General features: G+C 34.0%; 2 protein-coding genes across 2 annotated transcripts; both read right to left on the minus strand.

The window, feature by feature from the left end:
• Positions 1-12,847: 12,847 nt before the first annotated feature.
• LOC115955461 (subtilisin-like protease SBT5.4) lies at positions 12,848-28,413 on the minus strand. Its single transcript, XM_031073584.1, has 5 exons — positions 28,399-28,413; positions 28,177-28,348; positions 26,501-26,517; positions 13,509-13,722; positions 12,848-13,395 (listed from the first exon to the last, which is right to left on the minus strand). The coding sequence occupies exons 1-5, from the start codon at positions 28,411-28,413 to the stop codon at positions 12,848-12,850; spliced, it is 966 nt and encodes a 321-aa protein (XP_030929444.1).
• A 24,556-nt stretch (positions 28,414-52,969) lies between these two features.
• On the minus strand, positions 52,970-57,688 carry LOC115955568 (subtilisin-like protease SBT5.4). The gene is made up of 11 exons (XM_031073738.1): positions 57,559-57,688; positions 57,250-57,359; positions 57,039-57,136; positions 56,740-56,904; positions 56,190-56,298; positions 55,151-55,694; positions 54,712-54,809; positions 54,331-54,576; positions 54,113-54,227; positions 53,792-54,005; positions 52,970-53,678 (listed from the first exon to the last, which is right to left on the minus strand). The coding sequence occupies exons 1-11, from the start codon at positions 57,640-57,642 to the stop codon at positions 53,131-53,133; spliced, it is 2,331 nt and encodes a 776-aa protein (XP_030929598.1). The 5' UTR covers positions 57,643-57,688; the 3' UTR covers positions 52,970-53,130.
• Positions 57,689-67,368: the final 9,680 nt, after the last annotated feature.

The following is a 67,368-nucleotide window of genomic DNA, read 5'->3' on the forward strand; positions in this document are numbered from 1 at the left end:
GTGTGTATCCAAGGATCAAATGAGCTGCTCGGAGTTGATCGTCAGTTTCGCTCACATACACCTCGGCTTGCAAGATCCTATCTAAGCTCGCTTTGTTAACTAAGCTGAGCTTGGGTTTGGTAGCATGCTTATCTATAAAACCATTGAATTAGAATAAAGTTTTGTTAGAGACAAGGATGTTAGGAAACAAAAGAGAAATGCAAACCAAAATTCAAAAATCTACGGCTATACCCGCACCTAGTTCTCCCTCCTCAGTCGGACATGGTAGGCCATTGTGTCATTCACCAGAAAAGATTAGGAAATCCTCCTTTAAATTTTTGTTTGAAATGGGGAGGCACAAGATCAGCCTTACTGCGGGATGCCTCGACTTGAGGTAATATCCCTGCTCCTTCAAATGGTGAAGATTGTACACCTAATTCATATCATGGTGGGTCAAGTTTAGGTTCATTCTATCGTTTAAAGCTTCTATACTCCCCAAGACCCTGAACATATTTGGGGCGCATTGTGTGGGAGATAACCTAAAAAATCTAAGGTAATTCCTAGTGATGGTACCCATGGGACTGGTCATTCCTCCCTCTATGAAGGTAATCATGGGAATAACCACCTCTCCAGTTTTCCTAGCACCGACCCACTCCCCCTGGGTAGCATACCTCATGCCTACTGTTAGTGGGATCCTATACTTAGCCCTGAAACTTCTCATATACCCTTCTCGGACTCAATCAAACATTTGAACTTACCCATTTTCCTAAGAGGTTTCGAAGAAAAATTAACAAGTATAAAATGAAAGGTAAAAGGGTTTAAGAAGACTTACGGGTTTGAAAAAGGGTCTTTGGACAAATTTCTAGTGTTTGTAGATGCATAGGGAGATGAAAGAGAGAGACAGGTTCAGTGTATGAGCTCTAGGATTGTGTGATTGCTAAAAGTAAGAAAAAGAATTGATTTGAAAAGCTATTTATAGTGGTGCAGAAGTTATAAGTGGGAAAGTTCCTGCTCGTAAAACGAGAAAAACCCTCCACCATTGGATTTACATATTACCGTTGAACGTAGGGGACAGGGGCATTACCAAAATTTAATGTTGACGCGCTCTGGACACCGAAGTGTCAGAAGTGTGCCTTGAGCAGGTAAAAAGACAAATAGGAGGTCAGGAATACAAAATAGGACCATACACAGGATGGGCTGAGGACGTTAAAATCATCCTTTCCTCCCGAGGAGTCGAAAAATAAGATTTTGAAGGGCTATTGTGGGGGCCAGTTAATCAGGAGGTACTGTTAAGGCTGTGCTAACTGGGCCTGTGGCCCAATCCAAGGAGATTAGACCATCTGAGGAGGTCCAGATAAGATTATAAGGAGAACGGAGTAAAAAGAAGAGTAGAGATAATATGAGAAAAGTCCAACGAGTGTCTGAGGATAAAAACCATCTCGCCAACAAGTGTCTGAGGTTAGAAAGAGTGCTATATCATCATGGACTTTCTTCGAAGTTACATCACCACTAAGGGTTAGACATTGGACAAGGGATAAGAAAGGAGAAGGGCAACAAATATCTTCAAAAAGCTGCTACCTTTGCATTAAATGACCTTTAACCAACTCTCTGGCCGCATTAATGTGGAAATGATGCCTGAACAGTGATCAAGCAGCTTTACAGCTACTAGTTGATGGTTCTGAGAGGTGCTGAATGGGACAGGAAGGAGGAAGGAGTTCCCCGAATCTAACCTACACGTATGTGGTAGGGATGATACCAAGATTGTAGTATATAACATAGGAAAATGTACTAAAAGAGGGAGATCGGGAAAAAATCAAGCAATTTTAGAACAAGATTGCGAACTCTTGTATAATTTTATTGATCAACAAGACAATATAATATAAACTCCTCAAGCTACTCCAAGGACAGATTTTCGCATCCTACTTGTGTCTAACAGCCTTAAATTACCAAATTTTATCGTTTTTCTTCTGGAATAGATCTAGTTCTTTCATCCACGCTCTACAAATTTATTGTTTGGGCCGCTTGGGCTAGAACCCAATCCTATATTGGGTCCAATCCAATTTCAGTCCTTACAGTATCTTTTTAAAGCAATAAGTTATAAATATATAAAAAATTTTGCATTTTCCCATTTAAAAAAAAAAAAAAACATTGAAATAAATGCATTTGTCATTACTTGATAGTTTGACATAAATGCTAAATGTAAATAATGTGGAAGCCTAAATGAAAACAATGGCATACAATGTCCCACTTGGCAGAACCTCATGCTTTCTCACGTGAGGTCTCTACTTTTATATATACTAGTTGCATACCTGTGCGTTGTGCGTGATAATTGTTTTAGGATGGTCTCATTAAATATTTTATTAATACTATAATTTTAGTTATTAACCATTAGTTTTTCATTAGTTTTTATGTTAATAAAAACCTTAAATATACCTTTTTTTACCTTTATACTCACACACATATGGTGAATCTTTACACATACCTTTAAGAAAACTCTATATATTCCACTTTTTTGGATGCGTAAAATTATAAATTACTACTCCATAATAATAGTGGCTAATTAATTATATATATATTTTTTAGTGATCTCATTTGTAACGTTTCTTACCATTATCATATATTTACTAACTGATAATTTGCATAATAAAGACGATAAATGAGAGGTAGCATTGTTCATTAGATTTTTGAAAGTAATATTTTATGAAAATGAGAGGTAGCATTTTTTATCTACTCTTTATTACTTTGTATTGGTTTTTTTCTATACCATCTCTCTCTCTCTCCATTTGCAGCCTATCGTTTTCCAAAATTTGATGATGATTCTATGACATTAAATATGCATTATTAGTTTTTTATTTTATTTTATTTTATTATTTTTTATATAAATTTAGTGTCTCTAACTTGATTTGTTTTGTATTTCATTCTTCCTTTGATGCATTGGATGTGAGAAAGAGTGTTTCCCTAGCATTACACCACTAAATGTGGACAATTTTATTTATTTAATTTAGGCAAAATATTATATTTTAAAAATTTTAAAATAAAAAAGGAGTGGAAATATAAATAATTTAATGATGTATATGGGGGATGTGGCTGAATTTAAATGTGAAATAAAATGATACAAGAAAAAAAATAAAAATAAAATACATAACAATAAACACTAACTTATCCAAATAATTCTATGTAATATAATAATAGTGCATTCTTATATACTATTTTTAATTATTTATAATGCAATATGATAATATTTAACAATCAAAGTCATAAAAAAATAATAAAAAAAAACTTAAAACACAGAACTAAATCCCATCAACCAAAATAAAGTTCTAAAGAACACAAAATTTTATCAAGCTAAAATAGAGATACAAGAAAAATAAAAATCCACCAAAAAATTGAGGGAGAAAGAGTGGAAAATAACCACTTTTTTGTGAGAGAAAATTATGTAAAGAATTGAAGAGTGAATGACAAATTTATACTAAGAGGATGAAAATAAAAAGAAACAAAATAAAGGAAGATAAAAGGAAAGAGGAAGAGTGATATCAAGTTAGAATATTTGGGGAGATAAAAAGGTAAAGAGAAGGAGCAAAGTTGGAGAAAGTGTAAATGTTAAAACAAATGAGTACAATTTGATGAGCACAATTTTCTTTTATTTGAATTTAAGTAAAATACTACATTTTTTATTTTTCAAAACAAAAAGAGAGAGAAAATATAAATAATTTAATGATAAGGGGGACGTGGTTGAATTTTAATATTGAGTAAAATAGAAGAGAAGAAAAAAAAAGAAAAATTAAAAGATATAACAATAAACACTAAATTATCCAAATTATGCTATGTAATGGAATACTATTTTATTTTTATCTGCTATCTTTAAATTTTTATAATGTAATCGGATAAAATTTAACAATCAAAGAGCAAAATAATAATAATAATAACTTAAAACAAAAAACTAAATTATATCAACCTAAATTAGAGTTCTTGAAAACACAAAATTTATTAACCTAAAGAGGAGAAGTAATTAAAAATAAAAATCCACCAAAGCGTTGAGAGAGAGAGAGAGAGAGAGAGAGAGAGAGAGAGAGAGAGAGAGAGAGAACCTTTTTGTGAGAGAAAACTATGCAAAGAATGGAAAAGAATGACAAATTTATAGTAAAAGGGAAGGGATAAGAAGAGACAAATAAAGGAAGATGAAGGGAAAAATAAATAGTAATATTAAAGTAGAGGGTAGTGGGGAGATGAAAAAGTAAGGGAAGAAGAAAGGTTAAAGAAAATGTAAATATTCAAAAAATAAGTGAATGTAAAAAAAATTATAGGAAAATTGGAAATAAAAAAGAAATATATATAGATGTTAAAACCAATAAAGATGAACATATAAAGTCAATAATCTATATATGTATATATATATATATATATATATATATATATTTATATCTTTGTAAAAAACATAGGAATAAATAATAAGTATGTGACGATTGACGTGGTGATGAGGTGGCGCAACATGAACTTAGTAGCAATAAATGCCACGCTTTAACTTTTAGTAATATAGATATAGACTAGTTGTAGACCCACATAGTGCGTGGGAATAGATAATTATTTTGTAATTTTGATATAATTTATAATTTTCTTTCCTAAATTTGTTGAAAATAATTTACTCTCACAAAGAATTAAACAATTTCTAGACTTTTTATGTAAGTGGTCCATATTATTCTAAATTATGTTATAGTATGTTATGTTTCATAATTTTTTTTTACAACTAAATTTTTTAAGTTTCAAATATATTATTCAAATTTCTCATTCCCTTAAAGGAGACTATCATTATAATCGAAACTCATCACAAAATTATACTTAATATTACTCAAATAATTGGTAGGCACATTCAAACACATAGCCAAGATTGTGTTTTGATATATATTCAAATTCTCACTTCTAAAAGGACTAAGTATTAACTCAAAAAATAATTAAATAAAAGCTATAAGTGAGAGAGAGAGAGAGAGAGAGAGAGAGAGAGAGAGAGAGAGAGAGAGAGAGAGGACTTGTGATAGGGAACTCAAAAAATACAACATCAAAAAGTATTAAACCAAAATAGAGTTATAAGAAATACAATGATTCGTCAACTTAAAGTAAATTTGCAAGAAAGAATAATAAAAAAAAAAAAACAATCTTAATTAAGAACTCAAAAGGTGAAGCATAAAAATATTATTTCCCATATAATATTTATTGATATAATTTTGTACATAAGCTATGTTAGAAATTTGACAAATTTTCTTAATTTCCAACCTTTCTCTCTCTATATCAAAAGCATAGAAAACATATATAAAAAATGGATAAGCCATAGAAAAAAAAAAATGAAACAACTACTTTCAAGACCTAAAATACAATAAATCCACATTTTTGAAGAAAAAAAAAGGTTACCTTTAACACCTCAAATATAGAAAACGTATCTCAAAATTTTATAATTAAAAAAAAAACACAAAAATGTGAAATTTTTCCCAAACCCAATCCCTGCAAAACTATGATTCTAAACCTAAAAGGAATATATATACCCAAATTTTCTCACCCTCATATCAAACAGAAAAATGTATACAAACTCTTTTATAACCGAAACCCAAAACCCAACAAAACCATGATTCAAAAGTTTAAAAATAAATAAGTAAATAAAATCTCATAAAAATCCAAATTTGTCTCCTTAATATCCAAAACACAAAAATGATATCTCAAAATTTTATAATAAAAAAAAAAAATGAAAGAAATAAATTATCTACAAATTTAGCAAACTTCGGCTTGTCTATCACTTGCTACCTTAGATAGGCCATAGCTAACTGGAAACAACAAAAGAAAAAAAGAAATCAAGAATAGGTTAGGTACTAAATAAACTAAAAAAATAAAAAATACTGAAATGTAAGGTGATTCCCTACTTCTATTCCCTAAGAAAACCAATTTTTTTGCAGTTCCTATAGTGCAACAATTCCTGAAGTGTCAATGCTCATCATGTTTGTCATAAAAGGAACTCAATTTGATCAATAGTGATAAAATCAAGAGAGAAATCAACGTTGGTATTGGATATTTTTCTTCTTCTATCACCCACTTTATTATCATGTGATAAGTAGCATACATAGATTCAATGCAAAATGCACCACTTCTCATTGGAGTTTTAATGGTCATTGGATACTGACATATGCCAAAACCTTTAAATTTCTTATTGATAATGATTTAGGGAAAACTATCACTACCACGAAAATTCTAGCAAGAAGATTCTGATAAAAAAAAAAAAAAAAAAACCAAGAATGACATTTCAATGTAATACATAAAGACCTGTACATTTCTTTGGTGGACTTAAAGTAGCATTGTATGAAAAAATTGTAGCAATGGAAAAAATAGCTCCAATGAAGCCTACTCATACATAACTCAAAAGTATCAGTATCAACTCCGTTATTGCTTTTGCAACTGCATTTAGTTTCCAATTATGAGCTCCAAAAGAGTGAGACTTGAATAAACGATAGTAGCTAGATCCCACTAAAATTATTTTATTTTATTCTTTAGCATGGCTTTGAGAGTATTTTTGTTGGTTTATGGGAACCAATGTTGTTGGTACTTGAGATCTCCGATTGCACATCACCAACAAAATTAACTGGGAAAACCTAAAGAATATGCGGGATAAAAAAGAAAAAGAACTAACTTGAGATGAACTTTCCAAATTTGCAAAAGTGGGGTAGAACAATTGCAAATATATATAGGCAACTAATCAATAGTTTGAGAAAAATTATAATAGCATTTGAACGGTTTTCATAACTGCTTGATTAGGGAGAGAGAGAGAAAGTCATAGAGTTGAAGGAAGTTTGAATTAAGGGTCAATTGAATTTATGGGAAAGAAAAAATTTAGGGAAACATTAATTAAGAGAGAGAGAGTAATATATATATATATATATATATTTATAAAATGTGATGGTGTAATAAATGGGAAAATGCTAATTGAAAAAGGAAAGAAAAAAGAAAAAGAAAAAGAAAAAAAGCTAGTGTGGTTGCTAATGTGGCTTAACAAGAGCGTAGTAACAATAAATACTACGCTTCAGCTTTTAAATATGTATGGATATAGACAAATTGGGAATTTTTTGTTTATCTATTTTTCAAATTGATTGCTCAATAATGTAATTAAGGGTCTCAATTAAGTATTTAAACTATTAATTTTCTCAATGTTTCACTGTAGGATTTAACAAAAGATATAGTAAGGTATTAGGCTTATTATTAAAATTATGGTTTTTCAATTCGGTTAGGATGTAACCAAATTGGATATAATAATAAGTAATTGGGATATTTATTTAGGGTATGGTAACACCAATTGGGAGAAAAACATCAAGATTTGGGATAAATCAAAGAATTAAAAACATTAAGATTAGGACTTAGGCCAAATTTTGTGCTATTGATGTTCTTAATGATTTTTTGTCAAATTGAAGTTCCACTTATCAAATTAAGAAACCTAATTACAAGTTTGAACATCTAATTGGATGAGGTGACTAGTTGACTTTAGAATTTGAAATGAATAACCTTTGAAAGGCGAAGAAGATACTTGCTATGGAATTTGCACAAGATAGAGTGAATAGTAATTTGTTGGGTTCTAAGACTTTAGGTTTAAATGTATTAGAACTTCATTTTCTAATGTTGGCAAACCATGATCAAAACGTTTAGTCTTGTTTTCGACTTACTCAAAGTATGTTTATGTGTAAAGTTGGAATCAAGTGTACTGTAGGATTTACTGTGTAAATCTACCTAGCTCGATCGATCAAGAATTAGACTTGATTGATCGAAGCTCATGCAAATTGTTTTTCTGCAGAATTTTCCACTTAGCCCAAGCGTATTTGACGTGTAGGTTTTTATGTTTTGTCTTATGTATAAAAGGAAAAACCCTAGCTACGTTTTATTGTTGTTGTTTATGCTGTGTATGTGAATATCTTGTGAGATCTAAAGGTGTTTGCCTTCACATATACTTAGGGTTATCAAGAATCAAGATTATGTCAAGAGCTTGATGATCAGTTCGGTTGATGCATAAAGAGCTTAAAGATACATAAGTGGGAGTACTTATGCTTGCTATGAATCCAAGTGAAGTAGTTCGTGGACTTGGAGCTGTCACATGGTTGTGATAGTAAGTTTCCTACTCAAGGTAGCAATAGGATGTTAGTGGTCTAAGTCGCTATTGTGTAAACTTCAACTCTTCATAGTGGATTTCTTTTACCTTGAGGATAGCTAGGTAAATCCTCCTCAGATTTTTTACCGGTTTGGTTTTCCTGGGTTATCATATTGTTGTGTTATTTATTTTTCGCACTTTACATGATATGATATATTTGTGTTAACTTAGATCTGAATAATTTGACTAAGTAATCACTTGGCTAATTAACTAGGTTAATCTGGTTGTATTTTAAGGGGTCTAAAAATGTACAGTAATGTTCTTTTGACACACAAAAAATGGGGTTTATTGTGGATTTGATTAGTTCATGTTTATTATGAGTTTGGTGGTAAAAAAAAAATTTGATTTGAAAAGGAAGGCTTCAATTGAGGCAGAGACCAGTAAATGGCCTACCATAGATTGATAGGCTTTCATACTATTTGAAAAAAATAAAGATAAAAAAAAAAGGATTAAGAAAAAAAATTAACATGATTTTAAGGTTGAATTTTATCAACCATCTTGTTGGCTTTATTCTGTGCCAAATTTGCTTGTATTTTAGCAATTAGTAACCTTGTATTTAGGTGAGAATCATGTAAGGGTAGTGTGTGAGAGAGTGTGAAAAAATGCTTAAGATTATGCAAAGAAATAGGGACTCGCGACTAGATCTCCCAGGTGGCTCGTGGCTTGCCAGCCGCTAGAAAGTTGCACACGTGCCAAGCATGCCAGAAGTTGAAGAGTCGCGCTAGCTGTTGTACTATAGGACAAAAGTCCCAGACTGGTTAGGCCGTTAGCTTGTGGCTTGAACTCGCGACTCAACCCAGTCGCGAGGTCAAGTCGCCAGAACACCCTGTTTGGGAAAAACTGACTTTTCACATTCCTTCTCACCCTATTATATATATACCCTTATACCCACGATTTTGAGAGAGCTTCCAGAGAGAATTTTGAGAGAGAAACCCTAGAGAAAAATAAGATTGATTCATCCACAATCTTTACATAGAGAGTCTTCAAATTCCTCTACTCTCTTCCTCTCCATTGTCAAATCCTTGAGAGGTACATTACCAAAACCTTTTCTCACCATACCCATATATGTAAGGTGGCCATTTGGTGTTTGGGAAGCAGTTAAGAAGGGACCAATTTCATATTGGTAGATGCTATGGTCAAGTAGCGGAATCCGGCAAGCTAAAGAAGAAATAGGTTCGGCGTAACCTCGTTGGAGTAGGAGCTTGGATGGCTTAGGTACATTGGGTAGATTAGGCTTGGAGGGTCTTTTACTGTCCATGTATCCCAACTACATTCTTTAGGGGATTGTTTACCGCTTAGAGGGTGGCGGAGAGGTTTTACACTGAAGGCTTTGGTTTCCTCTTCGATAACACATTGAGTGTTGTCCTTGTATTTGCATCTCTCTTCCCTTAATCTTTTCCATTTAATTTCTACCATGGATGTGATTTTATTTGGTTTAAATATTTTTATCAATTCTGTATTAATTTTATGTTCATTTTCCACATATTAATTGTTTGATATTAAGCTTGAATTTTTAATTTGTAAATTGAGGGTCTAAACGTTCAAGGTGTTTTATACACTTATTGAACTTTCAATAATCTATGTTATTTGCTACATTGTGTTGATTTGATGTATTACATAGAGGTGTTTACATACACAATATTTAGTACAAATCAGTGGTGTGGGCATTTGAGCTAGAATTGGACCACATGCCAATGAAATTATTGCCGGAGACAATTCAGTCATTGACAACAATGCATTAGGGAGATCATACTGCAATGAATTATAATGTGCCAAGCAAATTGTCCTCAAGTATCGTATTTTGCAATTTGATCAGCCATTGGTTGCTTCTATCCCAATAAAACCAACCCCTACCCAAATATATAATAATATGCTAAAGTTTACTTTACAAGCTTAGTAGACAATAAAATGGGCTTCTAATGCCAACAATGACAATTCAGTTGCATGACTTTAAAGGTGTTTAGGCTGAACTAGTTTCATTATTTTGTTTTGACCATATGAGGTGTTGTATCCACCGAAGCTCTAGCGTTACTTCTCTCATGGCTGGCCTCTCATCTCCCTTCTTCTTGATGCATCTCAATGCAAGCTTAGTGAATGCTTGAATATCTTCATTGCTTCCTTGACTTAGCACCACATCATCAACAATTTGCAATATGCAATTCTCTTCCATTGACAAAACAAAGCAATCTACCAAATTTATATACTCTAGGAACATTTCTATGGGATGATGACCTGTTAAGACTTCCACCAATTCAACCCCAAAGCCATAAACATCACACTTTTTGGTGACACGTAGTGTGTCTAGATATTCTGGATATATGTATCCAATGGTTCCATCAATGGAATTACCTTGAAAAAAGTCTTCTCCAGGTGGAATTGAAACCAAAAAACCAAAAATTGATAGTTTGGCAGTCCAGGACTCATCCAAAATATATTTGATGATTTGACATTGAAATAGGCTATTGGCCTTGGCCTACCATAGTCCATGTAACAAAGAGCTTAGGATATCTTAGTGGCCATTCTTACATGGCCAAGCCATGAGATCCGGCAAGGAATCTCATTGCATTGACCATGGAGATGATCAAAGAGGGTGTTATTGGAGATGAGTTGAAAAACCAACATGGGAATTTCAGTTTCAAGGCGGCAACCAAAGTCTCATAACGTTCTTGTGGCTGATCGATTGTTTTATTGTGACTTGGTTAAGAAGAAATCTACTATCATCTCAAAGGGCCAATGTGTTGGAGGACCTTTGACTTTAATAGCTACTTCCCGTTAATCTAGTGTTCCTTTTTAGAATGTTGCAATGTTAGCGTCGAGGATTAGATTAGGATTGAAGTTATTAGTAGCCTGTTGGATGTCCTTGGCAGAGAAAATCTTGATTGGTTCTATATCTCTACCTCGGTTGCAGGTAATTTGCTTTTTTAGTAACATTGCTATATTGCGGATGAAGTATTCTTCTTTGGCCTCAAATAACTTCCTTGCTTTCTCCATCCTGATACAGTGATTCTCTTCTCTACCCATAAAGTTATTAAAAAAGTGGATATCACTTCATATGTAGTTAAAGCACATGTATCTTTAATTAAAATTACGTACAAAAAATAAAAGAGAACTAATCTTTGATAATTATGATTTATTTTGCCTTGAAAAGGGCGGGAATGAAATGAGTCAACAACAATTTATGTACATGATGATAAGCAAATGGCCAAAATCCATTTTAAGCAGATAGTGGATCAAATTCATATATGTAATTAAGAGAAAATTTTCGAGTACCTTTATAGAAAGGCCACCAAAGTTAGACCAAATACTCATCACGGTATAATCAAAATCTTACCAATCGTTGCCTAGAATTCGTAACAGAAGCAATTAGCAACGTTGTTGTTGCTAATACCAGAAAGTAAAGGTACAGTTTTGGTCGTACTTTGAATATAAGTTGAGATTTGATATTTCATGACAAACCACAATTATACTAAAGCAGACATGCAAGAAAAATAAAAAATCAACAAAAAAATTGAGAGAGAGAGAGAGAGAAATAACTTTTTTCGTGAGGAAAAACTTTGTGAAGAATGAAAGAAAGAATGTCAAATTTATAGTAAAAGGGTGTAAATAAGAAGAGACAAAATAAGAGAAGATGAAGAGTAATATTAAAGTAAAAGGTAATAAGGAGATGAAAAAGTAAGAGAGGGAGAAAGGTTGGAGAAAGTGTAAATATTTAATAAATGAGTAAATGTTAAAAAATTATAATAAAAAAATTAGAAAGAAATAGGATAATGATGTGAACGCTGATGTGACTCAACTAAAGCGTAGCAACAATAAATGTTATACTTCATCTTTTAGATAGATAAATAAATAAATAAATAAATATATATATATGTTGATGATGGTTTTTCAAACAGGTTTTCAACATTTCAAGATTAGATTACGACAAATATGAGGTACACCACCTTTCATTCAAATTCACAACTAGGTTGAAAGAGTTGGTTTCCACTGTGAACTTCATCATTGAAGAACGTCGGGTTTGTTTAACATGTGGGTTATAGGGTTTTTTTTTTTTTTTTTCAGAAACTGTAGGTTCAAGTTTAGTATAACAGGTCTTCCTAAAAAAAAAAGGTCTAGTTTAATAGGTAAAATCTATTGTATTCTGTCCACAAAATAAAAAGGTAAAATCTATTCTAATTAAAAACTTAAGTTAACATTAAAAAAAAAAAAAAAAAAACTATAATTTTGAATCCTTCTTTTTTTGATGAATAGTTTGAATCCTTTTTAGCCTAATGATGATGAGTACTTGTCATTTGTCAAGTAGTAGATGTTACGGGGTTTAAATCATATCGTATTTGTAGGCAAAGCCTAGGAGATCGAGAGGGACCGAATAGCCCACCCAAAAAAAAAAGTTTTTAATGGAAACGTGCGGAAGTCACAACTTTATGAGTTATCAGGATAAGTGAGAATATTATTCCAATAAGCCAACATTTTTGGGTTTACATGCGGTGATGCAATTTGAAGGAACAAGAAAGAGGCATAAGATACAGAAGGCAATCAAATAATCAAATCATCTTGATGTTTCTGTTTTCATTTTCAACTAGAACTAGGATTACATAATTATTCTGTCCAAGAGGAAAGACGAATTCTGTTCTTTCAACATAGAACACCGTAGGCTGTAGCAAATGAAAACATCTAAAAAATGGACCTATTTTTTTATTTCTAGCTAGCAAGATTCACTGCAATAGGACTTCTGACTGAGTGCTTGCCGTCTGACCAAATCATATCTCCAAATACATAGCCGGCTCTAGTGCCTAATTTGGCAAAATGGGGCGTAATAATAACCTGGAAGGTCTTCTTTTCACCAGTTGTCTTGAACTCCAAAACTCTAGGTTTGACAGTGACGAAAACTGCAAAGGGTTGCCTGACACGCACATTGTATGTGCCTGGAGAACCAATGTTAGTTACTGTTCTAGTAAGAGTCACCTTTCGTGCTTGGATGTTAGGAACTGCGATTGAAGGGTAGTTGAAGTCCTCTATACTGAAAGTATCGGGACATGAATAAGGCTTCTGAGAAAATAATCGGATCATGGTATCATTGTAGCCACGAGCACATAAGAAGTTCAAGTAATCTTCAGTGGTAGCGTCATAAACGAGTCCAGGGTCCATTGCACTGTTTGGGTTCACATGTCCTGAACCATAGGCAAATGGTGTCGCTTCAACAGTGGATGAGTCCAGAATTGACTTCCTGGTGTTATCTCGGGTTTTTCCTGGATTTGAAAATGGAAATGGAAAGGTTAGAGGAGGTAAACAAGAATTTGGGACACTTCTCTGACTGCACAGCATGAAGGATTTGCAAAATGAACTCGAAGAGAATGTTTACCTGTAGTCATGATTGCAGATTTGATAGCTGATGGACTCCAGTGAGGGTACTGTGTTTTGAGAAGGCCAACAATGCCAGCAACATGAGGACATGACATGGAAGTGCCAGAGAGTACAGAGTAAGGAAACTGGCGTTTGTCATTATCTAATCCAGTGGGACTTGCTACTTCGGTGTAAGCAGCAAGTATGCTCACTCCTGGTGCAGTGATATCAGGCTGCAATTAACACAAAGAGTTAAGCACATAAGAGAATCTGCACATGAAGTATATTTGAAAACTCGTCCATATGAAACGAAGGTGACGGTCCCAGTGAACTCGTCAGTCTTGCTTGTGTGTTTGTAGACAAACGACGATAATATGAAGCCGACGGTTCCACCTCGAAGCTGATGGAGGCACCATGAATGAGATGGCTGGAATACGTAGACGAAATAAGAAGTTGATGGGAAGAAGCTTAAGGGGATAAGTAAACCTTTGACAGGTGTGATGTGGCCTTACTTGGTCTTCATGCATGGATGTATGTAAGGAAATATCTTGAACCCCACGCTCAACCCTAATCGAGAGGACTCCTACAAGGAAAGGATTCCGCAAGATACACGAATTGAAGAAGATCTCTCCTACAAGGAAAGATCTTCTAGGCCAAGGAGCAGATGTCAAACCTATGCTACTATAAAAAAACCCAAAACCCTCATAAATCAAGGTACGCAAAATTTACCCTAGCTCTGGCACTCAAGAGTTGTCAAAGTTCTCTAACTTGACCTTCAGAGGGTATTTGGCCAGTACCACACAGGTACTCTACAAGGTCTTCTCTTTTTTCTGTGTTGCATAGGTGTTGTCTCGAGCACGTGAGGATTGTGTGACTTACTAATGATTTTTGGCATCATCACTGAGTTTTGTTGTCTAATTCTTTGGCCTAAAAGGAGGAGGAACTAGGAAGAGAAAAGAAAATTTCTTATCATTTTGTGTCTGTGATGTAAATGTAACTGCCCTTACTCTAACCCACACTAAAAATGGAACAAGATGACCTCCTATTACCTACTGCCTTTTGGAACTACTAGCTGGTATCCTGCACGATGTGCGGTGTATTTTGATAAATTTTGTTAGAAATTATTTGTCTTATTGATTTTATGAATACTATTATTGTTAATCACAGTTAATCTATGAAGGTTTCTACTAAAACTAAATTTAAACTAAATACATTGGGGGACATTTCTTCTAATTCATGCTGATAGTTTTTAGACCCCATAAACAATTGATTAAACCTAGGTAATAAGCCAAGTTGTTATTTAGTCCAATTAAACAAGTCTAGGTTATCATAATAATAAAGATCAAATCATGCAAAACAGCGGAAAATAAATAACACAAGATGTGATCACCTAGGAAACCAAACCAGTAAAAACCTGGGGAGGATTTGACCTAGCTATCCTTAAGGCAAACTTGAATCCACTATCTTAAAAGAATCGAAGTTCATACAATAAGACTTACAAGCTCCCACGCTAGACTTCTTATTGCTACCAACCAGTAGAACTTACTGACACGACCACGTGCAAGTTCCGAATCCACGGACTCCTTCTTTCTTGGATTCACCACCAGCTACAAGCACACCCGCTTGTGTATTCTTTAAGTTTCAATGGCAGCAACTGAATTGATCATCAATGTGTAGAAAATATCTTCTCCTTGAAAACCCTACGTTTGTGTAAAGGAAAGCTCCTCTAGATCTCATAAGAGATTTACACAAACTGCAAATATGAGCAACACTAAAACGTGGCTAGGGTTTGCCTTTTATACTTAGGACAAATAAGAAACCCTAAAAAAATTTTAAAACAAATAGGACTGAGTTGGACAAATCTGTAGAAAAGCTGAAATTTCAAATATGTGTATAAACACCCTTGAACGTTTAGACCCCCAAATTACAACTTAACCAATTTAAGCATTATGTCAAACAACTAGTGTGCGGAAAATTAACATAAGCTATAATATGGAATTGGAAAAACTAACTAAGCCAAATTAAAATCTCAACCCACAGCAGATTGTAAAAGGTAAAGATAGAAGGGAAGGAAGATGCAAACACAAAGACAACACGCGATGTGTTATCGAAGAGGGAACCGAAGCCCTTGGCGTAAAACCTCTCCGCCGCCCTCTAAGCGGTAAACAATCCACTAGAAAATGTAGTTGGGATACATGGACAGCAATAGACCCTCCAAGCCTAATCTACCTAGTGCACCTAAGCCCTCTAAGTTTCTTGCTCCGACGAGGTTGCGCCGAATCTTTTTCTTTTCTAACTTCTCGAATTCCGCTACTAGACCATAGCATCAATTAATGAAGATTGGTTCCTTCCTAACTGCTTCCTAGAACACCAAACAGCTCTTTCACAGTAATGGATATGGTGAGGACAAGGTTTTGATAAAAAGCCTCTCAAGGGTTTGGCAATGGAGAGGAAGAGAGTTGAGGAATTTGAAGAGACACCTATGTAAAGATTGTAGATGAATCAATCTTGTTTTACTCTAGGATTTCTCTCTCAAAATTCTCTCTGGAAGCTCTCTTTCTTTTGTGGGTATAAGGGGTATATATACTAGGGTGAGAGAGGAATGTGAAACATTAGGTTTTTTAAAACAGGGCTAGCTCGCGGCTTGGCCTCGCGGCTTGACTGAGTCACGAGATCCAGTCGCGAGATAACCGTATGGCCAGTTGTTCTGTTTTGTCCTGTAGTGCTCCAGCTAGCATAACTATTCACCTTCTGGCATGCTTGGCACGTGTGTTGCGTCTGGCGGCTTGCAGCTGTGAGTCACCCGCGAGGCCAAGCCGCGAGTCTCTATTTTCTTGCACACTCTTGAGCAAACTTCACTCTATCTACTCACTACCCTTACAACAAACCCACCTAAATATAGGGTTACTAAATGCTGAAATACAAGCAAATTAGATGGTTGAATAAATTCAACCTTACAATCTCCCCCTTTGACTATTCCGTGACAAAACCCTAAAACAGACTCTAGACTTAACATGTGAGTTGGGAACAGTTGAGCAAAACTCACTCACACCTAACTCTAAAAGCTGTGAAGCACTTGAATCATATGAATATAAGACTCCTGAAACACAACAATACACTATGATCATTTTAAGCAGAAAATCGTGATGCATTTGAAACAGGCAATATGTGATCAGGCAAAAATGGAGTTAAGAAACAAACCATGGCTTGATCAACCAAGTAATCACTACAAGGTAGTGACCACAATGCTCATTCACACTTGGAATGAACACTAGGACATACAAGCTAACAAGCTCAATGCAAGTCTCTTGCATGCCAAACACTCAACCAATATATAATACACTAAGTATATGCATCTAGGAACAATCCTACAAGGGCACAAGAGTGACAGTACTTAAAAGAAAATGCAATAAATTTATATAGAAGTACTGATTTAAATAAAGAATAAAAGGCTGCATAAAGCATGGTACAAACCTATAAGTTTAAAGGTTAAGACTTAAAACAAGAGTATGTGTGTACTCCCCCTATCACTATGCACACTTCCCTTTGAGCTTTCTCCCCCTTACTGAATGCTCTCCCCCTTTTGGCACGAATAGCTAAAGGCTGTCGTCTAACTTTTGTTGAATAGCGTCTAGCTAATTCTCCATAGTCTCGAGACACATTTGAACATGGTTGTTTGTGGAGTAGAAAAGTGTCACCATCTCATCAATGCGTTTTTGAATATTTTCAAGTAAACTACCCACTCTATCAGTTTGAGGATCAGTCTATGCATCCAGAATGCTAGCTTGTGGAACTTCAGGAATAGCATGCGAAGTAGGTGTGGTATGTGCAGGTGTCTCTGACTCAGGGGTAGATGGAGTAACCGGAGAGATGTGTGTATTCTTTGGTGTTTTAGAGGAGTGACTTCTACTAGCTTGAAGAGTGTACATGAAAATAGGACGCTGACGGCTCAACATTTTTCCATCTGTGGGAGGAACAATGCCTTCACGAAGAATGAGCTTCATGATGAGACTGCAAAATGGAATAATTCCTCGAGCTGCAGTTCGAACCGCGGTCTTCCTCATGGTGTAAAAGATGTGAGCACATATATCAATGGGGACTCCTGTAATAAGATCACAAAGGAATAGAGCTCTCCCAAGATTTATGAATGTAGTGTTGGACAGTGGGTAGAGATTAGTGAACATGATCAACTTTAGTGTGGTCAGCTGTGGTGCAAACTTTGCGGTGCTGATGGATGTTCCTGTATTAGATACTTCATGATCGGATCCTAGGATTTGTAGAATGTCTTGAATCTCTGGAGTTCGATCATCGTACGAAGTTAGATCCACATTCTGAGGTCTAGTGATGCTGAGAACATCAGGGATGGAGTTTGGGGAAATGCCAAACTCTTTTCCTCTGACCCAGAAAATAAGTTCAACTCCAAGATTACTTGCATTGGAGAAGCATTCTTTAACCAGTTCATCCATTGGATCGACAAAGTTCCCAAACAAGTTTGCCCAATCTCATTGCTTAAAGATTCGAGGGATAAAAGTGGTCCCTAAGGTGTTAAACACCACCTGTTCTACTATAGGAGTTGACTTGTTAAAGATGTTTGAGTAGATGTGTGAGGTAAGTGGGGTTCTAAACCTCTCCTCATTGGAGTCTTGAGATGACTGTGATGAGAGTCGAGTCCTTTTAGCAATTGGGGTTGCAGGATCGTCAGCAACAATGTCTTTACCCTTAGAAGATCGACGAGACATCTGCAAGAGAATAGGCCCACAGCAAAGAACCAAAAACAGCACCACACAAGATAAATATCAACATGATTCGATGCAAATAAGAGTGAAAACCAGAGAAATTAATACACAAATGCTAACTTAAGACAGTTCAGATCCAAACAAACCACCATCAAAACTAAAGTGCACAATATGATAGGTGCAGCAAAATGGTGAAAGAATAATAGAGCATAGAGAGACACAAATTCTAAAATAACTGTCAATTAGACAGTCTACCATGACCATGATATGCATACAAAGATAGCATTCGAACATTAAGAACGGATAGCATAAAACAGACCACATAAAATTTCAAAATGAAGGATTAGAGCACCCAAAATAGAGCACATGGCTGTGAGACACAATATTCAGAAAAAGAAGTTGTTTTAAAGGAATACTTTCAAGATGCCATCATCCACACGTTATGTCATCATAAAAACACAGTAATCCAATGCCGTAAGCCAACTACAACACACAAACAAGTGAAAGGAGCAAGTCACAAAATACCAAACCCATCTAACAAAAGAGTTTGAGAATCAACAACAGGCAAATATCAGCATGAAAACGGATGAAATCAACAACAAACACAACTAGCCATACCCATCAAACAAAGATAGGAATGTTTCAAACACAGTATCTATCCAAATGGCAAGAAACATTCATTAAGCAGGGAAAATGAGATGAGGAAAACGAGACCCATACCTTTTCTTGAAGATTTTGAGAAGAAATGAAGCAACAATGGAGTTTGAAAATGGAGGCACGGTGTGAATGGGTAAGAGTAGTTGAGAGAGACAATGAACAGTCACAAAAAGGTCAAGGGAAAAACTGAATAAGTTTTAAAAACTACCCCTATTTTTGCCAAACATGCGTTTTTCGCGACTGAAGAGAGTCGCCACAAAGACGCCAGTTCAAACTGCCAAAACACCCAACGACAAAAGTTTGAAAATTTTTCTAAGTATTTTTCGTGACTGGAAGTTCTACTCGTGAGGGAGTCGTGAGCTGAGCCGCAAAAATCTCTGAGTAACCCCTCCCGACTGGACCTTCCACTCGCGAACAAGTCGTCAAATATGACCTGCGAACACGCGATTGAGGCACGCGACTTGACATACCTGCGACTGAGTCGCCAAAATAGGGCAAAAATGGATTTTTGAAAATTTTTAGATTTTTCTAACAAAATACTTTCCAAAAACACCTAAAACACTCAAAAATATTTTTGAGCTTGAATTAACAAAGATTGAGCATGTGAAAACACATTTCTTCAAGTACAATCACACAAATGAATATGACATTTATTGAACATAAACTTGTGTGTTGTGTGTGGATATCAACAATGAGATAGTCCTTAGTCTAATGTGAAATTTCAATGATCAATTCAACCAAGGCATGTACAATTAGCATTAGATCATGTGATTTATCTCAATTATAGAAATATGTATATATGACCTCCCACAAAACTTGATAATATATCTTGGAGCTTTACATTTGACTCCACTTTTAATCAAAACATTTGATCTTTTTGATCCTTTGAGACAATTACCTCTCATTGTGAGAGTGATATTTGATATTTCACTTTAAAGAACTAGCCTTTGGCTTTTTGAATAAACATTCACTTTAATATAAGGTCGCTTACCCTTTTTTCTAGTCGAATACTAGAATGTGCGACAGGCTTTTGCAGCTCAACATCTCTTTTCATTTGGAGATTTACATTTGGTGAGCTCTTTTTAGCAAAAACAAAAATAAAGAGTGGGAAGATATATAGACACAAGTCTATGTATGTCTCAAGATCATCATAACCATTCACTAATTATTCATGATAAGTTTGAAGATCTATTTACAATAATCACATAGATTTCAAGATTTCTCCCACAGTGATATGAGTGCAAAGAAACAAGTAATGTTCGATAATGCACAAAGCCATTAGCACAAAGGTACAAGGCAAAACAGGTTTTGAGACAAAAGCTCAACAATGTCAATCAAACTTTTTGATTTTCTAATTTTTATGTGATTTTTGGATTTTTGACACTAGAAGAAAAAGATTGATATAAAAAAAAAAAAAATCAAAAGTATGCACAAGTAGACAAGTAAACAACCATCAACAAAAACAACAAGCAAACAAACAAACATCGTCGCAAAGCATAGGAAGTATTAATGCATGGACATGTTATAATACTTATGCATGAGTACCCTTTTTCACCCACACGTCACTTGCATTTGGGGTGATTTCCTTATATGATTGGGTACGGGAGTTAGGGCTTTCAAACCTTCGTGAGAAGCTTTCCAAGCAGTTGGTGAATGCACCAATCATCTTCATCACGTTTATCATTCCGGGATCACCATTTTGATCTCTAGATTGTTCACCTGCCCAATTTCTTCTATCATTTCTAAGTCCTCATGACCTTTGAGGAGTTGCACTATTCTTTGCTCTTAACTTTTGGCAATTTGGTCGAGTATGCCCTTGAAGTCCGCAATGATAACACACATAAGTTGCTCTAGGACCTCTTTGTGGTCGTGGACGTGACTTGGCATGAGATTCAGACTTGCCCACAGATTGATTATGGGAATTCAACAACCGTTCGTTCCCCACATTTCTCTTCTCCTCAATCTTGTGCTTCTCAACAGTAGGACCAACCTCGGCTGATTCTTTGGCCTTTATAAACTTCACTTCTTTAGTGACATTTCCAAATGAGCTACTTCCTCCGGTATATCCCAACCCAGATTTTTCTGAAAAGCTCTTTTGAGATGAAATAACATCATCTAGCTTCTTGTTGGTGACCCTCTTAATTTTAGCATTTGCTTGCACAACCTCTTGCTCAAGAAATCTCACTTTTGTGTAAGCTTCTGACAGCTCACCATTTAGTGTTTCTATCTCATATTTGGCCTCCCTACATCGGATTAGGAGACTTTTGTAATCCTCCTCTGCTTTCTTCATTTTTCTCACAGTAGCCTTGGCCACCCTTGTGTACTCACCCGACTTCTCCAGGAATGAGTTATAATTCTCTTGAAGATTGGCTGTACTTTCATCTTCTTCAACATCTGATTCTTCAACAATTCCCAGTGATTCTTCGTCACTATGTTCTCCAAGGTCTCGTACAAGCAGATTCAACTCGTTTGAAGACTCAATATGAGCAATAGTCATAAAAACTGAGTAGTTCCCTTCTCCATCACAGCTTTCCTCAGATTCTAAGTCGGATGAATCCGAGTCACTCAATGTTGTGGCATACACTTTACCTTTCGATTTCAAATAATTTGTACATTTTTTCTTAAAGTGTCCATGCCCGTTACATTTGAAACAAGTGACACCTTGTATAGGTTGGGATTCTTTTCCATATTTCTTTTTGAATTCCCTTTTCTCCCTTCTTGAACTTTGGAATTTTCCTTTATCATCAAATTTGCCATTATTTTTGAATTTCAATAATTTTCTAAAATTTTTAACAAGGTATGCAACATCTTTATCAACCACATCTTCTCCTGATGAGTCATGATCTTCCACCTTCTCATTAATGGTCTTAAGAGCAAGAGATTTACTCTTTCGTTGATTGGGCAGCGACATCTCATAAGTCTGAAGAGAACCGACCAGCTCCTGGACTTTGATGTCATCAAGGTCCTTGCTCTCTTCAATCGTTGTCACTTTAGCACGAAAACTTTCTGGCAAAGATCGAAGGATCTTCCTTACAATTTTAGAGTCCTCTATTTTCTCTGCCAAATTGAACTTGCTGACAATTACTTCATTCAGCTTGCTATAGAAAGAGTCAAAGGACTCATCCTCACTCATTTTTAACTTCTCAAACTGAGTGGTTAGCATTTGCAGCTTGGTGTCTTTTACCTTCTTCGTGCCTTCGTACGTGGTCGCCAATATCTCCCATGCTTCTTTAGCAATGGTAATGTGAGAGATCCTGTGATATTCATCTGGAGACACACCACAGAAAATAACATTAAGTGCTTTACTGTTAGCATTAGATACAGCAAGGGCTGCCTTATCCCATGTGGATTTGGCTTCCTCAGGCCTGGTCCAACCTATCTCAACAGCATCCCAAACAGATTCATCAATAGAATACGGAAAAACTCTCATGCGAACCTTTCAAAAAGCATAATTACTACCATCAAAATATGGAGGTGCATTTAGGGATTGAGACCGATCCATCTCAAAAGGGAGTTAAGGATCACACAATGGTAATGAAACCACTAGAAGTGTACCCGCTCTGATACCAATTTAAAGTTCAAATATGTGTATAAACACCCTTGAACGTTTAGACCCCCAAATTACAACTTAACCAATTCAAGCATTATGTCAAACAACTAGTGTACGGAAAATTAACACAAGCTATAATATGGAATTGGAAAAACTAACTAAGCCAAATTAAAATCTCAACCCACAATAGATCGTAAAAGGCAAAGATAGAAGGGAAGGAAGATGCAAACACAAAGGTAACACGCGATGTGTTATCGAAGAGGAAACCAAAGCCCTCGGCGTAAAACCTCTCCACCGCCCTCCAAGCGGTAACCAATCCACTAGAAAATGTAGTTGGGATACATGGACAGCAATAGACCCTCCAAGCCTAATCTACCCAGTGCACCTAAGTCCTCTAAGCTTCTTGCTCCAACGAGGTTGCGCCGAACTTTTTTCTTTTCTAGCTTCTCGGATTCCGCTACTAGACCATAGCATCAACCAATGAAGATTGGTTCCTTCCTAACTACTTCCCAGAACACCAAACAGCCCTCTCATAGTAATGGATATGGTGAGAATAAGGTTTTAGTAAAAAGCCTCTCAAGGGTTTGGCAATGGAGAGGAAGAGAGTTGAGGAATTTGAAGAGACACTTATGTAAAGATTGTAGATGAATCAATCTTGTTTTACTCTAGGGTTTCTCTCTCAAAATTCTCTATGGAAGCTCTCTTTCTTTTGTGGGTATAAGGGGTAAATATACTAGGGTGAGAGAGGAATGTGAAACGTCAGGTTTTTCAAAACAGGGCTGGCTCGCGGCTTGGCCTCGTGACTTGACTGAGTTGCGAGATCCAATCGCGAGATAACTGTATGGCCAGTTGTTCTGTTTTGTCCTGTAGTGCTCCAGCTAGCATGAGTGTTCACCTTCTGGCATGCTTGGCACGTGTGCTGCGTCTAGCGGCTTGCAACCGCGAGTCACTTGAGAGGCCAAGCCGCGAGTTTCTGCTTTCTTGCACACTCTTGAGCAAACTTCACTCTATCTCACTCACTATCCTTACAACAAGCCCACCTAAATACAGGGCTACTAAATGCTGAAATACAAACAAATTTGGCACAGAATAAAGCCAATTAGATGGTTGAATAAATTCAACCTTACAAAAGCATTCTACCCGAGCTTCGATCGGTCGAGCCTAAGCTTCGATCGATCTAGTTAGGCCGAAAGGCACAATGCTTCCTGCTTTAACTCGATTCCAACTTTACATTGACACACAACTTTGAGCTAGCTTAAAACACTTCTAAACACATTGTTTTGATCAAGGTTTGCCAAAAATACACATTAAAGTTCTAAATACATAAAGTCCTAAACTTTAGAACCTAACAAACTCCTCTTTTGGCAATCTGTGACAAAACACAACTTAAAAGCTCAATGTTTACAAAATGAAAAGCCCTTTACAAAATAATGCTCATAAACCAAATTCAATCCTAACTACTATCCATCAGTTGCAAGTGTAGACAGCAACTCAATTAAATCAACCTGTATATTTCTTGAAACTCTTAAAAAAAATGCATAACCGCATGTGTGGAAACAATACAAGTAAACAAAATAACTTCTTGATTTCAAACAACACACAAATAAAGACATATATCAATGAATAACTCATAAATGTAAATCAATAAGCAGTTTGAAACAAGAAACAAATAAAGTACCAACAAAACATAAAACTCCCCCTAACATGAATATCCCATCAAAAACAAGGTAAGAGCTAAAATTGCATAAGTACAAAGTGAAGCACCTAGATACAATCTAAACTCCACAAGCTCCAACCAAAAACAAATAAACTCCCCCTGAAAACAAAAAACCTACAAAGTACTCCCCATTTTTGTGACGGAATGCCAAAGGGCATGCAAGCCATCCATCATCAAAAGGGAGGTGGTCTAAACTGCGCCAATTCCGCACGCAAGGCACGGATCTCATCAAGCACGTCCACTAAAATCTATCCTTGAGTCGCCTGAACGGTCAAGACATGATCCAACGTGTGACGAATGTCTGAATCATCCGAAACAGTCGGTGGAGGAACATCAGCATTGACAGCAGCACCTGAAGTCTCAGCAGCAACAATACTTGTAGAAGAGGGAGGAGGGGGAACACCACTAGATGACGCACCTCTAGGATGAGAAGGAGCAACTCTTAACTGAGTAGCCCTCTGACGAAGAAAGGTGGCACCTATGGGAGCAATCACATGAACAGGCTCACCAGACGGAAAAGCATCTAGACCTAAGTAGAGCAAAATCCTATGAATGAAAATAGGATGAATCAGTGCATGCCTTACGGCAGAACTCCTATGAACCTCGTTTAAAGAACGAAGGAACAAGTGAGGAAAACTGATAAAGGCTCCAGAAACAAAAGCGTACAAAAACACACATCGCTCTAAAGGGATGGTGTGGAAGTGAGAGATAGGCCACAGGGAATGACACGCAATCCTAAAGAAGAGATAGGCCGTCTCGGTAAGCACAACAGACGTGATCCGAGGATCAGAATCCCACTGGATAGATGACCCAGTGATGTAAGACATGACAACATCTAATGAGGGTGACTCATCATAAGGATAGTCAGCATCCCGAACAACCGGCACCCCAAGAGACTTAGCCACTACCCGAGGGGTAATGGTGAACTCTACACCTCGTATTCAACTCCTAACTAGGGTGTTGGAATCATAGACGTGGCAAGAGAGGTTTGAGTAGAACTCTCTAATCAGGATGGTCGGAGGTGGATGATCTATCTCTAAGAGAGGCAACCAACCTCTAGACTCAAAATTGGCCCTAATCGCTGGATCAAGCGCATCTAACACAACAGCTCGCTCAGACCAGATCTTACGCTTACAGTTCAAAGTGTCATAGGCTTCTCTACACTTATCATTCTTAAATAGCTCAACTCTAGTGGGAGACTTAGAGGAAGTGGAAGTGGTCCTATGGGCTCTAGTTTTCCTAGGCATGGTGTTAAGATAAGGATCAAAACACCGAGCGAAAGAACAAAAACCACAAAACCAAAACCAAGGGCAGATTGCAAGTTAGCACAAAAACAGAATATAGAATAAAAATCTATATGATGCATGAACAAGTTTTAATGTCATGATGCATGTTCTAATGCAGCGAATTAAGTCCAAAAGGTTCAAATTACAAAATTGGCTTGAACATTAAGGTTTTTAACACAAAAAACCCAAAATTTGGAAAACCACTTGATCAATTTGAAAAATATTGATGAATTGATCATTACACATGATATAATAACAAAAATAATGACCAAATACATTAATTGGATAAGCCAATTTCACCAATTTAAGCCAATTTGACAAAATCCCCAATTCGGATCAAATTTAAAACCCTAGAATTTTCAATTTTTCAAAAACCACAAAATTGATCAAATTAAACTATAGGGAACATCATTATAGCATCATAGCACAAAAAACCATTGATCAATTTCACAAGACTAGCTTCGAATCATCAAAAACCCCAATATGTTTGAAAGTGCCGAAAATACCCATGATAATGCATGAAAAATGCATGAAATCAAGAAATAAACTTGAAAAAGAAGGGCAAAAGGGACTTACCGGCTTCCAAGGACAAAAACCTTGCAAAAATCTTGAAGGAAAATGATAAAAATTGAATGGTGGAGCCTAGAGCCAACGCATAGAGAGAGAAAAGAAAAGAACTATTTGAAAAGTAAGTTTGAAAAACTTCAAATTTATCTTTTAAAAAACCTGATTCACGAGTTTCGATCGGTTGAAAATCAGCCTCGATCGGTCGAAACAGATAGAGACTCCCTCTCTCAAATTTTAAAAATTTAAAAAGTATTCTGCCCGAGCTTCGATCGGTCGAGCCTAAGCTTCGATTGATCAAACCAGGCCGAAAGGCACAATGCTTCCTGCTTTAACTCGATTCCAACTTTACATTGACACAGAACTTTGAGCTAGCTTAAAACACTTCTAAACACATTGTTTTGATCATGGTTTGCCAACAATACACATTAGAGTTCTAAATACATAAAGTCCTAAACTTTAGAACCTAAAACATGCAACCGAGAAATGTCACCAAATCACACAGTTCACATTGTCACCTACAAATTTTAATTGAACTAAAAGTAGCCAAAAACAAATCCTTACCAAGTATATGTATCATACGAAATATCCAAAATATACATCGGCACATAATATGAAAAAATAAGCCTAGATACATTACAATGCTACATAAGTAAAAACGTATATGACAGTTTTTAGACCCCTTAAACAATTGATTAAACCTAGGTAATTAGCCAAGTTATTACTTAGTCCAATTAAACAAGTCTAGGTTATCATAATAATAAAGATCAAATTATACAAAGCATCGGAAAATAAATAAGATAATGATATGATCACCTAAGAAACCAAACTGGTAAAAACCTAGGGAGGATTTGACCAAGCTATCCTCAAGGTAAACTTGAATCCACTATCTTGAAAGAATCGAAGTTCATACAAAAGGACTTACAAGCACCCCCGCTTGACTTCCTAATGCTACCAACTAGTAGAACTTACTGACACAACCACGTGCAAGTTTCAAATCCACGGACTCCTTCTTTCTTGGATTCCCACCAGCTACAAGCACCCCCGCTTGTGTATTCTTTAAGCTTTAATGGCAGCAACTGAATTGATCATCAAGGTGTAGAAAATATCTCCTCCTTGAAAACCCTAAGTTTGTGTAAAGGAAAGCTCCTCTAAATCTCACAAGAGATTTACACAAACCACAATATGAGCAACGCTAAAATGTGGCTAGGGTTTGCCTTTTATACTTAGGACAAATAAGAAACCCTAAAAACGTTTTAAAACAACTAGGGCTGAGTTGGAAAATTCTCCAGAAAAGCGATCTGCTCGAGCTTCGATCGGTCAAGCCTAGGCTTCGATCGATCGAGCCAGGCCGAAAGCCACAGTGCTTCCTGCTTTAAACTTGATTCCAACTTTACATTGACATACAACTTTGAGCTAGCTTTAAACATTTCTAAACACATTGTTTTGATTATGGTTTGCAAACAATACAAATTAGAGTTCTAAATACATAAAATCCTAAACTTTAGAACCTAACAAACTCCCCCTTTGGCAATCCATGACAAAACACAACTTAGAAGCTCAAAGTTTGCAAAATGAAAAGCCCTTTACAAAATAATGCTCATAAACCAAATTCAATCCTAACTACTATCCATTAGTTGCAAGTGTAGACAATAGCTCAATTGAATCAACCTGTAAATTTCCTAAAACACTAAACAAAATGCATAACCACATGTGTGGGAATAATACAAGTAAACAAAATAACTTCTTGATTTCAAATAACAACACAAATAAAGACGTATATCAATGAATAACTCATAAATATAAATCAATAAGCAGTTTGAAACAAGAAACAAATAAAGTACCAACAAAAACATAAAACTCCCCCTAACATGTATATCCCATAAAAAACAAGGTAAGAGCTAAAAATGTTAAGTACACAGTGAAGCACCTAGATACAATCTAAAACTCCACAAGTTCTAACCAAAAACAAATAGTCTCCCCCTAAAAACAAAAAAAACCTACAAATACTCCCCCTTTTTGTGACGGAATGCCAAAGGGCAAACAGGATATCCATCATCAAAAGGGAGGTGGTCTAAACTGCGCCAACTCCGCACGCAAGGCACGGATCTCATAAAGTACGTTCACCAAAATCTGTCCTTGAGCCGCCTGAACGGTCAAGACATGATCCAACGTACAACGAATGTCTGAATCATCCATAGCTGTCAGTGGAGGAACAGCAGCATCAGCATCAGTAGTAGCACCTGAAGTCTCAGTAGCAGCTGTACCTAGAGAAAAGGGAGGAGGGGGAATACTACTAGATGACACACCTTTAGGATGAGGAGGAGCAACTCTCAACTGAGCAGCCCTCTGACAAAGAAGTGTGGCACCTATGGGAGCTATCACACGAACAGGCTCACCTGACGGAAAACCATCTAGACCTAAGTGGAGCAGAATCCTATGAATGAAAATAGGATGAATCAGTGCACGCCCTACGGTAGAACTCCTATGAACCTCGTTCAAAGAATGAAGGAACAAGTGAGGAAAACTGATGAATGCTCCTGAAGCAAAGGCATACAAAAACACACATCGCTCTAAAAAGATGGTGTGGAAGTGAGAAATAGGTCATAAGGAATGACATACAATCCTAAAGAAGAGATAGGCCGTCTTGGTAAGCTCAGCGGACGTGATCCGAGGATCAGAACCCCACTGGATAGATGACCCAGTGATGTAAGATATGACAACGTCTAAAGAGGGTGACTCATCATAGGGATAGTTAGCATCCCGAACAACCGGCACCCTAAGAGCCTCAACCACTACCCGAGGGGTAATGGTGAACTCTACACCTCGTATCCAACTCCTAACAAGGGTGTTGGAATCATAGACGTGACAAGAGAGGTTCGAGTAGATCTCTCTAATCAGGGCGATCGGGAGAGGATGATCTATCTCTAAGAGAGGCAACCAACCTCGAGACTCAAAATTGGCCCTGATGGCTAGATCAAGCTGATCTAAAAAAACTGCTTGCTCATACTAGATCTTACGCTTACAGTTCAAAGAGACATAGGCTTCTCTACACTTATCATTCTTAAATAGCTCAACCCTAGGTGGAGACTCAGAGGAAGAGGAAGTGGTTCTATGAGCTCTAGTTTTCCTAGGCATGGTGCTAAGATAAGGATCAAAACATAGAGCGAAAGAACAAAAACTACAAACCAAAAACCAAGGGTAGATTGCAAGTTAGCACAAAAACAAAATATAGAAACAAAATCTATATGATGCATGAACAAATATAAATGTCATGATGCATGTTCTAATGCAGTGAATTAAGTCAAAAAGGTTCAAATTACAAAATTGGCTTACACATTAAGGTTTTTATCACAAAATCCCCAAAATATAGAAACCACTTGATCAATTTAAAAAATATTGACGAATTGATCATTACACATGATATAATAACAAACATAATGACCAAATACATCAATTGGATAAGCCAATTTCATCAATTGAAGCCAATTTGACAAAATCCCCAATTCGGATCAAATTTAAAACCCTAGAATTTTCAATTTTTCAAAAACCACAAAATTGATCAAATTAAACTATAGGGAACATCAATATAACATCACGATACAAAAACCCATTGATCAATTACACAAGAATAGGGTTGAATCATCAAAAACCCCAAAAAGTTTGAAGATGCCGAAAATACCCATGAGAATGCGTGAAAAATTCATGAAAACAAGAAATAAACTTGAAAAAGAAGGGCAAAAGGGACATACCGGCTTCTAAGGACAAAAACCTTGCAAAAAATTTGAAGGAAAACGACAAAAACTTGAATGGTGGAGCCTTGAGCCAACGCGGAGAGAGGGAAAAGCAAGAAAAAGTTTGAATTGTGACTTTGAAAAAGTCCAATTCAGCTTTTTAAAAAAACTGATATACGAGTTTCGATCGGTCGAAAATCAGCCTCGACCGGTCGAAACAGACAGAGACTCCCTCTCTCAAATTTTAAAAATTTTAAAAAATTTCGATTGGTCGAAAAACAGAATGGACCGATCGAATCAGGCAGAGGCTCACCATATTTTTGAGGAAAAACACAATTTTTTGAATTGACTCAAAGCATTGAAATTTAAGAACAAAAATGCATGAGTATGAGATGATATGATTTTTCAAACAAGAATTTTAAGCCCAATATTCCCAAAATTTTTTTTTTGCATTCTCCACAAATTTTCAAGCAACAAATTTAGTTTGCACATAATTCAAAGTGATTGCAAAAACTTGGTTGGTCAGACCATAAACACACACAATAACATGTACAAAGTTTAGCAAAGAGTAACTCGTGTAGTGTGTGCGACTAGTAAAGACTTGAGATACATGTGAGGTGATATGTGAATAGCGATCAATCACAAAGTCTACAAAATTCATCACAAAGAATTTAAAAGAGATTATCACCTAAAGATTTACATCATATAACTCCCACATCTCCTAGATCATAAGCTTGCAATCATGTAAGTTTCTTGTATTTATGTCTCATAATATACATTCCAATTTTAAGTTATGTGAGTTTGGCATCAAGCCTAATAATACACATCAATTAGATTTTAAGAATTAAGCACTTTTACCGAGGTTTCAACTTATATTCTTTTTGTGCATGTTCTTGAGCACAAAATCTTATGATATGCATTAAGGTGTTCATGATTGGTTAGTGAACAGTGGTGAGATGGTTATTTATGCTTTTCTCTAAAAGTTCAAGTCCAACATTTAAAAACATGTGACTTCAAGATTAAGACATAGTAATCAAAAACCATACACATTTTTCCCACACAACATGTACTACAAATCTTCAACTAGTAGAGTGCAATAAATAAGCTTATCAAAGTTAAACAAGCTACAAAAGACATGTTATGTGAAAATAAATTGACCAACCTTGTTCTTAAAAACCAAGAATAGTGCAAAAACAAAATGTGCTTCCTTTTCCCTTTTATTTTTTATTTTTTTATTTTTTATTATTTTAATAAAAATAAAAAAACTCCTAGAATGAAATGCATGAATGTTATGCTATGCAAATCCTAGAGACAAAAAAAAAAAAAAAAAAAAAAAAAAAAAAAAAAAAAAACAAAACAAAACCAAAGAACAATGGTCATAAAGGGTAGAGCAAATGAAGCACAAGGACCATGTCAGAAAGACTCAGTTTGGTCGAGTCTTTTGCATCCAAAACTTTTTAGATGCACCACGAGCATTGGAGTTCTTATTCACTTAAGAATGATTACCAACTTCAGGATTGGAATAAAGGTTTAAAGCCTTTACAAAATCACCAATAAGTACCATAGGATCAAGTGCTTGAGGCACAGGTACTTTTGGTTTGTTTGCTCTCTTTGCAGCTTGCAACTTATAGCAATTTGGACGTATGTGTCCAGTCTTTCCACAAAAGTGACAAACCCATGCAGGTTTATCAAGTGTCTTGTCCTTAGATAGGGTAGGCTTCTTAGGCTTAGATTCTTTCAGATCAACCCTAATCTTCCTAGATGATGAACCTTCTAAGGGTTTAGCAACCTCACTCACAGAGGGTTTGACAGTCTCACTCACTATCTCACTCACTGAAGGTTTAGAAGAAGAAGATGAAAGAACAAACTTAGTGGAATGGGTAGCGGACACATAGATGCTATCAACACAACCTAAACCAGTTTTGTCAGAAGATGACTTTTGAACACTCATCATTTGATCAAGTTTAGAACTAGCAGATCTAGTAATAGATAAATCAAGTTCCAAAGATTTAACTTTATCAAGCAAAAGCATGTTTTGAATTTTCACCTTGTTCAAAAGATCATTAGCATTAAACAATTTAACAAGCAAATTTTTCTTTTCAAGCTCAAGAGATTTAATTTTCTTCAAGCCAAGTTCAACACTCATAGCATCCTTTGCAGCAACTTTGCAAAGTTTGTTATAGGCCTCTTGAAGATCTGCATCTTCAGAGAGTTCCCCATCAGAAGGGTTCTCTTCAACAAATATGCTCTCATCAACTACAGCAGTAGCAGTGAAAGCAATGAAGTTTCCGTCCTCATCACAATCGGACTCATGATCAGGAACTTCACTATCACTAAGGGTTACAACCATAACCTTACCCATAGACTTCAAATAGGTTGGACATTCAGATTTCATGTGTCCATACCCTTGACATCCAAAACATTGAGAGCCCAAAGAATTATTGGAAGATTGACCTACTCTTTCTCTAGGTTTATCATTGTTATTAACCTTAGTGGGATCATGCTTTCTAAAATTTCTTGGTTCAGCAGTGTTTGTGCCTCTTGCCTTTCTATTGTTATTCTTGAGAAAGTTTCTAAAGTTCTTGGCAAGATAGGCAATCTCTGTAGCAGAGAGCTGATCATCAAATCCACCACTATCAACGTCATCAACTGACTTAAGAGCCATTGATTTGGATTTGGTAGTTTTGGGTAGATCCAACTCATAGGATTGAAGAGATCCTACAAACTCATCAACAGGGATGGAGTCCACATCCTTACTTTCAGTAATGGCAGTCACCTTCGGTCTAAAGTTTTCAGTCAAAGATCTAAGAATATTCCTAACAATTTTAGGTTGATCATAGATTTCACCCAAGTTAAAAGCAGAATTAACAATATGATTTAGTTTAGCATAGAATTCATGAAAAGATTCATCATCAGACATCCTAATGCATTCAAATTTAGAAGTCAACTGCTGTAATTTATTTATTTTGACAGCCTTTATGCCTTCATGCACAGTCTGGAGGATATTCCAAGCAGTATGAGCGATCTCAACATTCGAGATTCTCTTAAATTCCTCCATAGAAACAGCGTTAAAAATCGCATTCATAGCCTTGCTATTAAACGAAGCTGCTTCTTTCTGAGAAGTTTCCCACTCACTAACAGGAGTAGTGGGCTTCTCCCATCCGTATTCAACAGAGTCCCACACCCTCTCATCAATGGATTTCAGGAAAGCTTTCATCCTTACTTTCCAGTAAGCATAATTATTCCCATCAAAGTGAGGAGGAATAACTAGAGAGTGTCCGTGTTCCATGACAACAGGGGTCAAGGATCAGCTCAGTGATCAAAGGATTAATAACAAAAGAGCTACCTATTCTGATACGACTTGACAGTTTTTAGACCCCTTAAACAATTGATTAAACCTAGGTAATTAGCCAAGTTGTTACTTAGTCCAATTAAACAAGTTTAGGTTATCACAATAATAAAGATCAAATCATGCAAAGCAGCGGAAAATAAATAAGATAATGATATAATCACCCAGGAAACCAAACTGGTAAAAACCTGGGGAGGATTTGACCTAGCTATCCTTAAGGTAAACTTGAATCCACTATCTTGAAAGAATCGAAGTTCATACAAAAGGACTTACAAGCACCCCCGCTTGACTTCCTAATGCTACCAATCAGTAGAACTTACTAACACGACCACGTGCAAGCTCTGAATCCACGGACTCTTTCTTTCTTGGATTCCCACTAGTTACAAGCACCCCCGCTTGTGTATTCTTTAAGCTTTAATGGCAGCAATTAAATTGATCATCAAGGTGTAGAAAATATCTCCTCCTTGAAAACCCTAAGTTTGTGTAAAGAAAAGCTCCTCTAGATCTCACAAGAGATTTACACAAACCGCAATATGAGCAACGCTAAAACGTGGCTAGGGTTTGCTTTTTATACTTAGGACAAATAAGAAACCCTAAAAACGTTTTAAAACAACTGGGGCTGAGTTAAAAAATTCTGCAGAAAAGAGATCTGCCCGAGCTTTGATCGGTCGAGCCTAAGCTTCGATCGATCAAGCCAGGCCGAAAGCCACAGTGCTTCTTGCTTTAAACTCGATTCCAACTTTACATTGACATACAACTTTGTGCTAGATTTAAACACTTCTAAACATATTGTTTTGATCATGATTTGCCAACAATACAAATTAGAGTTTTAAATACATAAGATCCTAAACTTTAGAACCTAACAGTATACATAAAATCTAAAAAAAAAATATTTAAAATGAACATAATATTTTGAAAATTAACATGCCTCTCAAAAAGAAAACCAAATATATTGTGAGAAAAATTATGGAAGTTTAATTTCTAAGTCCAATGAAAATGAGGATTTATATTGGACAAATGGGGAGACAAATAATATTTACCTAATTCATTGAATCCGACTCTTGCAATTCTGCATTGTAGTTAGTTTTATGCACAAAATTGAATTTTTTTCTTAATTCTTAGATTTCCCATGACTTTTTAGATCCATCCATATCTATTTAAAGCAATAAGTTATAAATATATAAAAAATTTTCCTTTTCCATTAAAAAAAAAAAAAAAAAAAGAAAACATTGAAATTGTAAAGTTGTGGTTTACAACTATTTTATGTTGGCTTTAATTCTGTGCCAAATTTGATTGTAATTATGTTCAATCTTATGTACCCTATATTTTGTAAGGGTTGTGTGTGTGAGAGAGAGTGTGAAGACTTATGGCAAAGTGCAGAGCAAAGAAGATTTCGTAGGTAGCTCGCGAGAAGCCTTTCCACGAATTGAAGCATATGATCAGTACATGACTGGAATGCGAAGAGTCAAGACAGATGGTGATAGTTGGTTTTCGGGAGTGTCTCATGGGTAAGGCTTTCCCACGAGATACCCACGAAACATTCTGTTTTGACAATTTGTCATATCTGATTCACCCTGTCCCTAACCACACTATATATACCCACAATACCCACAATACCCACATATGTTGAGGAGTGCTTTTCAGGGGTAAAACCCTAGCCACAACCCTTGAGAGTGAGAGATTGTTATACCCACAATTCTCTACACAATCCATTATGATTTTCCTCAACTCCTAACTCTCCATTTCCATATCCTTGAGAGGTTGATAGCCCAAACACTTACCACACCTATTCTGAGTGTCAAGTGAGGTTTTGGTGTTGCTAGGAAGCATTGGAAGAAGCCAAGTTTTGGCGGATGCAATCGGGCATATTGTGAGATCCGAAGAGCTAGACAAGACACGGTTCTGAGAAGCCTTGTTGGAGTAGGAGCTTGGAGGGCTTAGGTGCATTGGGTAGATTAGGCTTGGAAGGTCTCTTGCTATTCATGTATCCCAATTGAATGTCTAGTGGATTGATTTACCGCTTGGACGGTGGCGGAGAGGTTTTACGTCGAGTACTTCGGTTTCCTCTTCGATAACACATCAATGTGTTATCTTATGTTTGCATTCTTCTTCTCTACTCTTTTAGCTTTCATTTTACTGCTGTGATTTGATGAATATGGCCTAAAGTAGTTTTATTGTTTGTTTGCTCGCATTTACTTTATTCCGCACTTAATTTAAGTAAGAGTAAAATCAATCAAGCCGTAATCTTTAATTTGGGGGTCTAAATAGTTGTTATGTTTTAACACATTTTCGAGCTTTCAATTGGTATCAGAACGGGTACACTTATTTGGTTTCATTACCTAAGTTTGATCCTTAACCCCTTTGTGATGGACTGATCACAATCGCTTAATGCTCCACCATTCTTTGATGGGAGCAACTATGCATTTTGGAAAGTTCGTATGAGGGCATTCCTGTGTGCTATAGATGAGTCGGTTTGGGATTCCATCGAGAATGGGTATGTTAAACCCACGATAGCCAAGTTCGAATGGGATAAGGTAGCTCTCGCTTTGGCGAATGCAAATAGTAAAGCTATTAACACTTTATTCTGTGGTGTGTCTACTGATGAATTTCACAGGATATCGAATAAGGAGACTGCCAAGGAAGCTTGGACAATTCTTGAGACTACCTATGAGGGTACTAAGAAAGTCAATGACACAAAACTCCAAATGCTTACCACTTGATTTGAAGAGCTCAAAATGGGTGAAGATGAGTCTTTTGATTCATTCTATGGGAAGCTCAATGAAATCATAATTGCCATGCTCAATCTCGGAGAGAAGATTGAGGATGCTAAGGTTGTGAGAAAGATTTTGAGGTACATACCGGAGAGCTTCTGTGCGAAGGTCACAGTTATAGAAGAAAGTAAAGATTTGGATGAGATCAAGATCCAAGAACTCATTAGATCTTTCCAAACATATGAGCTTGGACTGCCTTCCCACAAGTCGAGCAAATCACTTGCTCAAGTCGAGCAAATTACTTGCTTTCAAAACCATCAATGAGAGAATGGATGATTCCTCCGAAGAAGATGATGTGGAGAAGGAAGTAGCATTCTTTGCAAAGAACTTTCAAAAATTTTTGAAGATAAAAAACAGTGAGAAGTCGTTCAGTAAAGGAAAGTATTCATCCACCAAAGGTGATAGGAAGGAGTTCAAGAAGAAAGATGGGAAGGATTCTCAATTCCCTTAAGGAATCGTGTGCTAGTAATGCAACGGTCATGGACATCTCAAGAAGGGGTGTCCCAACTACTTGAGAGGGAAGGGTAAAGTGTTTGCCACTACCTTTAGTGATTCTGAAAGCTCAAATTATGACACGGAAGGAGAATGTGATAGTGAAGGAAATTATAGGGCCTTCATGGCAATTACCTTCATTGATTCTAAGGATGAGTTAAGCAGTTTGGTTGATGAACTTGGTAATCTTTTCGAGGATGAGGAAGTTGAAGAATTGGAAGATGAAGATGTATGCCAAAATGAAGGGGAGAACAACCTTCAAGAAGCATATGATTCTCTGTTGATAGATTGTGGCAAATAGCCAAAGTTGCAAACCTTGCTGTGAAAAAGATGAAAAAGGTTGAAGCAGAACATAGGTGTATACTTGTGCAACTTAAGGAAGCAAAATGTGAAGTAGAAGGACTCAAGGGAGAATTGGTTGAAGCTTATTCGAAGATCAAGTTTCTTGAACTTGAAATTATCCAAGCTAATGTCAAGGTTGAGCGCATCTCCACCAAGAAACTTGACAATGTGCTATCCTCACAAAAATCGTCACATGATAAGACCGGTTTGAGCTATATTGGAGAAGGAAGCTCTAGCAGTGAACCCAAGAGGGAAGTAAGGTTTGTATCAACCAAGAATGAAGAGAAACTCAAATAAATGAAGCCTAAGATTGAGACCCCTAATGCGGTAAAAAGAACCATTGGTGCAAAATCAAAGGAAAAAGGGAAGTCATTACCCAAAAATCAAAGGGAGCCTCAAGTAAAGCACTTATGTCATCATTGTGGCGTACAAGGGCACACAAGGCCAAATTGTTTCAAGCTTCATGCACTCAAGAAGGCTGAATCTATGCGTGGCCAGGAAAGTTCAAAGAGAAGACGAAAGAGAGCACAAGCTAAGGGAGATAGTGAGGGACATCTCATTGGAGACGTTATGGAAATGTTGAAGAACATATCATTATGCCTTGCTAGTTTTACTTCGAGGTTTGAAGGTTATGTTGATTGTACCCCTCCATCTAAGGCTCCCACCTAAAACACTTGTAAAGTGTCAGTGAAGAAGGCTACTTATGCATGATTACTTCCTATGTCCATGCATTAATACTTCCAATGTTTAAGGTCATAGGTTCATGCATCATGACATACATAATCTTCTTGTGTCATTGCTTTTGGCTTATAGCATGTTTCTTTTTCAAGTTTTGCTTTGTACTTGTTTTTTTGTTGTCGTTGATCTTACTTTACATGTTCTGTTTTTGAGTGTGTTGAAAAATTCAAAAACCCATAAAAATTGAAAAATCTCCAAAAAGTTTGATCGCTTGTGTTGTGTATATCACATGTGAGTTTGGCCTAGTAACTTCGTACTAATGGCGCAGTGCATTTACGAGCTTAGCTTGTTATGTATGCACATCTATCTTTGTGGGAAAAATCTTGAAATCTATGTGTGACTATTGTAAATTGATCTTCAAGCTTGTCATGTATGATTGGTCAATAGTTTTGTTAGTTTTGATACATGCATAGACTTGTGTCTATATATCTTCCCACACTTTTTATATTTTTGCTTAAAGAGCTCAACAAATGTAAATCTCAAAATGAAAAGAGATAATGAGCTACAAAAGTCATCGCATATACTAATATTTGACTAGGAAAAAGGGAAATTGACTTATATTGAAATGTATGGTACTAAAAAAGCCAAAGGCTTATTCTCAATATTGAAATATCAAAAATTTCAAGTATTGATCTTAAAATGGGATGTATTATTCAAAAATGATCAAATGTTATGGTTTGTAAAGAAGCCAAATGAAAAGCTCCAAAGATGTGTAATCATTTTCTTGTGGGAGGTCATATATGTTCATTTCTCTAATTGAGATAGACCACTTGACTTAGTACCAGTTGTGTATGACTTGATTGAATTGATCATAGAAACTTTACTTTGAACTGAGGACTATTTCACATTTGATACTCACACACAACACACAAGACTTTTGTTCAACAAATGCTTATTTCATTTGTGTGATTGTACATGATCAAATGTGATGTGTATGCTCAATTGCTTGTCGATCAAACCCAAAAAGATTTTTGAGTATTTTATATGTTTTTGAAAGTGTTTCTATGTTTTCATGCATTAAGTTTTTGCTCAAAATGCATTTTTGTGTTGTTCTTCAAAAACTTCTTCAAAGACATTTTCATGAGAAGCTCGCGACTAAGCTCTTCCAGCGTAAAGAGGTTAAGGCAAAAACTTGAAAACACAAAATTCAGACAGAGACTTTTGCGACTATTTCACAACTAATGGCTTCCCACGAAAAGTTTTGTGCTTCATATGCATTTTTCGCGAGTAACTTCGTGAGTATGTAACCCACGAAAAATGTGTATTTTCAGTTTTAAAGGGCTAATGTGACAGATTTTTAAACACACTTGAGTTCCCTCTCTTCACCTTCCTCATGCCTTTCTTAACCCAAAACCTTATTTCACTCCAAAACCTAATTAAATCTCAAAGGAAAACCTCTTCAAATCTATTCTAAGGTATGTTTCTACAATCTTTTCTCTTTATTTCCTTAGATTATGCAGAAAATTTCTAGGTTTTTCTTGAACTAGATATTTTCGAAAAAGGGTTGGGAACCTATGATTTTGTGATTTTTTTTTCAACATTTTTGATTGGGCTTTGTCCCATTTGTCTTGTTTGTGTCTGTGTTGGCCCCATGTGGCAATTTTAACTTGTATTTAGGCAGATTTTCACATGATCATGCATTGTCCACATGCTAAATAGAGTGTTGCATATGAAATGTTTGATAAAATGCACAAGTGGCATTTTTGAGTTGTTTTGGACTCCAATGAGTTCCAAATTCTAGGATTACCCATGATTGAACTTGCTTAACATGTTTTAATCATTGGGTGTGTGTTTTACACACTTTGACCCAAAGGTGCCTATCCATGCCTTGCCATGCATCTCCTAGGCACACCTTATGCACACTACATGCACACTTGATGTACACACATGCACAGTTGTCATTTTTTTTTTTTTTTTTTTTTTTTTTGCATTTTAATGATATTTACATGTTTTACCACTTAAAACATGTTCATTTGACATTGTTATGTTCTGTTTTAAGTGTTGCGCTTCTGTTTTGGACTAACTTAACACTAATCAAGTTTTTGCTCTTGTTTTGTGTTTTTCCACTAGTTTTCTCTTGTTTTGTGATTATGTGTATATAAGTATCTATTCAAGAAGTCAACTATAAAAGGAGGCAGTAGCAAAGGAAAAGAGCCTGTGATTGATGTTGATAACCTTTCTCCAAGGGCAAAGATGACTCAATCACTGACAGGGGTTTTTGATCCTGACAAGTTCAGATCCTATGCTGCATTTCAGAATTATGAGAATTATTTTAGAGAAGCTTCGTTATTGGTTGAAAGGGCTGTTAAGCAGGCGTCTCTTCTTGAGAAAAAAATCCCTAAATGGTTTGCCACCAAGGATTGGAACTACCCACTTGCCAACCTTGATGATGCATATGAGAACATGGTGAAAGAGTTCTATGCTAATGCTATTTTTGAATAGGATGAATTCAAATGCTGGGTGAGGGGAAAGAGTTTCTCAGTGACACTGGTTTATCTGGTGGAGATCCTACGCATCAACTGGCTTATGTTTCCAAAACCACCGGTATATGACGACTTGAATTTGGAAGAGGAAGTTCTTCGAGAAGCCTTAGGAGATAACTTGGAGATCTCATCTAATGGGAAATTAGTAAGTGTGGCATCCCTAACTCTCAAACTGAGGCTACTCATGACGATCATGTTTCACAACCTCTACCCGTTATCAAGCACTGGGTACATGAATCTCGATCGATTGTTGTTCCTTCATGATTTGATCATTGACGAGGAGATTGATGTGTGCTCTCACATTTTCCATATCTTGGCCAAAACAGCTGAAAGGACTGCTTCAAGAAACTATCTTCCCTTCTGCCGCCTTATTTCAAAGATTCTAAAGCTCAAAGGCATGTATCCTATGGAAGATGAGCACCCATACCCACAACCAAGTCCAATAAACATCCACACACTCAATGCCAGTATAGGTCACACCAGAAAGAGCACCAAGCAAGAGAGCCATACTCTGGGTAGTTCCAGCTCTAGCTCACATACCTATGATGAAAAGCTAGACAACATCATGGCCACTCTCCAAGAGATCAACACTAAAGTATCCGGACCAGCTACCATTATGCACTCCCAACACATTTGCTTTGACACAAAGTTCACATCTCTCCAGACTCAGTTTGACCAAATTCAGAGGAAGTTAGAAGAATATGGAGACTAGCTATTCCATGACAAAAAGGGGGAGATGTTTATTGATAAGGGGAGTGTAGTGATAGGGGGAGAGCATTGCAGATCAAGCCAGCCTAACATTAGACTTTTTGTCTCACATCACCTGTTTATATTTTTATTACTTTCTTTTAAATCTTTAAGTACTTTGGTCTAATTTCAGTTTAATATTCAATACTTTGTTTATATCACTGCTTTGTAACATTTTTTTAGTACTTTTAGATTATCTTGAGTACTACAATCTTGTAAACACTTGTACTCTTGTTGGATCTTGTATCCTTAATGCAAATATTTCTCATATTTTGCATTGGTTGTGTGTTGGACATGCAATTGATCTTTGTGTTGGTCTTTATTGCATTACGTGTTTGGATGATCATTTACTAGCTAAATGTTCATTGTAGTCATTCTTTAATGACTGTTCTTGTATGATCAAGATATGCTTAACTGTCTATATAGTGTTTATTAACTTGATCGCACTTTACTTGCTCATATACACACCTTGTAGTCAACTTGTCATAAGCTTAATGAAATTTTTGTTTGTGTGCGAGTATTTCAGGTCACAGGTATATGCATGCAAGTGCTTCACAGCTTCTAGATTAGGTGTGAGTCAGTTTTACCACTGTTCCCAAATTCACGTTTAAGTCTAAAGTCTGTTTTAGGGGTTTTGTCATGGAATAGCTAAAGGGGGAGATTGTAAACTTGTGGTTTACATCTATTTTATGTTGGCTTTAACTCCATACCAAATTTGATTGTAATTATGTTCAATCTTATGTACCATATATATTTATGTGGGATTTATTTGTAAGGGTTGTGTGTGTGTGAGAGGGAATGTGAAGACTCAAGGCAAAGTGTAGAGCAAAGAAGATTTCATGGGTAGCTAGCGAGAAGCCTTCCTGTGAAGTGAAGCATGTGATCAGCACAGGACTGGAATGCGAAGAGTCATAATAGATGGTGATAGTTGGTTTTTGTAAGTGTCTCGTGTGTAAGGCCTTCCCGTTGGATACTCGCGAAACATTCTATTTTGCCAATTTGTCATATCTGATACACTATGTCCTGAACCACACTATATATACCCAACATTACCCATAGATGTTAAGGAGTGCTTTTCAAAGAGAATACCCTAGCCACAACCCTTGAGAGTGAGAGATTGTTATACCCACAATTCTCTACACAATCCATTGTGATTTTCCTCAACTTCTACCTCTCAATTTCCATATTCTTGAGAGGTTGATAACCCAAACACTTACCACACTTATTCTAAGTGTCAAGTGAGGTTTTGGTGTTGCTGGGAAGCATTGAAAGAAGCCAAGCTTTGGCTGATGCAATCAAGCGTATTGTGGGATCCGGAGAGTTAGACAAGACATAGTTTCGAGAAGCCTTGTTGGAGTAGGAGCTTGAAGGGCTTAGGTGCATTGGGTAGATTAAGTTTGGAAGGTCTCTTGCTATTCATGTATCCCAACTGAATGTCTAGTGGATCGATTTACCGCTTAGAGGGCGGTGGAGAGGTTTTACGCCTAGTACTTTGATTTCCTCTTCGATAACACATCGGCGTGTTATCTTGTGTTTGCATTCTTCTTCCCTACTCTTTTAGCTTTTATTTTAATGCTATGATATGATGAATATGGCTTAGAGTAATTTTATTTTTTGTTCGCTTGCATTTACTCTATTCCGCACTTAGTTCAAGTAAGAGTAAAATCAACTGAGTTGTAATCTTTAATTTGGGGGTATAAACAACTCTTGTGTTTTAACACATTTTCGAGCTTTCAGAAATGAATGCATTTGTCATTACTTAATAGTTTGACATAAATGCTAAATGTAAATAAGGTCGAAGCCTAAATGAAAAGAATGACATACAATGTGCCACTTAGCAGAACCTCATGCTTTCTCACATGAGGTTTCTGCTTTTATATATACTAGTCACAGACCCGCGCGTTGCGCGTGATTATTTTTTATGGTGATCTCATTATTATTATTATTATTATTATTATTTTGTAATTTGAACTAATTTAATGAAAAGTAATGCATTTCTTAATCATATTTATCACAAAATAATTTTTTATTATTGTAGAATTGTTTTATTTAAAATTTGAAACCTTAATTCTACCATAGTTGATTGACTAATTTTTACATCTCTAAGTCAATTAAACATGTTTTGCATGCTATATGTAAACCTTCTTTTCCGTAAGGGTTGAAATAATGTGCGTAATATTTTTTTTTTTCTATGGAAGTTAAAAAGAATAAAATTCACCTTGTCTTGATGTTTTCTAAAAATTAAATTTGGAGATTCTCTTTTAATAATTGTGAAAATTCCAAGCAATAATTGAGAAGGTAATACATGTTACATGTTCATGCTTTGATTGTATAATTATATGATTGATTTGGGTTGTAATTTATAAGTTGAATATGGTGGTGTATATCCAAAATGGCCTAACTATGTTGTTTAAGATATTGAATATAGTGTTGTGTGTGATTTATAGAGTAGCGACGGTTGTAATAATTAAAAATTGGTTTTTCATTGTCTTTTAAGTTAATAAAAACCTTACATCTACTTTTTTATTTTTCAAAAAACCTTTACATTTTTTTTTTTAATGTGAATCTTTACATATACCTTAATAAGTAAACCCTATACATTTCATTTTCTTAGATGCATAAAAAAAAAGACATTTATTTCATAATAATAGTGGTTAATTAGTTTTTTCATGTTCTCATTTATAACGTTTCTTACTATTATCATATTTTACTGGCTGTTGATTTTCATAATAGAGGCATTAAATTAGAGTTAAATTCTTCGAACCTTTCATTAGATTTTAAAAGTCATGGTTTGTGAAGAATATAAGCATTTAAGGACTTTTTAAAATATTTTATTATTTATAAATAATGTTAAATGAAATGTCCAAAAAAAAAAGATTTTGAAAATTTTCATCTCTATTTCTTATATATTTCTATTATTACTAAAGAACGTTTTCCTTTTAGTTTTGATAATAAATATGATTTTCTAGATTAGAGTTTGATTAGTTTCAAGTTTAAATTTTGTATGAATTTATTTAATTGTTGACTATATGATTTAATTAAGTGAATTTAACGATTTATTTATTTGCATTGTAAAGTTTATAATAACATTCGTAGGGTCATCTTTAATTAATTTTTTACTCCTTTAGCCGTCGGTCTCTTTGTTTTCCAATTAACGGTTACTAATTAATTTATTTAATTGACGTTTGATTTCTTTTACTAATCTCTTTCTCTCCCTCATTGTTAACATCCTATTGTTTTCCCAAATTTGATGATAATTCTAATGTACTAAATATGCATATTGTAATGTTTATTTTTATTTTTATTTTACTCCATTTTGCTGCCATGAAGTTAGTACATCCATAACTATTAGTTTATTATTTAATGATATGTTTGGTTTGATATTATTATTATAAATTTAGTGTTTCTAAAATAGCATGTGTTTTGTATTCTCTTTTTCTATTAATGCATTGTAACATTTTATGGGAATACCTTATAAGAAAATTGTTTATTCTTTTTTTTTTTTTTAAATTGAGTCTTTCTAAATTGATATTTGTTTTGTATTTCATTTTTCCATTGATGCGTTGTAACATTTCATGGGAAGACTTTATAAGAAAAATTTTTATTTATTGAATAAAATATTATACGTTTAATTTTAAAAAAAATGAGACAAAATATAAATAACTATGATATGGAGGATGTTGCTAAATTTAAATGTTGAATAAAATAAAATGAGAATAAAATAATAAAAATGAAATGTATAGCAATAAACACCATATTATTTTAGTTATGCTATATAATAAAATAATATTATATTTTTATATACTATCTTTATAATGCAATAATATAACATTTAACAACCAATGAGAATAAAAAAGATAACAACATAAAATATAAAACTAAATCATATCAAGCTGGATTACTTGTCAATTCCAATTTCGGCAAACTAACTGACTTCTAGTAGTCTAAAACTGATTTCGGCGATGCATTTGGTGGAGCTTTCAATACTGCATCAGTATGTTTTGATGGTCAACCTATTACACTAAAATTAAAAAATATATATATATATATATATACCAAAAATTGAAGGAAAAAAAAATATATATATATATATATATATAGAGAGAGAGAGAGAGAGAGGGGCTTTTGTGTGTGGAAAAATAGAAATTATGCATGGAATAAGAGGGAGAATGACAATTTTATAGCATGAGGATAAAAATAAGAAGAGTCAAAAATAAAGGAAGATAAAAAGATAGAATAATATTAATATTGAGAGTAGTGGGGATATGAAAAGTTGAAATGGAATGAGAAAGGTTGAAGAAAGTTAAGGTAGAGAGTAGTGGGGATATGAAAAGTTAAAATGGAATTGAAAATTTAATAATAAAAAGAATAATTAAAAATAAGATAAATTAAATATGATATTTTGATTGTAATATAATAGAGTTTTTAATTCACTTTAAATGTTAAAAAATTGTATAAAAAAATTGGAAAAAAAAAATTGATAATGACATGGCTGCTGACGTGGCTCAATGGAAGCGTAGCAACATTAAATGCTACGCTTCAGCTTTTAGTAATATATTGATTGATTGATTGATTGTGGTTTGTCATGAAATATCAAATCTCAACTTATATTCAAAGTACGACCAAAATTGTACCTTTACTTTCTGGTATTAGCATCAACGTTGCTAATTGCTTCTGTTACGAATTCTGGGTCTAACTTTGGTGGCCTTTCTATAAAAATACTCGAAAATTTTCTCTTAATTACATATATGAATTTGATCCACTATCTGCTTAAAATGGATTTTGGCCATTTGCTTTTCATCATGTACATAAATTATTGTTGACTCATTTCATCCACGCCCTTTTCAAGGCAAAATAAATCATAATTATCAAAGATTAGTTCTCTTTTATTTTTTGTACGTAATTTTAATTAAAGATACATGTGCTTTAACTACATATGAAGTGATATCCACTTTTTTAATAACTTTATGGGCAGAGAAAAGTATCACTGTATCAAGATGGAGAAAGCAAGGTAGCTATTTGAGGCCAAAGAAGAAGACTTCATCCGCAATGGAGCAATGTTACTAGAAAAGCAAATTACCTGCAACCGAGGTAGAGATACAGAGCCAATCAAGATTTTCTCTGCCAAGGACATCCAATAGGCTACTAGTAACTTCAATCCTAATCTAATCCTCGGTGCTGAAATTGTAACATTCTACAAAGGAACACTAGATGAACGGGGAGTAGCTATTAAAGTCAAAGGTCCTCCAACACATTGGCCCTTTGAGATGATAGTAGATTTCTGCTTAAATCAAGTCACAATAAAACAATTGATCAGCCACAAGAACGTTATGAGACTTGGTTGCTACCTTGAAATTGAAAATCCCATTTTGATTTTTCAGCTCATCTCCAATGGCACCCTCTTTGATCATCTCCACGGCCAATGCAATGAGATTCCTTGCCGGATCTCATGGCTTGACCATGTAAGAATAGCCACTAAAATATCCTAAGCTCTTTGTTACATGGACTATGGTAGGCCAAGGCCAATAGTCTATTTGAATGTCAAATCATCAAATATATTTTGGATGATTCCTGGATGGCCAAACTATAAAATTTTGGTTTTTGGGTTTCAATTGCACTTGGAGAAGACTTTTTTCAAGGTAATTCCATTGATGGAACCGTTGGATACATATACCCAGAATATGGACAAAATGGGCTTCTGCCCTTTTCAACCAAATTAATTAGCTTTTTGCTCTTCTTCCCAAACTAAATAGGGAAATACCCCTCTTTTGAAACTCGACTTTTTCAAAATCGAGTTAAGCCCTATAGTGACGTTTTCAAGGACCTATAGTGACGTTTTTAAGGACCTATAGTGGCGTTTTGTAACTTGATATCCAGGAAATCGAGTTATAGGCAATTTTATTGCCTATAACTCGATTTCCTGGATATCAAGTTACAAAACGCCACAAAAATTTCCTATAACTCGATTTCCTGGATATCAAGTTACAAAACGCCACTATAGGTTCTTAAAACGTCACTATAGGGCTCCAGAAATTTTTTTTTTTTTAACTCGATTTTGAGAAAGTCGAGTTTCAAAAGAGGGGCATTTCCCTATTTAATTTAGAAAGAAGAGCAAAAGGCTAATTAATTTGGTTGAAAAGAGCAGAAGCCCATTTTGTCCATATTCTGGGTATATGTATCCAATGGTTCCATCAATGGAATTACCTTGAAAAAAGTCTTCTCCAAGTGCAATTGAAACCCAAAAACCAAAATTTTATAGTTTGGCCATCTAGGAATCATCCAAAATATATTTGATGATTTGACATTCAAATAGACTATTGGCCTTGGCCTACCATAGTCCATGTAACAAAGAGCTTAGGATATTTTAGTGGCTATTCTTACATGGTCAAGCCATGAGATCCGGCAAGGAATCTCATTGCATTGGCCGTGGAGATGATCAAAGAGGGTGCCATTGGAGATAAGCTGAAAAATCAAAATGGGATGTCACCGAAAAGTGTGATGTTTATGGCTTTGGGGTTGAATTGGTGGAAGTCTTAACCGGTCATCATCCCGTAGAAATGTTCCTAGGGTATATAAATTTGGTAGATTGCTTTGTTTTGTCAATGGAAGAGAATTGCATATTGCAAATCGTTGATGATGTGGTGCTAAGTCAGGGAAGCAATGAAGATATTCAAGCATTCGCTGAGCTTGCATTGAGATGCATCAAGAATAAGGGAGATGAGAGGCTGGCCATGAGAGAAGTAACGCTAGAGCTTAGGTGGATACAACACCTCATATGGTCAAAACAAAATAATGAAACTGGTTCAGCCCAAACACCCTTGAAGTCATGAAACTGAATTATCATTGTTGGCATTAGAAGCTCATTTTATTGTCTACTAAGCTTGTAAAGTAAACTTTAGCATATTATTATATACTAGTTACAGACTCGCGCGTTGCGCGTGATTATTTTTTATGGTGATCTCATCATCATCATCATTATTATTATTATTATTATTATTTTGTAATTTGAACTAATTTAATGAAAAGTAATGCATTTCTTAATCATATTTATCACAAAATAATTTTTTATTATTGTAGAATTGTTTTATTTAAAATTTGAAACCTTAATTCTACCATAGTTGGTTGACTAATTTTTACATCTCTAAGTCAATTAAACATGTTTTGCATGCTACATGTAAACCTTCTTTTCCATAAGGGTTGAAATAATGTGCGTAATATATATATTTTTTTTATGGAAGTTAAAAAGAATAAAATTCACCTTATCTTGATGTTTTCAAAAAATTAAATTTGGAGATTCTCTTTCAATAATTGTGAAAATTCCAAGCAATAATTGAGAAGGTAATACATGTTACATGTTCATGCTTTGATTGTATAATTGTATGATTGATTTGGGTTGTAATTTATAAGTTGAATATGGTGGTGTATATCCAAAATGGCCTAACTATGTTGTTTAGGATATTGAATATAGTGTTGTGTGTGATTTATAGAGTAGCGACAGTTGTAGTAATTAAAAATTGGTTTTTCATTGTCTTTTAAGTTAATAAAAACCATACATCTACTTTTTTATTTTTCAAAAAACCTTTACATTTTTTTTTAATGTGAATCTTTACATATACCTTAATGAGTAAACCCTATACATTTCATTTTCTTAGATGCATAAAAAAAAAAAAAAAAAGACATTTATTCCATAATAATAGTGGCTAATTAGTTTTTTCATGTTCTCATTTATAACGTTTCTTACTATTATCATATTTTACTGGCTGTTGATTTTCATAATAGAGGCATTAAATTAGAGTTAAATTCTTCAAACCTTTCATTAGATTTTAAAAGTCATGGTGTGTGAAGAATGTAAGCATTTAAGGACTTTTGTAAATATTTTATTATTTATAAATAATGTTAAATGAAATGTCCAAAAAAAAAAAAAAAGATTTTGAAAATTTTCATCTCTATTTCTTATATATTTCTATTATTACTAAAGAACGTTTTCCTTTTAGTTTTGATAATAAATATGATTTTCTAGATTAGAGTTTGATTAGTTTCAAGTTTAAATTTTGTATGATTTTATTTAATTGTTGATTATATGATTTAATTAAGTGAATTTAACGATTTATTTATTTGCATTGTAAAGTTTATAATAACATTCGTAGGGTCATCTTTAATTAATTTTTTACTCCTTTAGCCGTCGGTCTCTTTGTTTTCCAATTAACGGTTACTAATTAATTTATTTAATTGACGTTTGATTTCTTTTACTAATCTCTTTCTCTCCCTCGTTGTTAACATCGTATTGTTTTCCCAAATTTGATGATAATTCTAATGTACTAAATATGCATATTGTAATGTTTATTTTTATTTTTATTTTACTCCATTTTGCTGCCATGAAGTTAGTACATCCATAACTATTAGTTTGTTATTTTATGATATGTTGGTTTGATATTATTATTGTTATTATTATTATTATAAATTTAGTGTTTCTAAAATAGCATGTGTTTTGTATTCTCTTTTTCTATTAATGCATTGTAACGTTTTATGGGAATACTTTATAAGAAAATTGTTTATTCTTTTTTTTTTTTTTAAATTGAGTCTTTCTAAATTGATATTTGTTTTGTATTTCATTTTTCCATTGATGCATTGTAACATTTCATGGGAAGACTTTATAAGAACAATTTTTATTTATTGATTAAAATATTATACGTTTAATTTTAAAAAAAATGAGACAAAATATAAATAATTATGATATGGAGGATGTTGCTAAATTTAAATGTTGAATAAAATAAAATGAGAATAAAATAATAAAAATGAAATGTATAGCAATAAACACCATATTATTTTAGTTATGCTATGTAATAAAATAATATTATATTTTTATATACTATCTTTATAATGCAATAATATAACATTTAACAACCAATGAGAATAAAAAAGATAACAACATAAAATATAAAACTAAATCATATCAAGCTGGATTACCTGTCAATTCCAATTTTAGCAAACTAACTGACTTCTAGTAGTCTAAAACTGATTTCTGCGATGCATTTGGTGGAGCTTTCAATACTGCATTAGTATGTTTTGATGGTCAACCTGTTACACTAAAATTAAAAAATATATATATATGTATATATATATATACCAAAAATTGAAGGAAACTATATATATATATATATATATATAGAGAGAGAGAGAGAGAGGGGCTTTTGTGGGTGGAAAAATAGAAATTATGCATGGAATAAGAGGGAGAATGACAATTTTATAGCATGAGGATAAGAATAAGAAGAGTCAAAAATAAAGGAAGATAAAAAGATAGAATAATATTAATATTGAGAGTAGTGGGGATATGAAAAGTTGAAATGGAATGAGAAAGGTTGAAGAAAGTTAAGGTAGAGAGTAGTGGGGATATGAAAAGTTAAAATGGAATTGAAAATTTAATAATAATTAAGAATAATTAAAAATAAGATAAATTAAATATGATATTTTGATTGTAATATAATAGAGTTTTTAATTCACTTTAAATGTTAAAAAATTGTATAAAAAAATTGGAAAAAAATTGATAATGACATGGCTGCTGACGTGGCTCAATGGAAGCGTAGCAACATTAAATGTTACGCTTCAGCTTTTAGTAATATATAAAAAAATTGGAAAAAAATTGATAATGACATGGTTGCTGACGTGGCTCAATGGAAGCGTAGCAACATTAAATGCTACACTTCAGCTTTTAGTAATATATTGATTGATTGACTAGTCACAGACTCACACGATGTGTGGGAATAGATAATTATTTTGTAATTTTGATATTATGTATAATTTTCTTTCCTAAATTTTTTTGAAGATAATTTACTCTCACAAAAAATTAAACAATTTCTAAACTTTTAATGTTAAGTGGTCCATATTATTCTAAATTATGTTATAATGCGTTATGTTTCATAAATTTTTTTTTACAACTAAACTTTTTAAGTTTCAAATATATTATTCAAATTTCTCATTCTCTTAAAGGATATTATCATTGTAATCAAAACTCATCACAAAATTACACTTGATATTACTCAAATAATTGATAGGCACATTCAAATACATAGCCAAGATTGTGTTTTGATATATATTCAAATTCGCACTTCTAAAATGACTAAGTATTAACTCAAGAAATAATTAAAAAAAAAAAAAAAGCTATAAGAGAGAGAGAGAGAGAGAGAGGACTTGTGATAGGGAACTCAAAAAACACAACACCAAAAAGTATTAAACCAAAATAAAGTTATAAGAAATACAATGATTCGTCAACTTAAAGTAAAGTTGCAAGAAAGATAAAAAACAAAACAATCTTAATTAAGAACTCAAAAGGTGAAGCATAAAAATATTATTTCCCATATAATATTTATTGATATAATTTTGTACACAAACTATGTTAGAAATTTGACAAATTTTCTTAATATCCAAACTTTCTCTCTCTAATATCAAAAGCATAGAAAATGTATATAAAAAATGGATAAGCCATAGAAAAAAAATAAAACAACTACTTTCAAGACCTAAAATACAATAAATCCACATTTTTGAAGAAAAAAAAGGTTACCTTTAAAACCGCAAATGTAGAAAACGCATCTCAAAATTTTATAATTAAAAAAAAAAAAAAAACACAAAAATGTAAACTTTTTCTCAAACCAAACCCCTGCAAAACTATGATTCAAAACCTAAAAGGAATATATATACCCAAATTTTCTCACCCTCATATCAAATAGAAAAAATGTATACAAAACTATGTCACCTCACTTGGGCTTCATATTCCATAGTATTTATCTTCTTTTTAATACCTTAGGCCCAAATTAATTTAATCCATTTTAATTATAGGCCTCCATTAAAAATTTATGTATAATAATTTAATTGGTATCAAAATTATGGGGTGTTACACGTAGTCACATATATCTTTAATTAAAATTACGTACACAAAATTAAAAGAGAACTAATCTCTGATAATTATGATTTATTTTGCCTTGAAAAGGGTGTGGATGAAATGAGTCAACAATAATTTATGTACATGATGATAAGCAAATGGCCAAAATCCATTTTAAGCAGATAATGGAGCAAATTCATATATGTAATTAAGAGAAAATTTTCAAGTTCCTTTATAGAAAGGCCACCAAAGTTAGACCAAATACTCATTATGGTGTAATCAAAATCTTACCAATCGTCACCTAGAATTCGTAACAGAAGCAATTAGCAATGTTGTTGCTGCTAATACTAGAAAGTAAAGTTACAATTTTGGTCGTACTTTGAATATAAGTTGAGATTTGATATTTCATGACAAACCACAATTATACTAAAGCAGAGATGCAAGAAAAATAAAAAATCAACAAAGAAATTGAGAGAGAGAGAGAGAGAGAGAGAGAGAGAGAGAGATAAATAACCTTTTTTGTGAGGAAAAACTATGCGAAGAATGAAAGAAAGAATGTCAAATTTATAGTAAAAGATTGTGAATAAGAAGAGACAAAATAAGGGAAGATGAAGAGTGATATTAAAGTAAAAGGTAGTGGGGAGATGAAAAGATAAGAGAGGGAGAAAGGTTGGATAAAGTGTAAATATTTAAAGAATGAGTAAATGTTAAAAAATTATTATAAAAAAGAAGAAGAAAGAAATAGGATAATGACGTGGACACTGATGTAGCTCAATTGAAGCGTAGCAACAATAAATATTATGCTTTACCTTTTAGATATATATATATATATATATATATATATATCCAAGATTAGATTATGGCAAATATGAGGCACACCACATTTCATTCAAATTGACAACTAGGTTCAAAGAGTTGGTCTCAACTGTGAACTTCATCATTGAAGAACCTCGGTTTGGTTCAACGTAGTATATAAAATGTGGGCTATAGTTTTTTTTGTTTTTTGGTGAGAAACTGTAGGTTCAAGTTTAGTTTAACAGATAAAATCTATTGTATTCTATCCACAAAATAAAAAGGTAAAATCTATTGTAATTAAAAACTTAAGTTAACATAAAAAAATAAAAAACAAAAAATAAAACATTTAGGTTTGAATCCTTCTTAGCCTAATGATGATGAGTACTTGTCATTTGTCAAGAAGTAGATGTTACAGGGTTTAAATCCTATCATATTCATAGGCAAAGCCTAGGAGATTGAGAGGGACGAAATGGCCCACCCAAAAAAAAAAAAGTTTTATTGGAAATATGTTGAAGTCACAACTTTATGAGTCATCATGATAAATGAGAATATTATTCCAATAAGCCAACATTTTGGGGTTTACACGTGGTGATGCACTTTGAAGGAACAAAGAAAGAGGCATAAGATACAGAAGGCAATCAAATAATCAAATCATCTTGATGTTTCTGTTTTCATTTTCAACTAGAACTAGGATTACATAATTATTGTGTCCAAGAGGAAAGACGAATTCTGTTCTTTCAACATAGAATACCGTAGGCTCTAGCAAATGAAAACATCTTAAAAATGGACCTATTTTTTTTATTTCTAGCTAGCAAGATTCACTGCAATAGGACTCCTGACTGAGTGCTTGCCGTCTGACCAAATCATATCTCCAAATACATAGCCGGCTCTAGTGCCTAATTTGGCAACATTGGGCGTAATAATAACCTGGAAGGTCTTCTTTTCACCAGTTGTCTTGAACTCCAAAACACTAGGTTTGACAGTGACGAAAACTGCAGAGGGCTGCCTGACACGCACTTTGTATGTGCCTGGAGAACCAACGTTAGTTACTGTTCTAGTAAGAGTCACATTGCGTGCTTGGATGTTAGGAACTGCGATTGAAGGGTAGTTGAAGTCCTCCAGACTGAAAGTTTTGGGACATGAATAACGCTTCTGAGAAAATAATCGGATCATGGTATCATTGTAGTGACGAGCACATAAGACGTTCAAGTAATCTTCAGTGGTAGCGTCATAAACGAGTCCAGGGTCCATTGCACTGTTTGGGTTCACATGTCCTGAACCATAGGCAAATGGTGTCGCTTCGACAGTGGATGAGTCCAGAATTGACTTCCTGGTGTTATCTTGGGTTTTTGCTGGAGTTGAAAATGGAAATGGAAAGATTAGAGGTGGTGAACAAGAATGTGCGACACTTCTCTGACTTCACAGCATGAAGGATTTGCAATATGAACATAAAGAGAATGTTTACCTGTAGTCATGATTGCAGATTTGATAGCTGACGGACTCCAGTGAGGGTTCCGTGTTTTGAGAAGGCCAACAATGCCAGCAACATGAGGACATGACATGGAAGTGCCAGAGAGTACAGCGTATGGAAACCGGCGTTGGTCATTATCTAATCCAGTGGGACTTTGTGCTTCGGTGAAAGCAGCAAGTATGCTCACTCCTGGTCCAGTGATATCAGGCTGCAATTAACACAAAAAGTTAAGCACATAAGAGAATCTACACATGATGTATACTTCAAAATAATGCTAAAAAAAAAAAATGTTGAAGATTGAATTGCTTAGCAGACCTTGAGAATTGTTGGCTCAATTTTACTGGGTCCCCTAGATGAGAATGCAGCCATAAATGGTGCTGGCTTTACTTCTAATACTGTCTTTACATCAGTAACGGAAGCAGTGGGGTTCCTATTACAATGAAATATCCATTCATAACAATTATAACTTGTTAGAAAATAGTCTTGGGTCTAACTAGTTCAAAAATGACTGTAAGAAGTGAAAAAGATAGTACTTGGTTCTGTTAAGGTAAGCAAATATGATTTGGCCATCAGTATATTTTATATGTGAAGCAGGTAGCACATGAGGATCAGCTGAAAGATCATTCCCATCAATTTCACTATTAGCCAATATCATACCTACAGCACCTGCCCTAAGACACTCACTGCCCTTTTCAATTCTTGCATTCTCCCCTCGTAGACACAACACAATCTTGCCTTTCACCTTTATGGGATCAAGACTTCCAGCATAACAAAACAGACTACCAGAAAAGATTGGGAAAAAAAAAAAAAAACTCAGTTTTATATGGTAGAGAATTGAAGAAAGGTAATCATAAAATTTGATATTACAAAATTATATTTGTGTTATATTGAGGACATGGAGTGGTTGTGCTTACGCGGATGTGGTGGATACGTTTGCAATATTGGCATTTTCAGCACTGATCAATGGATAGAACTTTCCACCTGGCACGCCTGAAGCTGAAAGACTTACTCCCTAACAATGAAAATTAGGAATGTCACTACAACTGTTTTCATGTAATGAATAAGGATAACTTACATATTTCTTGTCAAAAGTTGCATTTGGAGGAAATTTTTAAAAATTCCTGGTCCTTTCCACAACTAGTTTATCAATAATGCTCTATTGAATATGCATTATATGGAAAAAAAATGGTAGGATTGAACTCCCACCTTATTCAACTGCAATGCCAAAGGCAAAGCACCTTAGTATTAAGAATCATCTAATTGTTGCAGATTCTCAATGTAAGGGCATAGCTGAATAAGCCTACAGCACAGAACTTGGCTAGCCACAACTGTGAAAAATAAGATACACAATACCTCGATTTGCTTCTTGTTGCCAAGAGAAACATAGTTAGCAAGATTCCTGTCTGTTGTACTAGCCCCAACTGTGAAAATCCATGGAGCCGCATTTGTTACAGTCTCCCAATCTGGTCCAGAATTGCCAGCTGAGCAAACCACAGCAATATTATTCTTAACAGCATGGAAGGAACTTATTGATATCCCATCCATGAAAAATTCATTCTGAACAGTGCCACCAAGAGAAATTGAGAGCACATCAACACCATCACTAATTGCAGCATCAACGGCAGCCATGATATCTGCATCATAGCAGCCGCCAGCAGTTGCGGTTGGTGGCCAGCAGACCTTGTAGGCAGCCACACGGGCTCTTGGTGATCCACCTGAAGCAGTGCCATTGGCAATGTTAAGAATACCAGCATTGGGTACAAAGTTACCACCGGCGGTAGATAAGGTATGGGTGCCATGGCCCTCCAGATCACGAGCAGAGTTAAGGGATTCGTTAAGAGGAGCTTTTAATGCTGCAGCATAACCTTTGTTGAAGTACCGAACTCCAATCAACTTCCTGCATACATAACAATTAAAAACGGTGAAGCCTGGCCATATTCAAATGTGAACATACGAGAATAGAGAGCATATAAGGAAGCCTTTCTTGGTAGAAACACAAGCAAATACCAGATTGACTTAACAAGAACAACTAGAGGGTGATTTCTATCTAATCATATTACATTAGAAGCCATTCCATGTGGTTCTTTGCTTTGAAAATTTACTTAAGCATTTAAGACCTGATAATTCCCATGAAGCTAAATTAGCACATACTTTGTTTTCAAGTGTGATGATGAACCACCTTTGTTCTTTCAATAGCTTTTCAAAATTTATAAACTCATTTCTGTTATCAAAATCAAAATTCTGTCTCTTTTTGGTTATCAACGTAATCTACTTCATAGTAATCAGACTCTTTCAATATGAACTCATTAAGGCAATACACACAATCTGATGAGGTATTTCCTATTCAAATTTTTTCGAGAAAGTTGGCATAAATGGAGGGAAAAAAGAAGACCTGTTGCAACGAACTCCATCTTCATGGCCAGGTTGACAGATGCCACGCCATTTGGCTGGGACGGGACCAAGCCCCGTATCTTGGAAGCTCCTTGATTCTGGCCAAACACCTAGCACAATCCCATTGGGAAAAGAGGGTACACCATAAAATGTCAAAACAAAATAGCAATTAACATAGGAAAATTTGCACTAATATTTTTTTATATATACACGTGAACATATTGCATATGTAGATAATTGAGATTTATTACTTTAGTGATTCTAACTGTTGCAAATTGTTAATGATAACAAATATCAAGTTGCAAAGATAAGAATAAGTGAATGTGGATGACCTAAGCAGTGGGGAAATTAATAGAGAGAGAGTTACAACCAAATATGTTCATGTCAAAGCAGTAACACAAAGCATATGGTTTTCATCATAGCCAACTTTAAGGGCTTGTACAAATAAGTTAGTTGGGCTAGAAACATGCATGCAACATTTTCATATTTCTTCACACTTTTTGAAAGGAAAGAGCAATCAATCTTGAAGTAAAAGAGAATATAAGACTGACCGGTGTCAAGGGTTCCAATGATTACGTCTTCACCATACCTCCCTGCTTTCCATGCTGATGAATCAGGAATTTGTCCATCTTTAGTAAGCCCAAGAAATTCCCACGACCGGGTTGTGTGCAGTTTTCTTGGTAGGTTTGGGAATACTGATATTACTTTTGGATCCTCTGCAAGTGAAAACACAGCCATTGTCAGATAAGGTCCCAACTGCATAAATTTAGCTTGCAGCAGGGACAGAAACAGAGGAAAACAGAGCCATCAATATAAAATCCAGAGAACTGAATTAGATTGTATTCCTCACTTGCAATCTCTGCTGCTTCTTTCTCATCAAGAATTGCAGCAAAACCATTGATATGTCTTGTATAAGAGTAAATGATTGCATCCTTAGCCTTCGCAGTACTGTGCAAGAAATTTATAAATGATAATGTTGTCATTTTTATTCAACATTGACCAAAAAGAAAAAAGAAAGAAGAACATAAGTTATACAGGACACCTGTTATCAAATTTTATACCTTCCTACGAATGATCCAAGCAAGTCTAAATGAGAATTCGTCACACTGTCAAGTTCTTGCAATGAAGCATCAAATAGATGCGATTGTGCTCCCATGTACACAATATAAGACTGCACCAAGATGTAAAAATTAAGGCCATTGATGAAACAGTTATAGAAGTCTATCAAATACCCAGATCAATACTGGTAATGACATACATTTAGAACTTGAAATTTTATTCACATGCATAAAATATCAAAACCTTTTCATGAAAACAAAAAACATAGAACTTTGAATGACAACATTGATCAGAAACCAAAATGTTGTTACCTTTTTAGCGCCATTGGTGGTGGTATGCAAAAGAAAGAAAACAACAAGGGATAAAAGAATTGAGGGGAGAAAAGAAAAGGCCATTTTTTTTCCCTATCAACTCTCTCAAGTCACAAAACCAAAGAATAAAATTTTGTGGCTAGAGATAGTAAAGAGACTCTGCTTTCCTTTGCTTTTATAACTCAGCTTTGCTGTGTCTTTGGATGATACAGATAACTGGTCATCCTTCAATAACGGAATGTAGTATGGTTTTGCCATTTCAAGACGATAACCTTTCAATTGAATATAGTCAATTTAGACAGAATGGGCTTCTGAAAAAAAAAAAAATAGACAGAATGACTTTGCGATTCTTTTTTATTCAAATACCAAATTCTTTTTTTTCCCAAAAATGACACGTACAGTTGTTACATGGTTGGAAATGATGTGTTTGTGCTCTCAAAATAAGAAAAAAAAGTGTTTTTGAGTTTTGTTGTCTAATTCTTTGGCCTCAAAAAGAGGAGGAACTAGGAAGAGAAAAGAAAATCTCTTATCATTTTGTGTCTGTGATGTAAATGTAACTGCCATTACTCTAACCCGGGCTAAAAATGGAACAAGATGACCTCCTATTATCTACTGCCTTTTGGAACTACTAGCTGGTATCCTGCGCGATGGGCGGTGTATTTTGATAAATTTGTTAAGAAATTATTTATGTTTTATTGATTTTATGAATAATATTATTGTTAGTCATAGTTAATATAAGAAGGTTTTACTAAAACTAAATTTAAACTAAATATATTGGGGGAAAAATTCTTCTAATTCATGCAACCAATAAATGTCACCAAATCACAAAGTTCACATTTTCACCTACAAATTTTAATTGAACTAAAAGTAGCCAAAAACAAATCCTTACCAAGTATATGCATCATTCGAAATATCCAAAATATATATTGGCACATAATATAAAAAAATAAGCCTAAATACATAGGAAAAAACGTATACATAAAATCCAAACAAATTATTTAAAATGAACATAATATTTTGAAAATTAACATACCTCTCTAAAAGAATACCCAAGATATTGTGAGAAAAATTATGGAAGTTTAATTTCTAAGTCCAATGAAAATGAGGATTTATATTTGACAAATGTGGAGACATAATATTTACCTAATTCATTGAATCTTGACTCTTGCAATTTTGCATTGTAGTTAGTTTTATACACAAAATTGAAAAGTTTTCTTAATTCTTATATTTCCCATGACTTTTTAAATCTATCCATATTTATTTAAAGCAATGAGTTATAAATTTTCTTGGCTGTTTGAATAAGGAGAATAGCAAGCAACAAAAATTCACTTAAAATTGTTGGATATCTATTGATGAGCAAATATTGAATTTTGGCAGAAGTAACTGAAAGAGAGGCATCCAAATGAACAAAGATAGGGAAAAGAAATCTCTACAAGACAAGACAAAGACACTAACATATGTATCCTATCCTAATAATCTGTATATGCTAAATAGCACAACCTATAACATTCCTATGACAATATCTATATAACAGGGACCCAAAAAATGTATTATTAAATACATGTAAATAGTTGCAAATTGATTAATGTCCACATCATTTACTTAAGACAAAGTTATTAATTTTGGTGATTGTCAGTTTGTTTTTTAAATTTATATCTTGTCCCATGATATGGTGTAATAACATAAACACGTGGCTACCTGAAGACAGACCTTGAAGTAGCATGTGAGTGATGTTCATTAGTGTAGGAGTCGTTTGAATTGTTCAATCTTCATCCTCTTCAACCTTTGCCTTTTTACAGTGAAAGATATACTTGCCACCATTTTTTAATAGATTCATATAAATTATGTTTAAATAGGATGACGTAATATAGATTTTTTTTAATAATTTTAGTTGATAACAATAAAATATTTGTATGATTTTAATTGTAAGAATATTAGAATATTATGGAGAAGAGATGACAGGTTCATTATATTTTTAAAAATGGGAAATTTTCATAAATAATTGAAGTATTTGGTTGTGAAAGGCAAATGATTTGAAAGCTTCATGTTTGATTCGGACTGGGATGGTGTAAGTTTTGAAATAAATGGAAAGGTAATATACTTTCGTGAACCGATTTATGAGATAATCGAAAACAGAGGATGTTGAAGAGTCTTTGCAATAAAAAATTTGTAAATTATGTTTAAAGGTAAAATAAAATATTTTTTTTGGGTGTTAAGTTACAGCAATATTGAGCAACATAAAGAGGTCCTTTTATTTTTCTAACGACATTCAGTTATAAAATTTGATATTAAAAATTACTAATGAATCAATTATTGAAAGCACTATATGTGTGGTGGTAATGGGTAAGAATTTGGCACAGTAGTTGGTGGTAGTATATTTAAGTTCTTCAATCAAATGAAACCCACCTAAATGAATTATTAATTTTTTTTTTTTAAATACAACATTGTTTGTATTTTAACACGTTTTTTATAAAATAATAATAATAATAAAAGATGAGAGAAAAAAAGATAAATATTTTAATAGATTTGGAGGATGTGGTTTAATTTAGATGTTAAATTAAAAAAATGATGTTTTGATTGTCAAATAATGAAGTTTGTAATTAAACTTAAATGAGTATATTTCATGAAATAGAAGTAGCTATAGTTGCTGGCTGGTATTGATTTTATTAGTGCTAATGCTTAATTGGATAACAATTTGATTTTCCAAAAAGCTTTTATTATTAATGCAGGAAAGTATTTGATTTTATTTTTTTGACACAATATGAAGAAATAATACAACTCTGAAATAAGTTCATATAGGTAGGAAAATATAAAATTCCAATATCATTTGCGTCTTTGAAGCTTCTCCTTCGTTGATGACTTTTGTTTTGTAGCTTTTCGATGATTGATCAGATCTTGAAGGAACAGGTTATCGTCATTTGGTTCCGCATCTTCAACATTAGAGGCAGAACTCATTGATGGGATGGCATAATCATTGTCTTCTTGTTTTGATCCACTTGCATCATTATTTGCGTTTGTTAATGGTTTTGTATCAAGAACTTGAAATGTGTTTTTGTCTGAAGTTTGATCTACTCTTTTCTTGATTTCATAATTCTCCAATGTTTCCTACACCAAAGTGTGTTTATTAAATTATATTGCAGATTTTTTTTTTTTGAATGAATTTGCAAATAAATATAGCAGTAGAAAGCTTACTGTTGTGATATCAACATTATTTGTGGGTGGATCACTTGGATCATTATTTGTGTGTGGGAATGGTTTTGTATCAATAACTTCAGATGTTTTGTTGTTAGAAGTCTGGTCTAGACTTTTCTTGATTCCATCCTTTTGCAGTGGTTCCTTAAACACAGTCTGTGGATTAAAACACAATGTTTGATTTTGCAAATAATGGTAAGTTTGTAATTGTTGATAGCTTACTGTTGCGCTATGATTAAGTTTCATTGCTGTTTGATCATTTGAAATTTGTCAAACAGCTTTTCAATTGTATATAACTCCCAAGAAAAGTATAAAAATAAAAAGACATAGAAAAAGTATTATGGAAACCCAATGAGGGAAACAGAAACCCTAAATACATGTGACCAAATCTAATAGTGGAGAAGTTCTTGAGTAAATGCAGCTTATTTGATCAGAGTAACATAAAGAGTAATCATTCAATTATCACTGGCTTGGGCATTAATGTTTTTACAAATGCCTCTAATTGAACATTATGCAATAGTAGTTTAAAAATTGTCAAATTTGAAAGTTACATATCCCCTATCGAGATATTGCAAATAAAAAATTGCCTGCAATTTAGTTCTTTCTTCCAATTTCATTAAAAAATTTCCATTAAAAATATATCATTCTCACATGAAATAGATCTATAAAATTAATTAAAAATATTTTTTTTCATAAATTAATTACATACTTTCAACTTCAGTTATTAAATTGGAAAGATGTATTGAAAATATGTGGAAGACGTATTGCTCAAAAAAGAATTGAAGACATAATCTATATATCTATATATATAATAATAGGTGAAGCTGAGAGAAACTCAAATTAAAATTCCAAATTAGAGTTCCAATTTTACGCCATGTATCCTAAATTATTTATTCTTAAAGAGTTTTATTTCTTAATTTTAGCATCAAATATGTGATTATATCAGAAATATTTATCCAAGTGAGTTATTAAGTATAAAAACCAAAAGAGTCTAGAATAAATAAATCATTAAAAAAAAAAAGTTCTTCACAAAAAAAGAAGGGGCAATTTATATTTTATACATAATAATATCCATACAATTTTTTTTTAAAGAGTTAATAAAATATAAAATTGACTATCAATAGTATTTAAATTATATATATATATATATATGAATTATATTATGTATCATGCATATGCATATGCATGGAGTTACAAGCTAGTTTATATAATGTTTGAACTAAAGAACTAATTTGCTGTGCTTTCTATTTTTTTTTTAAAAAAAAAAAAAAACTAATTTGAACTAAAGAACAAATTTTTTAACTAATTTGAATTAAAGAACTAATTTTTTTAACTAATTTGAACTAAAGAACTAATTTTTTGAAGTATGTAATTAACTAATTAACTAAATAAGAGCAAATCATTTTACAATACGTCTTTCAAGTTAATTACATATTTAATGGTTAGTTGAAACTTGCAAGTAAGAACCACCCAGATTAATAGGATGGATAAAATGTTTACTATAATATTTTGCTCTTCTTGAAAGATGAATTTTGCTCTTCTGTCAGTATTATACACCGTGTGGAAAGAAAGACAGGAAGGAAGGAAATTAAATAGGCAGCCATTATTGTGAAAATGTAGAGCAAGAAGGTAGGTAGCTTTCAAACTCGCTGTTTTCTCACGCAATACCTATAGTAGTATAGATCATTGTGAATTAAGTTCAATGCATAATTAACCGTTTTTCCTCACTAAAACAACCGCAATAAACAGGACCCAAAAAAATCTAACCTTGGCAACTGAATCCAATGCAATTGACACAAAAAAGTGTAGATAACATTAGATATCCATGCCCATCATTGTAAATTCAATTCAATATATAATTAATCAAGCACCCATTAACCATTATTCCTCACAGAAACAAACCCAAAAAAAAAAAAAAACTAGATTTATAAAATTTATACTTGGACTATGGCTTGGATAGTACACTCTGTAGTGGAGTGCTCTACAGTTTTCGCTTTCAATAATCTGCCCTTTACTATTCTCACTAACAATCAACAAAGGTCATTTTTTTTTTAAAGCATTTACTAATTTGTTACAAGCAAGAACCTACAAAAAATGATACACAAAAACAAACTAACCTAAGTAAAAAAAATTTAAAAATCACATAAATGCTTGAAACACACAAATCTAAAACTTATATGACAATTTCAAACATCATATTTGCTATTCCTAGGAACCACAATGAATCACACCAAGCTAAAACTTATATGACAATATTAGTTAGAGCCTTTGAGGTATGTATCATAATTTGTGTGAGGGTATGAAGGAGCATATAAAAAGTTAAAATAAAAGAAATATCTCTTATTGTTTCTATAGATTAAACCCAATTTATCACCACTTTTAACCCCATTCCTCCCCTTTTCTCTTTTAGGTATTACAAAAAGTATTGGAAAACTTTAGCCCACAACATTCTCATAAACTAAACATAATTTCACAAATGATGATTTAAAAAATGAAATATTATTAGGAACTCCTTATATTGCCTAATTGTGCTAAGTGCTAACATATCCTGGATTGTACGATAACTTGAAAACAATATATTAAAGCAATCACAATATAATGCACACACAATGAACATGACAAATCAACTCTAACATTTGTGAAATCACCCAAGAGGAAAAACTCACAGATTTGTGTAAAATCAAGTCTTGATAGTCACAAATTTACAATCAATATTGTGGTATCCAAAACCATTGTTGCTGTCCCATATGCTAACACATACAAAACATGTCAGCGCTTCTGTGTCCACATGGTCTTTTCTGCATTAAGTAACATGGTCTTTCATTTTTCATCCTCTCATGACTAACACAATTTAAAATAATGAAAATCTTCTTCAATTCTTACCCAATTATGACTGCTAAGCCTTAATAAATGATTTTGTAAATTATTCAAAGGATTAATTAATATGCAAATATTTTCTACATTGGATAAGATATCCATATGCTTAACTTAAATTTAGAAATACCGTTTCCCTGAATATATACACACATTTTGATGGTTGATTGTTGCTTCTTGTTGATGGCTTAAGTGGGTGATGGCTGATACAAACTTGAAATGGCTGGCACCTTCAAGATTGATGAGTGATTGGTACTTGAAATCGTCTACAATAACTTCAAGTTGATGGCTTGATGCTCAGCCCATGATCATCTACAAAGTTCCCATAGAAAAACTTATTCCATATCATGCAATATCAAATTACGTGGAAATAAATAACATTTGCATTACATTTGTTTCTCAAAAAAAAAAAAAAAAAATTGGTTCTAATAATGTTTGGCTCTAATTTTTCTTTTCTCAGAATTCTGGAAGGCAGATTATTCTTGGAAATAACCGTTAATTTGAATCAGCTTCAGCCACAAATTCTTATGCTGCATTACTTTTAAAGTAATAACAATTTCCACTTCAATTCTTGACAATGAACCACCGAGGAACTAATTCCAAATTTTCATTCACATTACTGTAATCCTTTCTAAAAACCAAATTAAGGCAAATATATACGTACCATGGAACTCCTTTTTAAGTTTTAACTTATCAAAAACAATGAAACCTTTCTAGAAAGTGAGAGTATATATATATATATATATATCAAATATATTACATACACGTCATCTCCTTTGCTTAAATAAACTAAAAGCACCTCTGGATTTCTTATATACATATATATATATTTAAAGATGCATATTAAAATTTCTATCCAATTAATTATATATTACTAAAGGTTACTTTTTTATTTTCTTCAATGCTTCAAAAATAAATATATCATTCAAATAGATACACTCAAGTTGAATGGTACCACTAATCACCTTCAATTATTCCTAGACTATTGGTTTTCATAGGAAAGAGATTCAGAAAGACCAAAAAAATGAACGTGAACTAAACAGACCGCAGTGGACCAAATTAGACCAAACGGACCAAAGGAGACTAAATGGGTGGAACGAAGTAGATTATTTGGACCAAAAAGACCAATGTAGACCGAAGTGGACCATTTGGACCGAATGGACCAAAATAGACCAAAATATTATGTTGATGTGGCTCAACAAAAATCTAATAGTAGTGCTAAGTTTCATTTTGAATCAAAGGCCAAACACAAATATGAATAAGGATTTCCTAAACTCTACACAACAAAACGCGATACCACTTCCAAAATGAAAATAAAATGTGACATGCAGGTTAGAATTAAAAAAAAAAAAAAAAACTGACTTTTTTGAGTTTTTTTTATTAATATGAACACGTGTCAGAATTTTAAGCATGATTTTTTCCTAACTTGGCAACACCTCCTTCTATTACCTATGCCATGCATAGGGGTACCCTTCTATTCAAAGAAACCATCTCTGGATAGATGCTAAGATTTGAAAATATTTGACCCAATACACTAACATATTCCATAAAGTTTCAATTCCTATGAAAATCAAATGCCTTTATCTAAAATCTAGAATTCCCAAGAAGAGAGAGAGAGAGAGAGAGAGAGAGAGGATAGATACAGCCAGTTTATGGTATATTAATAAATGTCCAATTCCATGCAAACCAAAAAAAGAAGACATACTGGACTTCAATCAAAAAGTTCTCTACATTACACTAAGCAGGAAAAGAAATGGATAAAAATAGCTATTCACATGTATTTAATCATGACATATTTAGTTCTAGCAAATACAATTGGAAAAAGAGCACCAGAACAGCTGAAAAGGTTTGCAGTTCTCCACTATTGAAAAATTGAAGTACCACTTTAAAAACCAACAAAAGCTTTTTAATTTCTCAAAGCTTTTCTAATCAATCTAATGAATCACAAAGTCAAGCAAAAAACAAAAGTTAGCATCTTTTAATAGCAATTGAAAGACTACAAATGCCTACTTTTGGATCAGCACAACATAAGAAAAGGAAAAATAGAAAGTTTGAAGGGAGGATTTTCAGGCTTGTCATGATTCTTCTCATATAGCAATTAGTTTTTAAAGGATCAAATGTGTTAGTCCAACTCAAAGAGAGCATAACTTCAAGTTCAATAATATGATGGTCATTTTATTACCAATAAGAACGGCCATAAACATTAAGAACTTCCAAACAAAGTCAATGGTATTGGACATCCTTTTAAATGACCACATCCTTCAAATGACCCATATTTATTATTTAAGGAAACTTGCTAATAAAGTTATTATGATTTAAGAAACCACTTGCAATTATGATAGCATCACACAATAAATTTTAAAATTTCAATCATAATTGATAGAAAAGATAACCAAAAAAAAAAAAAACCTACTTGGACAAATTCCAGCAAGGGAATTCCATAGTTGGCTGGAGTTTCAATCGTCCATCTAAAACATACATGGCAAGAAAAATACTATTTTTCTCCCACTTCCATTGAAAAATCAATACATAAAAACTAAAAAAAGAGGGTTAAAAAATTGAATGAATCTCACCTAGATTCTTCAGTTGGGATATGATTCCAATATCTTCAATCACCTATCCCGGTGATCGCTAACCCTTTTGAAGCAATGGACAAACAAACACCACTCGTTCTTTTATGCAGCCAAACTCCCTGCATAAAGCCAATTTTTCAACAAATCCATCAGAAACAGATCCATATCAAGAAAATCATATAATATGAATAATCCAAACAGGAAATAAGCCAGAGAACCATATCAGGGAGATACCAAAACTTTATCACAACAAAACCAAATTATTTTATTCCCCTCTCAAATTAATTAAAATAAAATCTAAGATTTCAAAAGTAAAATTTATTTTCTTCCCCTCATTTTCTCAAAACCTAATAAACGAAAAACCCCATCATAGGGTTGTATTTATTTCCTAATAAACAAAAACCCCATCACAACCAATCAAAAACCATATCTAAAAACTCGAAACTTTTAATTTTCACACACTTTCTCAGCATCCAAACAGAAAACAAACACACACGCAGAGATAGAGAGAGCAATACCTTAGTACAATGATTGAACACTTTCTGAAGAAGAACTTCATAATTCGAGGGAAACTTCAACTCCAAATATCTACCAAAACATTCAAAAACCTAAAATCAAAATTCAAAGTAGAATTGGAAAAATTAAGAACCAATTGGAATCCAAATATCTACCAAAACTGAAAACCCAAAGAGTGAGAGAGAAAAACTTGAATGGTTACTGCTCCAAAGAGAGAAAAAAGAGGTGAATCAATAGCAAAACCAGTTTTCCAAATCAAAACCCCAGCCAAGAAAAAAAAAAAAAAAAAGCCTATGAAAGCAGATATTAGAAAATCGGGAAAGGCTTAGTGATTTCTGTAATCCAAAATAGGGGGAAAAAATTGAAAATTTGAGAAATTAAACATTTTCATGGAGAACCCAAAAACCCGAAACAAAAAAGGAATCAAATACTATGCATTTCATCTCATATTCATGCATTTTATTCATAAAATACTATGCTTTGAGGATTTTCTGCATAAAATTGCTTTGTTTTTCAAAAATTTAATTTTTCCAGATTTTCGATCAATCGCACCTGTAGCTCGATTGATTGAAATTGTGATTAAAAATTTGGTTTGAATCTGCCCGTTTCGATTGGTGCTCGATCGCTGTTGGATCAATTGAAGGCATGTTTGATT

Source organism: Quercus lobata, chromosome 8 (assembly GCF_001633185.2).
Source record: "Quercus lobata isolate SW786 chromosome 8, ValleyOak3.0 Primary Assembly, whole genome shotgun sequence".
Taxonomy (NCBI): domain Eukaryota; kingdom Viridiplantae; phylum Streptophyta; class Magnoliopsida; order Fagales; family Fagaceae; genus Quercus; species Quercus lobata.

Coding starts and splice junctions, on each gene's coding strand:
- LOC115955568 (XM_031073738.1), bottom strand. CDS start 57,642: ATGGCCTTTTCTTTTCTCCCCTCAATTCTTTTATCCCTTGTTGTTTTC. Junction 57,360..57,558: donor CCACCAATGGCGCTAAAAAG/GTAACAACATTT, acceptor ATCTTGGTGCAG/TCTTATATTGTGTACATGGG. Junction 54,228..54,330: donor GCTTACCTTAACAGAACCAA/GTACTATCTTTT, acceptor TCATTGTAATAG/GAACCCCACTGCTTCCGTTA.
- LOC115955461 (XM_031073584.1), bottom strand. Junction 13,396..13,508: donor ATCTGCAATCATGACTACAG/GTAAACATTCTC, acceptor TTTCAAATCCAG/GAAAAACCCGAGATAACACC.